The sequence below is a fragment of the Nicotiana tomentosiformis genome, chromosome 8 (assembly GCF_000390325.3).
Source record: "Nicotiana tomentosiformis chromosome 8, ASM39032v3, whole genome shotgun sequence".
Lineage (NCBI taxonomy): Eukaryota > Viridiplantae > Streptophyta > Magnoliopsida > Solanales > Solanaceae > Nicotiana > Nicotiana tomentosiformis.
In genome coordinates, this window is record NC_090819.1 from 76483885 (window position 1) to 76555973 (window position 72089).

The window sequence follows — 72089 nt, forward strand, 5'->3', positions numbered from 1 at the left end:
ATTGAAAAACGTGCATCAAAGCATGCATTTCCAGTCATTGCATTGGATTCATATAGGCATGATATCTAAGCGAACAAGTCTAATTTTAGATCTTATAAGCATACTTACTAATGTGTGCAAGTTAAGGAATTATATTAACTTTAATTCATGCTTTCTAGGTGAATAGGCAATCAACACGTTATGCAGATAATTCCCAAAGATTGTACATGTCAAGCAAATAAACAATTATATCCCTATAGACATGCTTTCTACCCATTCATGCGAAGATAGAGTATCCAAGGCCTCCAGCTTTCACTAATCCCCAACTGTTGTTTATTACAAGTTATTATAGACCCAAGAATGAAATAATACAAACTTGAATATGACAAAATACATACTGAAATAAATATAAGCCCACTAAACTAATTACAGGCCCATTACAAAAGTAATCGGCCAGGGGTATCCTTAGGCCTTCTCCGGATAAACAACAAGCCAAAATCATCAGCTCACAAGACAACTAGAGTGCACCTGAATCTAGTTCCCAGGTCCAACAACATACATGGACCAAGCCCATGCCCAATGAATAACTTACTCATCTAAATGGATGCCAGATTATACAACGGATGAAATACTCATGGAACAATTTAAACACTTAATTCCTAAAGCTATAGCCATCAATAACTCTATCCAAGACACATAAACAGGATCATGCTAAATTAAAAGAAACACAAGACACATGTGAAGCAAGTTCATGCTATGTTTTCCAGAAAAAATAGGTTCATAGTAACATGATTAAGCACTGTAACATAGCAAACCATTCCAAGAAGAATTTCAAAGCGAAGCATGATCCATATCAGCCTAAAAGAGACTCTAGATTCAAGAGTCCTAATCATGAAAGTCTAGTAGAATCACAATCAAAGAGGATAGCAGTTTTCTCATGAAAATCTCTAACATAGGAGCCTAATATGATCATAAACAGTATAACAAGTAGCCTGAGTATAAAGAACCTAACATGCTAGGTATTATTCATAACACAAAGACTCTAGAACCCAAAAAAGCTCATGGTAGGAAAACATATCAATTTAAGGTTACTAGGACATGCAAACTCCAGGTCTTATGCCAGTTGTTCATGCATAACGGAAGAAGCCACATATATTGAAATTCATCTTGAAGTATTAGGAAACATTGAGAAATATAAGGTTTGAACAAGTCAGGGAGCACACATTGAAGTTTACCAGTAGCGGGAAAACCTGTCATGTTTGTTTATAGGTTCAGGCAATATTGGCACTTAGAAATCACATGATTCATGAATCAACCATAAGGTTCACACGGATAACTCAGCATGAGGTAATAAATTCTGGTCATAGGCTAATTTACAGAATCAAAAGTAAGTAAAGAGATGATCCCAAGACAATAGCAGGTATAAGAACTCATGCATACACAAACATATTTGGCTAAGTAGACCCAAGGGAGTCAGAGATCGAGGGAATACATCAAACTTAGAGATTAGGCAGGTTCTAAGGCTGGAAAAACATTGAGTTACAACACAACCTTAAAAACCAAGACAACCATAAGCAGAGATGACATAATATCATATTGATTCACTGAAGGTCAAGTGGCATAGATACACAAGGCATGAGCACAAGAAAAGAGATGAAATTGCGAGAGTCATAGATGCTTACCAGTAGAAACTAACGAATAAGTAAAGGAGAAGAGCAAATTTCAGCAATACTTCGAAGATCAGTAGCAAATAGAGGACAGCAAGACCCCAATCCCAATGTGTCAAAGTTCACAAGGACTTATGATGAGTCCCGCGCAGTGCTCACACTAGGGTGATTGAGAATACAAATTTCGGTAGCCTTGGCTTTCAGCCGGCCAAGAATAATAGATTCAGAATAGTATCGAGTGAGTGAGATTAAGAGAGAGTCATTCTTTCTCAGGGAATATGGGGAAGGGGTTTATATAGTGCTGATAACAAGTAAACAAAAATGGAAAGAAGACCAATTATACAGAATAAGGAAAGAAAATTAATCATATAGAATAACGAAAAAGACCATATGCAAAACCACTTTCAAATCGGATTAGGGTAATGAGTAAGGAGAACCCTAATCAAGTAGGAATCGATTAAGATATGCGCCAATCAGAGAGATACTCCATATCTCTTGAAGCATCTAGTCGGAGTCTTGCAGAATCTTTAAGACCGAGTCCATTTGGATTCCATTCTTATGAAATACACTTTCCATAGATGGAACAATACCCATTATTACCATATTGGAGTGGTAAGTACTCAGAAAGATAAGGAAATCTTGGCTCGTGGGGAAATGCAAAGGAAAGGGCGAGAAAGTTATGGCTGCTAGGGATTATTTTGGGAGATGAAAGGGAGTGTTTGAGGGTGGCTGTGAGATGAGAATGAGCTACGATTTTGGGCTGATGGGATATAAGGAGAAAGGGGAAAATGTTATGAGTCGTTGATCTTTTTGATCAACGACTGAGATTTAAATAGGTTGGGTCGAGTGTAGGGGGTTGTGGACTGGGGCAGACCCGTTGGGTCATTTGGTTTGGGCTGCTAAAGGGTTAAATGGAGACGGGCTAACTGTTTTGGGCCTAATTTTGGTCCGAAATTAGCCCTATGTTGGGTTATAAATTAAATATATGAAATTTGTTAAAAATAATTTATAAAAAGTATTTAATAAATAATAAAAATATTACTTATACACTAAAATGGTTAAAAATAATTGCTTAACATTATAAGAATATAAAAATTCTATTTTTGCATAAATAATGTAATATATATAATTATGTGTAGAATATAGGCTATTATTGCAAAAAGTATGTAAATAACTCAAAAATACAAATATAATTATATGAAATAAAGCAAAATATTATAAGACATACAAGTAAGTGTGAATAATAAGTTTGGATGATTAAGTCATCGCAAAATAATTTTAAAGGATAATAATAAATATTTGAACAATTGATGATAATGCAAATACTTATGACTTTTGTAAATTTGATATTAATAAAAATATGAAGGCAGAATTGGGTATCAACAACTGCCCCTCTTTACCCGGGAATGATAAAAAAGTTATTGGATAAAGAAATTGAGGACCAATTTTGTCCGGAATGAGTGAGGATGATGTGTTTTTGAAAAAAATGGTAGTCGAACCCTGGTTCCTGAATTGCCTACATATCCCTGGTGTTACGGGAATCAGGTCGTGTGTACTTCTGGATCCAACGGCGAAGGCAACTGATGGAGTTATTATAAGAGTAGTCGTATGTTTCGAAAAATGATGCTTTGGATATGATAGTGTCGTGAGTAACGGATAATTTTAGGTGGAGCTATGAATGCGAATTTGAACATTACGGACGTGTAAGGCGAATATTTGAGCGGTTACGGGATAAAGGATAATCAATTGCTGATCATCGATTACGTTTGTGATGATCGAAGGATGTGAACGTTGTGAATAGAAACCGAAGTGAGAATTGCTCCTGTTTGTAGAATGGTTACCTCTCGAGATACCTGCAAAGATTAAAACACGATGCATGCAAATATATAGGGTTATTGCGGAAATTTAAACATGATGCAAATTTCCTTCGGACCATGAGAGTTGTCTTTGGACGATGAGGATGATGTCCTTAGACCATGACATCCTGGGCCATGAAGCATATGATAAGGGATTTGCAGGCCAAGAAATGGTGTCCTAGGGCCATGAGGATGGTGCCTCTAGACTATGACGCCTTTGAATAATGATATGCAGTTCTGAGAGATCCTCAGGCCATGGCATGATGTCTTCGGGCTATAAGGGTGATGCCTTTAGACTATGACGCCTTCGAATAATGTGGCGATGTTTCAACCCATGAAATTCAAAGATACGGATATATCTATCATTTGATAGAGGGAACGAGTGATGCTTAGTCATATGCGAGAACGAGACAAGGTAACACTTAGCCTTATATATAATGAGGGCAGTGCTTAACTCAATATAGAGGAAGGCGGCGTTTAACCTTATGCGATAGTGGAGGCAGTGCTTAGCCTCATGCAATGTGATGGAGACATTGCTTAGTCTTATGCAATAAAAAGGCATCGTTTAGCCTTATGCAATAGTGGAGGCAATGCTTAGCCTCATGCAAATATGACTGAGATAGTGCTTAGTCTCATGCAAGGAAAGGCAGTATTTAGCCTTATGCAATAATGGAGGCAGGGCCTAGCCTCATGCAATGTGATGGAGACAATGCTTAGTCTCATGCAAGGAAAGGCAGTGTTTAGCCTTATGCAATAATGGAGGCAGTGCTTAGCCTCATGCAAATGTAACATAGACAGTGCTTTGTCTCATGCAAGGAAGGCAACATTTAGACTTATGCAATAACGGAGGCAATGCTTAGCCTCATGCAATGTGATGGAGACAGTGCTTAGTCTCATGCAAGGAAAGGTAGCGTTTATCCTTATGAAATAATGTAGGCAATGCTTAGCCTCATGCAATGTGATAGATATTGTGCTTAGTCTCATGCAAGGAAAGGCAGCGTTTAGCCTTATGCAATAATGGAGGCAGTGCTTAGCTTGATGTAATGAATGAGGGTAGTGCTTAGCCCTATGTAGAGAAAGTCAGTGTTTGGCCTTATGAAATGATAAGGGAAGTTCTTAGCCCTATGCAATGCAGTGAGGGTAGTGCTTAGCCATATGCAGAGGAAGATGAATATTAAATATGAGAAAGATAATGATTCTTAGCTTGACGCATCTGTGCTTGGCGACTTTTGTCTTTGTGAAGATAGTGATCTTCTTCTATGTATGTATTTGCGGACGTGCTTGTCGTGTACATTATGCCTGCATCGAAAGAAAAATCGTGAGTTTCGTGGAAAATGTTGGTCCATGCCTTTGATTCTCCATTTTGTCTTTGCTCCTTGTCTTGATGTCTTGTTCGAGTCGCCCTTGATAACGTCTGGCTACTACAGAAGGTGAAATATTTGTGATAAATTATTTATAAAACGCAGTTGTTCAAAATATGCGACGATGCATAAAACAAATAATTTTGTCAAATTGGTGACTGTGACACGTTTTGAGACAATTGCAACCTCCTCAACTCGGAATTTTGAGAACCCTCCTCAAAATTCTATCCCAGTTTAAATACATACTTCCGACAATGCATTTCTTGGTGATCCTTGACATAATGAGATTGACAAACTCGAAATCTTTCCCCAGTTTCTGACCATAAAGGGGAATGAGGATTTTATTATGATGTGACTGAACTCACAAGGTTGCCTACATATCCCCTCTAAAATGGGAATCAGGTCAAGCGTAGTTCAAGTTACATCAAATAGAAAGTGCAAACATAACCTTAAACATAATATCTCTTGACTGCGTCTGAATTGATAGGTTTTGGACATATTTCTACATCCATCTCTGCGAGTATAAGCGCTCCTCCCTTTTGCTTCGTCCTGATGCGGGAAGATCCGTTTCAACATCAATTGCCCCAATGTGAATTGCCTCGATTAGACCTTTTTGTTGACATACTGCGTTTATCCTCTTACCATCAATGAGATCAAGTTGCTCATACCAGCTCCGTACCCATTCCGCATCGCTGAGCTCGGCCTCTTGTATGATTCTTATGGAAGGAATCTCCACTTCGGTGGGAATAACGGCTTCAGTACCATATACCAGTAGATAGGGGGTTTCTCCAGTTGATGTACGAACTATGGTGCGGTACCCGAGCAAAGCAAACAGTAGCTTCTCATGCCATTTCTTGTAGTTGTCCACCATCTTCCTCAATATCTTATTGATGTTCTTGTTGGCGGCTTCTACGACTCCATTCATCTGCAGCCTGTATGCTGTAGAATTCCGATGCTTGATCTTGAATGTTTCACACATAAGTTTCATCAGATCACTATTGAGATTTGCGGCATTATCAGTAATGATTGACTCAGGTACTCCAAATCGATAAACGATAGGATCCTAGACGAAATCCGCTACGACCTTCTTGGTCACAGCCTTATAGGAAGTGGCTTCAACCCCTTTTAGTGAAGTAATCTATAGCCACCAAAATGAACCGATGTCCATTTGAAGCAGCGGGTTCAATTGGTCCAATGACATCCATGCTCCAAGCAGAGAAATACCAGGGTGAACTCGTTGTATTGAGTTCGTTGGGCGGCACCCTTATCATGTCAGCATGTACCTGCCATTGGTGGCACTTTCGAACATATTTGATGCAGTTTGTCTCCATAGTCATCCAGAAATACCCTGCCCTTAATATCTTCTAGGCCAAAACGAACTCGTTCATGTGAGGTTCGCAGGTTTCGGCGGGCAATTCTTCAAGCAATCTAGATGCCTCCTTGGCATCGACACATCACAGCAATCCCAAATCAGGAGTCCTTCTATACAGAATTCCTCCACTCTGATAGAAGTGGTTTGCCAATCTTCGAAGCGTGCACTTCTGAGTGTGTGTGGCATTTTCTTGGTATTCCCCTTTCTCCAAATACTCCTTGATATCGTGAAACCATGGGTTTCCGTCAAACTCCTCTTCAGCATGAGCGTAATAAGTTGGCTGTTTACGAATCTCTATCGGGATAGGATTGATAAAATTCTTGTCTCGATGTTGTATGATGGAAGACAAGGTTGCCAATGCATCTGCGAACTCATTCAGAATCCTTGGAACATGTTTGAATTCTATCTTTGTGAACCTCTTGATCAACTCTTATGCATAATGCAAGTATGGCAATATTTTAGTATTCGTAGTAAACCATTCTCCCAATACTTTCTGTACCAATAGATCTGAATCACCGATTACTAGCAATTCCTGAATATTCATGTCCTTGGCCAATCTGAGTCCCAAGATGCATGCCTCATATTCCGCCATATTGTTGGTACATGTGAACCTGAGTTTTGCGGATACTGGATAATATTAGCCAGTTTCTAAAACTAAAACAACTTTGATGCCCACTCCTTTGAAGTTTGCTGCTCCATCAAAAAACATCCTCCAACCGTCATATGTTTTGGCAATATCTTCACTATAAACGACACTTCCTCATCTAGAAAATACATCTTTAATGGTTTGTATTCTCCGTCTACGGGGTTCTCTACTAAGTGATTGTCCAATGCTTGCCCCTTGCTAACTTTTGAGTCACACAAATGATATCGAACTCACTTTGCAGTATCTGCCACTTTGCTAACTTACCTATAGGCATGGATTTTTGAAAGATATATTTTAGTGGGTCCATCCTTGATATGAGATATGTGGTATATGCACAGAAATAATGTCTCAACTTCTGGGCTATCCATGTCAAAGCACAACAGGTGCGCTCTAGTAAAGAATAACGGGCCTCGTAAGGTGTGAACTTCTTATTCAGATAATATATCGCCTACTCATTCCTCCCGGTTTCATCATGTTGCCCCAGAACGAAACCAAAGGCTCCATTCAACACGGATAGATACAGTAACAGATGTCTTCTTGGCTTTGGCGGGACCATACGGGCGGTTTAGATAAGTACTCCTTAATTTTGTCGAAAGTTTTCTGACATTCTTTGGTCCAGTCCGTCGCAGCATCTTTTCTTAGCATCTTGAAGATCAGCTCAAATATCGCCGTTGATTGTGCTATAAATGGCTGATATAATTTAGGCGTCCTAGAAAGCTCATCATATCCTTCTTTGGCGGTGGCAAGTCCTGAATAGCTTTGATTTTTGACTGATCTAGCTCAATACCATGCCGGCTGACGATGAAGCCTAACAACTTCCCAATAAGGACTCCGAGGCACATTTTACAGGGTTGAACTTCAAATTGTATTTTCAAAGTCTGTCAAAAAACTTTCTCAGGTCTGCTATGTGATCTGAACTTCTCTTAGATTTGATGATAACATCATCCATATACACCTCTATCTCTTTGTGTATCATATCGTGGAAAAGAGTCATCATGGCTCTCATGTAGGTGACCCCAACATTCTTCAAACCAAATGGCATCATTTTGTAATAATATATCCCCCATGGCATGATAAAGGTTGTCTTTTTGGCGTCTTCTTCGTCCATCCAAATCTGGTGGTACCCTGCGAAGCAATCCACAAAGAATTGGATTTCATACTTGGCGCAGTGGTCGATCAGTATGTGTATGTTGGGCAACGGGAAATTATCCTTAGGACTTGCTTTGTTCAAATCTCGATAGTCAACACATACCCTAACTTTCCCATCCTTCTTCGGAACCGGCACAATGTTGGCTAACCATGTCGGGTATTCGACCACTCGAAGGACCTTGGATTTGATTTGCTTGGTAACCTCTTCCCTTATTTTCAGACTTATATCTGGCTTGAATTTCCCGAGCTTCTGTTTTATCAGCGGACACATGGAGCTGGTAGGTAGCTTGTGAGCTACTATAGATGTGCTTAACCTAGTCATGTCGTCGTAGGACCATGCGAAAATATCCTCTTATTCTTTTAGGAACCGGATGTACTCTTCCCTCACTGACGGTGATAAATGAATGCTTATGTGAGTATCCTTTAACATTTCGGAATCTCCTAAGTTAACTGCCTCAGTTTCCTCCAAGTTGGACTTTGGTTTGTTCTCAAAATTCTCTACTTCTTTGACAATTTTCTCAGGTATTATATCATCTTCTAAATCCTCCGAATTATTTTCCTTATGTTGCGTTGTCTTATTACATGTCGTAGTCCTAGGTTCATCGGGATATGTAATAATTACGCTGAAATGAATGTAGAAAGATAATAATAAATAAACGAAAAGCAATAATGCATTAATAAAACATTAAATTGTCAACAAGTACGACTTGATGGCTCGAGTAATTATTTCAAAACAAAGTACTGAAAATGTCTTAAATTCTCAAAAACAATTTTAAAAATAAATTATGCTAATTCTGCCAAGGCTACAAAGATACTCGACGAGCTCGGGATGGTGCAGCAGTCCAGTTCATTGACAACGGCTCCTTCTCCCACTGTCTGAATGGTAAGATCTTCCTCCCCCTCCTCCTCTAAAAACAGCTTCCTCATACTGGCAAAAATCTCGTCTTCCTCGAATCCTCAAATCACGTTAGTCTGGCAGAATGTCTAGTGCAATGGTGATATGGGTTGTTCCATCGGATAGTAATCAGTGCACCATGGCGGTGTCCAATCCTGGTATTCTTGCACAGTAAATTCATGCATGAGTCCAAAGGTTGTGCCATGATATTGTGCTTTTATGGGTTCTCTGATCCCCTGAAGCTTTCGGCCAAGACCCTTGCCTGGTTCATATCCCAACCACATCAATATGCTTTCTATCTTATTGCTCCACCATCGATCCTTCTCAATTGTGTTTACCCGCTCAATGCGGTTTTATGTTTCTCCACCCAATTTCCTTCTATTTTCGATAACTAGAATAGTCTGGTTGGTGTAGATAGGGTTGCTTCCGTCTCCATGAATGATCACCTCTTGATGATTCCACTCAAACTTCACAACCTGATGCAGAGTAGAAGGGACTACCCCAGCTGCGTGTATCCATGATCGTTACAACAACATGTTGTAAGTCACAAATATGTTTAGCACTTGGAATTCGACATCAAACTAGGTCGGGCCCATCTATAGATCAAGGTTGATTTCCTCAATAGTGGCTCTCTGAGATCCATCGAACACTTTCACATTCTTGCTTCCCATCTGTATCTCATGTAGGCCTTTACCTAGTCTTTTCAGAGTGGTCAGCGGGCATATGTTCAAGCTCGAACCTCTATCTATCAAGACCCTGGCAATGAACTTATCTTCAAATTTCACAGTGATGTGTTACACTTTGTTGTAACTCAACCATTCTGGTGGTAGCTCATCTTCGTGGAAATTAATTTTATGACTCTCCAGTACCTGTCTTACCATGTTATCCATCTCACCACTAGTGATACCGGCAGGCACATAAGCTTCACTTAATACTTTCATCAAGGTGTTCTTGTGCGCGTTTGAATTTTGCAATAGCGACAAGATGGATATTTGGGCGGGTGTCTTGTTCTGATGATCAATAACTGAATACTCTCTTGCTTGTACCTTCCTTCAAAGATCGGCAGTGCCCGTCTCAATGACGGGTGGCTTAGATACATTTTCTTTGCTTGTTCCTCCAAGATTCTCAAGTGTGTAAACTCTGCCAGTTCTAGTCATACCTTGCGCAACACCTGTCTCTTCCATCTTGGCTTTTCCTTTTTTTCATGCCTCCGCAACATAATCCCATGGGATGGCACCAGACTTATAAGACGGTGTGGGAGCTACCATCACAGTGAAAGGCATAGCTATCTCGACCTCAAACGGTGCCTGGGTTTGTACCACAATTGGCAAAAAGGTGACATGAGATGTTTTAGGAGCATCCCCCTCTCGAATAAGTCCAATGGACCCCTTATGGTCCTATTCCTCATCAGTTTCTATCACATTCATGCCCTCGCCCCTACGGGAGAGGGTTATTACGGATATTTGGTGTGGCTTCCTTTGCCTGTATAACATAGGTGTCGATGAGTGTCTGAATCTGGTTCTTCAACATGCAGCATTCCTCAATGGTATGACCCTTCATGCCTAAGTGATAGGCATAAGTTTTGTTGGGGTTAACCCACTGGGAAGGGTTCTAAAAAGAAACAGCAAGAATAGGGGTGACATAACCAGCAGCCTTTAGTATCTCATACAGTTAGGTTGTACATGGGTTCGGCAATTGGGGTGTATTGTTTGGGAGTTCTGTGATCAAAGTTTGGTTGTGGCTTCGGGTAGTTTTGGCGGGCGGGTGGAGGCGAATGGTAATATGCAGGTTCGGTGTTATAGGCATGGTAGGTGGTGGCAGGGTATTATTATTTTGGAGGTCATGGTTGATATGTTGTTGGAGGTGTTTGGTACGTAAGGGGAGACTTGGGGCCTTGGGCTACCATCACGGCACCCACTTCGTTCTTTTTCGAGATACCTCCTAATTGCAAGGCTTTGTTTATGGCTTGTCATGCCTCGAAATTGGTCACCATACCACTCTTGATTCCTTCTTCTATCCTTTCTACTAACTTGATGATGTCTGAGAATTTTTGATTCTCAATAACCATCAACCTTTCGTAAAACTGCGGATCCCGAGCTGTAATAAAGAACTTGTTCATTTGTTCTTCTTTAAGTGGCAGCCTTACCTTGGCAGCCTCTGATCTCCAACGAGTAGCATACTCGCGAAAGGTTTCTGTCGGCTTCTTCTTGAGGTTCTGGATATAGAAAATGTCTGGTGCATTCTCTGCATTGAACCTGAATCTGTTCATGAAATCGGATGCCATGCTCACCCAATTCGCCTACTTCTTTGGATTATGACTGATATACCAAGATAATGCGTCTCCTGTAAGACTTCACATGAATAGTTTCATGTGAATTTGTTCATTCTTACCCATTCCTACAAGCTTGTCGCAGTAGGTTCTTAGATGTACCTTTGGATCACCAGTGCCATTAAACATCTCAAACTTTGGAGGTTTGTAACCCTCCGATAGTTCTACATCTGGTTGGATACACAAATCTTTGTAGTTTATATCTTCAACACCCTTCCCACATTCAACACTCTGGAATCTCTCTGTCAGTGTCTTGAGTTCTTCTGCCATGTTTCGAATGAGCAGGTCCTTCTCGGTTGGCTCACGTGTGTATAGGGTTTGTTGTGGGGTATGGGGTAAGGTTTATACAAATATCGGGTTGCCTTGATGAGTTCCAAGAACTTAGGTATATGGGTGATCATTGATTGAAATTTGAGGGGGATCAGGGGTAAGTTGTGGTGCGTTTTAAGGAGTGTGATAAGTGGTGGTTTGCGAATATTGGGTCGGGTATTGATGGTGTTGTTGAGGGGTGTGCACTGGTGGTGGATTAATGTTTTGGTGAGGTGCGGGATTGTGATACTGGTGCGTTGCGGGAGGATTCTAAGCTATGTGTGGTGGATTTTTGTTTTGTGTATTTTGCGGCGATGTTTGGTTCTGAGTGGTTGTGCTTTTCTGGTTGATGTCTGGAACATTTAGGGTAAGGGAGAGGTTTTCCAGATTTCAGACATGCTCAAGCTCACCTTACAGCTCTAGGATTTTCTTCTCCAAACGTAAGACCAACTCATTATGTCCTGGCATACTTCTTCCATCCAAGGTTTCAACATTCTCTGCCATGGTAACATTGTCTTTTTGGCTACCACTTTGATCATCCATCCTCCCCTTGCCTTTGTTTTTCGGATCGCTAGGTGGAGGAGGAGGTGGAGGACCTCTGTATCTGGTGTGGTAAGTTTATAATGCCAGAATTCAAGAACCAACCTTTGGGAATGAGTGTAATCAAAGAAAGAAAAAAAAATAAAAGGTAACCAAGTCAATAAAACGAAGTAAAAGAGTGTTTGCAATATTTAAGCATATATCATAAGGTCATGCAATAATTCGTGTCCTAATTTTGGAGACCTCATTATGCCTGAGGTAAACCTAAGCAAAACATAGACTTGGAGAAAAAAATTCATGCCAATGTTTGCCTCATTCCATTAGTGCGAAAATAAGCCAAATCAATATTTCACTAAATCGACAATAATTATAAAGTCAATAATGCCATTAACCCTTATTACATCAAAATCTAATCTAATCTAGAAAGCAGTAAAGGACATTATCTCCTAGTCTACTTGCTCCCTGAAAGACCTTCTTCATGCTTGGCTCTCTTGACCCCGTCAATCACATTTCCCAGATTGCGCATGTCTAGTAGCAAGTAAGCCTTTGTCATCTTCCCTCTTTCATCATCGTCCATGCCTTGACAATCCCAAAGCCTCGTTCTTATTTTTCCTTCTAGTTCCATAAATCCTTATTCTAGATATTCTAACCTCTTTGTCGACTTATTGAAAATCTCCTTCCATTCTCTTATCGCCTCCATGTTCACTTTATGTTGTTCCAGATTCTTAGCTTCTGAGTCGAACACCCTTTTATGGAGCCTCTTATGCTTCACCTGTGCCTCATCCACCTTATCTCTGATCCTATCTTTCAGATTGACTCCCGGTTTGACGTCCCCAGCTATGTTGTCCTCCAACCACGAGAGATAGTAGTACATATGACCAGCGTGATACCTGTCCGGGTCAATATTCTCTCTTTCCACGATGATCTCCTGGTTCCATATGTGTTAGGCCTCAACCTTGAATGGGATAACATCTCCTTTAAAATCTGCTTTATACTGAACCATGTTAGAAAACTGAAGTATAACTTGTTTCCTCCCAGCTTGCCTCATTACTCTTATACGAGCGTAAGGGAATATGCCTCACAGCCCGATCAGTACTAAGTGAGTAGTTCCTTTGGATCTGATGATGAACTCACTACTAGGAAACCATTCAAACATCCAATGCACTTGCTCATCTGTCAGACTACTGAAGAAATGCACCGATCCTACAGTATTTTCAGGCTTTGCAAACCTGTCTAGAATGAACGTCATCTTTTTTGGATGATGACTGGCTATGTAGTCATTCAGCAGCCAAACTTGTAGCAAGAGATTACAACCCTCTAAATGACCGCACCCATGCATGCACCGATCCAGAGGACGGTATATCTCAGCTAAGATCATCGGGATGATAGTGTACTTTTGACTCTCAATACCCTCCATTAAGGTCTTGGCGACCATGGCTAAGCGAGTATGAATTTTTCTCCCTTGCATCAAAAAGATCAACAAACCCATGAAACAGGCTATGAAATCATAAACCTAGTGGTGCACGCATCCCAAAGAGGTAATGGATAAGTCCTCATGATGAAGGCGATATGATTTGCTATGCCTATAACGCTCATAGAGAAATTCAAAGGTGATGTATGATTTCTTCAGATAGACTAGTTCATCATTCTTCTTAAAATCGAGCATTTTTAGAAAACCGCGTGGAGTGCGATTCTTTGGCACCAATAGTCCTGGACTATTCCATGGTAATTTGGCGAAACCCCCTATTTCTTCTAGGAGAGGAGTCATTTCTATATTGCCAAATCAGAAAACAACTTTCTTCTCATCCCAGAACATGGTAGCAGCCTCGATCAGTTTCCTGTTTAGTTGAATGTTCAGCAAGGATGGCAGGTTACCCAATACCTTTCTCACATGATTTCTGTCAAAGGGCGCAAGGTCATTCCACTAGTCAATTAGCAGAGGCAGGATATTCTGGACCATAGCGAACCTGGGGATTTTATGCTTCATTTTCTGCAAACAAATAAAAGTTAGCCCTCTCCCCTTCCAGATTTGACTATTTATACAATAATGATCAGCATGTTGACACGTTTTCTCCAAGTAATGCACATAATATGATGGTGTCCTTTGGGATTATGGAAATCCCGTTGGACTTTGGACAAGGTTCATCTAAACGGGTTGTTACATCAATGATGTCTCAATCCGTACTAGGTTTAGCATGATGCATGTACATTTAAGATCGGATTATGGTTTCTAGAAAGGTCTAGATTGATACTCTCAAGTGGACAACCTGAGCCTGAGAGGGAAAGGCACGGGACTGTCGACTGCACCGCTGATCGACTAGTCTACTGCAAATAAGCCTTCCCGATTTAAAAGGTTATTTTTTTAGGGAAGAGCGGACACTCATCAAGAACTGCTATGTTGATAATAAGTACGAGTGAAGTGTGATGTGGAGCGTGCTTTATGCAAAAATAGTACCACATTGCCAAATATTTACATGATAAAAGTGCATAAAAACAGTAAATAATATAAACAGGAGAAAGAAAAGGGGAAAAACAAAAGAGAGAAGTCAGTTTAACTCATGAAAACATGCGAGAACATAATTAAATGAAGAAAATAGGGAGATGGGGACGGGAAAGACATGATCTAGAAGTCTTAAACAAGAAAAGAGAAACGGGGATGTGCATGTGATAGCAAAAAAAATAGTGAATAAGGAAAGGGATGTCATCAAATAATCCACATAAGTCAACTTCATCATGGTAAGAGTGTAAGTCGAAAATTCCTAGCAGAGTCGCCATGATGTCGCACCCCGTTTTCCCGTGAAAGCGGGTTTCGACATGTGACAACTCTTTAAATTCGTATTAAAAGAGAACAGTCGCCACCTATTTGCAAATAACTTAGTATTTACTAGTCCGTGTTACCAAAGACGGGTAAGGGCTCAAGTTACCTCGAATAAAAGATATTAGGCACTCTTCGAGGTCCACAACTGTGGATCCCGGTTGAAGTTACACTATGTGGATTATTGTATTGTGATTAAACGAAGTGATCATATAAGTAAAGGAAGACATGGAATTTAATGGTTCTATTGTAAACTAAATCGAGCGACAATTAATCTATATATACAAGTCTTTTGAGGTTACAAGGTACGACTTAACTATTTTGTATTTGATGACTAAATGTGAACAACAAACATATAAAAGGAAGAGGTTCCTAAGTTTCTTTAGCCTAAAGGATCACCCCGTGAAACATAAATAATACTCCGCAACTCCCTTGAGGTAGGGGTTGCTCATATTATTCAGCAGGCACAGACTATCATCTCCTGCTACTCGATTACTATGTTAAAGTTGTTTACTTAAGGGCACTCTAATTCAATTCTAGATCGTATCCTGCGCGTGCACTACCCCTCCCATGCCTATAGTCTAGGACGCTTTGGACCTATTGTTGGGGGTTGTAGACTCTACTTAGGATGCTCAAAAATGATAAAACTAGCGCACATTCAAAACATATAGGACTTCACATGAATGCAATAAAAGACTCAAATTAACCCCCACACATAAACAGAGAATGCATGCAGCAGATTAGGCAGTAGCCAATTTCAGAGTTGAGAAGCATTATAGTTGTTAAATCCTATAGGTATGATTTCTAGGTAATTTTGATTTCCAATATTGTACAGGTAGTATTGCAGCTTTAAACTAATGAATTTGCAGATTATAGGTATTGCAAACCCTATAGGCATGATCTCTAAATGATTTGCGCAGCAAGACAGTGAAAAAGTTTGTGAATGTAGAATTGTCAGCGCTGATTTTATAGACAAGCTTTCTAGGCGAGGGAGAGTATCCTATAAGCAGTATTTCTAACAATTGGCATTCAAACATGCTTTTATAATACTTTACCCCTATAGGCATGTCATCTAGGTAGGGCAGTATAATGAGAGTAACAGAAGCAACTGATTAATTAGTTAATAGCCACAGTATCTAGATGAGTCACGTGATTGAAAGAAGTTCGTGAAAGCATGCATTTCTAGTCATTGCATTGAATTCCTATAGGCATGATATCTAAGCGCAACAAGTCTAATTTCAGACCTTATAAGCATACTTACTAATGTTTGCAAGTTAAGGAATTATATTAACCCTAATTCATGCTTTCTAGGTGAATAGGCAATCAACACGTGATGCAGATAATTCCCAAAGATTGGACATGGCAAGCAAATAAATAATTATAGCCCTATAGACTTGCTTTCTACCCATTCATACAAAGATAGAGTATCTCAAGCCCCCAGCTTTCACTAATCCCCGACTGTTGTTTATTACAAGTTATTATAGAACCAAGAATGAAATAATACAGACTTGAATATGACAAAGTACAGACTTAAACAAATATAAGCCCACTAAAGTAATTACATGCCCATTACAAAGTAACCCATGGGTATCCTTAGGCCTTCTCCGTACAAACAGCAAGTCCAAATCACATGCTCATAAGACAACTAGAGTGCACCTGAATTCAGTTCCCAGGTCCAACAATATGCATGGACCAATCCCAGGCCCAATTTATAACTTACTCACCCAAATGGATTCCAGATTATACAAGTCATGAAATACTCATTAAACAATTTAAACACTTAGTTCCTAAAGCTGTAGCCATCAACAGGTCTGGCAAAAACACATAAACAGGATCATGCTAAATTTAAAGGCACACAAGACACATGTGAAGCAAGTTCATGCTATATTTTCCAAAAACAAATATGTTCACAGTAACAGGATTAAGCACTGTAAGATAGCAAACCATTCCAAGTAGAATTTCAAATCGAATTATGATCCATATAATCCTAAAAAAGACTTTAGATACAAGAGTACTAATCATGAAAGTCTAGTAGAATCACAGTCAAAGAAGATAGCAGTTTTCTCATATATGTAGCGTTCTAATTTGCCTTTACTGGATTTCCATCCATTTCTTCAAGCTTGTACGATCCCTTGAGCATTATATCGGTGATTCTATAGGGTCCTTCCAAATTCGGACCTAGTTTTCCCATGTTCGGCTCCTAGGATGCTGCAAACACACTTCGGAGCGCATAGTCGTCTACCTTGACATGATACAGGTTAAATTTCTTGCTGTAATATTTTTTGGTTCGCTATTTTTGTGCATCCATACGAACTAAAGTCATCTCCCTTCGTCTTTCGATCAGGTCTAGGATGTGTGTGACTACTCCGACATTAGAGTCTCCAGTTGCTCGTGCGAACCTTAGGCTTTGTTTCTCTATTTTAACCGCAATCAGTGCTTCGGACTCATACACTAGTGAAAAGAGAGTCTCTCTGGTGCTCGACTTTGCTATTGTGCGATGAGCTCATAATACTCCGGGCAATTCGTTCGGCCACTTGCCTTTTTCTATTTCTAACCTTTTTTCAAATACTCAAGTAGGACTTTGGTTGAAGACTCAACTTGTCCGTTAGCTCCGGGGTGATGGAGTCTGGAGGTAATTCTTTTTAGTTTTCATTCTTCAAAAAAACTTGGTCACTTTAGCTCCTACGATTTGTGGTCCATTGTCACAAGCAATTTTGTTCAGTACACCAAATCTTCATATGATATTCCTCCATACAAAGTCGATCATTTTCTTTTCTCGGATCTGTGAATAAGTACCTTCTTCCACCCATTTAAAAAACTAATCAGTTAATACAAGTAAATAATTTACTTGGCTTGGAGCTTGTGATAAAGGTCCCATTATTTTTACCCCCAACTTCATGAACAGCCAAGGAGATAATATAGAATGTAGTAGTTCGGCCAGCTGGTGGAGCCGGTGCGAGAATGACAGGGGCTTTCATATGTTTTGACAAAATTGGTAGCATCATATTCCATACGGGTCCAGTAGTATCTGCCTCTAATCAGCTTCCTAACTAGCAACCTATCTCTTAAGTGGTTTCTCCCAAACATTTTGCTAGAGGACTGTTAAAGTTTCTTAGGTATATATATCCTTCAATGAGGCAGTATCTCCTCGCCCGAACCTTGAGTTGCTGAGCAGCCTTTTTATCTTTAGGTATCATGTCGTTCTGCAAATAATCAATGAAGTCATTGCTCTAATATTTAATCACATTAACGGTATTTACGTCTTCTTGATTGGAATCTAGGGTCGATTGTAATAAATGGATGACAAAGCTTGCTTCTGTGTTTGAGATGTCTGTGGCTGACCCCACGTTGGCTAGCGCTTCTGCTTCAGCATTTTCCTCTCGGGGTATTTGTGTTGCCTTCTATTCTTGAAAATGTTCTAGGAGCCGAGTAACTCTAAAAAGGTATTGTTGCATCCGTATTTCTCGAGCCATGTAAGTCCTGAGCATCTGTTTGATGATCATGTGCAAGTCATTTTCAGCTCGGCTTATTCGGTGCCGAGTCCTCGAGCTAGTTGAGTCCTGCAATATCATCTTTATACTCTGCCTCATTGTTAGTTACTGAAGGGCACTTTATTGACTATTGAACTGCCTCACCAGTCAGTGTGATGATTAATATCCCCAGACCAGACCCCTTAACATTAGATGAGCCGTTCGTATATAGGGTCCAGAATCCTAAGATAGTTTCAGAGGCTATCAGTGACCCATTCTCTGCCTCAGGGAGTATATTAGTACTGAAATCGGCAATAAAGTCCACCAAGACCTGTGATTTTACGCGCTTAATTCAGCTGCCCATTTGGAGAGTCACCCTAAGAGTTCTAGCTTATGGAGAATACTCCTCAACGGGAAAGCATGGACCACCAAAATAGGATGATATTGAATATAATGACGCAACCATTACAAGTGCTAGTGAAAGTTTTTCTAAATATGGGTATATAGTTTTGTCATTTACTAGTGATCTACTTTCATACTAAACGGGAGACAACGTACCTTCATTTTCTCGCACCAAAAAAGCACTTACAGCGGTTTCCACTACTGCCAGGTAGAAAAAGAGTCGTTCTCCCACTTCGGGCTTTGACAAAAGAGGTGGTATAGACAAGTAAGTTTTCTAGTCTCGCACTGCTTTTTGACACTCAGCAATCCATTTGAAGTTCTTGTTCTTCTTTAGTGCTGCAAAGATTTTGTGAGACTCTCGGAGGAACGAGATATGAATCACTCGAGCGCTGCTACACTTCCGGTCAACCTCATCACTTCCTTTTGACTTTTTAGCACTTTGGGTATATTCTCAGTCACTTTGATCTACATGAGGTTAGCTTCTATATCTCTATTTGAAACCAGAAAACCGAGGAACTTACCTGAACTGACCCCGGAGGCACACTTTTCCGAGTAGAGTTTCATGTTATACTTTTGAAAGACTTCGAAGGCTTTTTGCAAGTGGTTCAGATTATCTCTGGTTTGAACTAGTTTTTCTAACATATCATCAATGTATACTTCTATGAATTTTCCACTGTAGTCCTGGAACATTCGAGTGACTAGTCTTTGGTACGTTGCTGCAGCATTTTTTAAGCCGAATGGCATGACGTTGTAGTAGTAAGTTACCTTATCTATAATGAATGAAGCTTTTTATTGGTACCTAGGGTCCATTTTCATCTGGTTGTACCCTGAATATATATCCAAAGAGCTTAATAATTCATGACTAGTTGTAGAATCTATGAGTTGATCGATGTTCGTGAAAGGAAAGCAATCCTTTGGGCAAGCTTTGTTCGGGTCTTGATAATCGACATAGACTCTCAATTTGCCGTTATTTATGGAACCACGACGACGTTGGCTAGCCATTTCAGGTATTTCACTTTGCAGATGTAACAATTTTTGAGTAGCTTGGTGACCTCTTCCTCTGTCGCTCGGGATCGTTGTCCAATGTTTCTCTTTTATTGCTTCACAGGTCGGTGGTTTGGGTCCATATTCAATTTTTGCACTACGATATCCACTAGAATTCCCTTTATATATGTATGAGACCAATCAAAACAATCTGAATTATCTTGCAAAAATTTAATTAACTTATGTTTCTACTCAGGAGTCAGTCTTGGGCCAATGTAGACCTTCCCGTCCGGCCAGTGAATAAAGAGGATCACTTTTTCTAGTTCTTCTACCATTAGGGAGGAGGCATCATCTTCTTTGGGTTCAATGATTCTATATGGAGGGGGGGCTGTTTCAGTGGTGTCAGCCACATTCCCTCCCTTTGTTGTTGAGGTTCGTATTCGGCGGTTTTCTCGTTGGAGATATTGCTATCCTCTTTAGAGATAGTGTTAGCAACGACAATTGAGTTGACTTCCCGAGACGCTCTTTATTCTCCTCGGACCTGTGGTATCCCTTATTTGGATGGAAAATTTATCACCCGGTGCAAAGTTGAGGGCACCGTATCCATCTCATGAATCCATGGCCTCTTAGGATGTTGTTGTAGGCCATATCTCCTGCGATGACTTAAAACGGGGTATCCTTAGATACCCCTTCAGCATTGGTCTCTAATGTTACTTCTTTATGGGTCATCTCACTAGAGTTGTTGAATCTCGAGAGCATTCGTACTTCGGAATGATTCAGCCTGTGAGCTCCATACAAAATCACAATCCCGGCAAGGGTACCAGTAAAGCATTGATGTATAAATGAAGTATACTCCCTAAAATCCACCCCAACTAAAAATACTGCAGTGTCCTCACTGCACAGTATCAGAATAAAATAAGAGTAGTTTGAGGGTCTCCCTGAAGTCTGCATCAAACTAGCAAACTGCGTGAAAAAGCTCATCTTTGCTGTGTAGAGCTTTCGGCTTCATCCTCACTGGTATCATCAGCATCAGCATCATCCGATAAGAAGGAATACCCCTTACTGTCGTCCTTGTCCTTGACCAGTATGTTCTTGTTCGGCGAAAGATGGCCTTGATTCATCTACATATCTTTATCATAAATTTGCCTTTCTTCTTGTTTCTGTCTCTCTCCTTCGTGATTCCTCGAGCCCGGTAACAGAAGCTGCTAACTTCTCATGAAACTCTGCCTGCTTTTTCTGGGCTTCCAAGTAAGTCTTCATTTCTTCCCTAGTACAATACTCAAGCATAGGCTGGGAGTGTGAGGGTCCACTAAGGAGCTGTGATACTAAGTCACAAATAGAGGTAATCTGGGAATTCAGCACCCCAAAAGGTCCCTCGGGTTGTATAGCTTGTGAGGAGGACCCTTCACCTAAAGAAATCTCCATTTTCCTTTTCTTGCTCTTTAGAACACTGCCTTCTGCGGTCACTCTCAATGGGTGAAAGGGTTTGTCGCTGGTGTCCAATGATCTCCATCATACTCATCAACCTGCGTACGCCGGCATAACTCTATAATCAATGACGGAAACATCAATGTCGAGCTACCTTGAAGCATGTACTCCTTCAGCTCCTAAACGATGTAATAACTGACATTCACTGGAATGCCATCAAGGATGCAAGCAATCATCAGGGCCTTAGTATATGGGACATCATAACCGTTCCCAGAAGGAGACACTCTGCTCGTAATGATATACAACCACATTTTTTGTTCAGCTGTAAAATTACCAAATTTGATGCCCTTCTTCTTTTTAGCCCTACTCACTATTTTGCCTGCAGGACAGAGTTTTGAGACTAGCCACTCACCATTGTCACATGTATCTCTTTCTCGCATTGGCTCAAGCCGGTGATTTTGAAGCCCATAGACACCATTTATCTCCTCAAGTCTAAATTTCACAATCATTCCCTTTATTGTAAGTTCATGGTTTCGAAAATGTGTACGCTTTAAGTTTGCATAAAATTCCCTCATCCATTCTGCATTGACCTTGCAAGGAGTTGGGATGAAGCATGTCCAGGCTCTTCAAACTATCCGACCATGAAAATCCGGAAGGAGCTCAGCCACTTTGTCATCGGCAATTTCTTTCTCAAGTTTGAGCTTTTTCATGAGGAGATTATAAAAATATCGTCTTTGACAATCGGAAGACATGAATCTATTGGTATCATAGTTCAAATCCTCAACATTTGTATTTGTGTTTGTGTCCATTTTTGAAGCTCAAAGTACCTAAAAAAATCAAAACCAAGTTAGTAGGGCATTAAAATTATGTTAGGCAATTTAAAAAACTACAATTAGGCAAAATAATCAAGCCAAACGAGTTCCGAAAGCTTCATTTTCAAAGCTACTGGAATTACCAAATTATGCCAGTAATCGCACCTGCGAAAAAACAATCGCAGGTGAGGTTCCACTTCTTCTTAAAAGGATTCACTTTGCGATTTTCACAGCTCAACATAAACTCGCACCTACGGAACTTTCATCGCAGGTGCGATTCCGCATCTACGGTAAATTCCCGCTTCTGCAGTTTTTTTCACATTGCAGCCACTTTCGCACTTGCAGAATATTCAACATAGGTGCGAGGCTGCATCTGTAGCTTTTCTTTGCAAAAGCAGTTTTCACTAGACTTTCAAAGGCTCAGAAACTTCTGACTCTATTCAATTCAAATTATATTTCTGGCACAATATTTATACTCAAGACTTCTAAATTTGTGCTCTACAATAGTACACGACTTGATTAAACATGATTTTAAGGTACTTAGCAATAAAATTTCTTTCGGATAATTTTTCGAACACGTGACAAGCACAGAGTGATATTTGATTCTTTGAAGCAATTGGGTACTTAAACTTCCCCAATTTCTTTTCAATAATAACAATATACACAACTACACTCAACCAATTTCCCTCACCTCTAAAATGAACGTTGATTAAAGAAGGGAAACGGGACTATGGAAATTTGGCCATGGAGAAGAGTATATGATGATGAGAGAAGAAGAAATTCGAGGAAGAAGAGAGAGCAACTAAGAGAGAGAAGGAACAAGATGATTATCTGACTTCTTTGTGTGTGAACAATAAGATTCGAGTGTGAGAGATGAGAGGGGTTTTGAGTTAGGGGAAGATGGGTTAGAGTGTTACCTGATGAAAGAAGTATTGGATCTTTAAAATTTACCCGACGAGTCACATTTGCGGATGTTTGACCGCTTATGCGACTACGTTTTGTGGTTCTAGAAACGCTTATGCGAAATTTCTGCATTTGTGGTTACTTTGACTCTTCTGTGAAGCCGCTTCTGCGAGAAAAGTTTCGCATATGCTAACTGTTCATAGAAACGGTTAGCCTCATCATTTGGTTCGGATTAAACCCCAGGAAACATCCCAAAAGCATCCCTCATCATTTCATTGTATCGAGAATTTTTAACATTATGCTCCGCAATGGGGCTACCCTCGCCAACAAAAGAATTATGAAAGTTAACATCATCTAAACTAGCATGATTCTTCCCGTGAACAGTCCACATAATAATTTTCTACAAACCCTTTCTTGTAGAGATGAACTTTAACTTCGTTTGTTTTCAATAACTTAACATACTTACATTTCACACAAGGGCACCTAATCCTTCCTCCAATAAGAAAATCATCAAGTGTTTGAGCCTTAGCAATAAATTCAGCAACCCCTTCAATAAATTCATCCCTCAACCCCGCACGATTAGGATAATTCCTATTATACATCCATCTATGATGCACAAATTCTATCTACACAAATAGAAATCGAGAAATGAGATATTTAAAATAATTTAATTTATTTAAACTAGTTACAAAGTTATACTCTTTCAAAGGTTCGTTTTAGATATATACATATCATTGTGTCAAAGCACTTTAATTGAAATATTTTATTTTTTAAATTAATATTTTTTAACACTCGAAATCTCACATTAATCCCTATTCTAAATAATATAAGTCTTTAACTATAATAATTAAATTTGAATAACTTCTTAAATGTTCATATAATCCAAATTAATTAATGATTTCTTAAATTTACAAATTAATCTTAATGTTGAAATTGAAAAAATTTAAATTTAATATCATTCTAATAATAAAACTAACAAGCAACAATGAACCTAGTACAACAAACTTTATACAAAAGTTTTAAACTATAAGTAGTTAATATAATTATCGTTCGAAGTGAAAGTGAAAGTTTGTTTTCCTTCTTTCCTATCGTTGTTTTCTCAATTACTTTATGCCAACATGTCACCTTTTTTATTTCGAAAATAATTAAGTTAATCAAACACAAATTCAACATATTCTTAACAAATTTAAAATTAGATTTAGGATTTCTTAACATATCTTGTTTAATCCAAAATTTCAACCATACCTAATTCAGCATATTCTCTCTATTTGTTTTATATTATGTATCATTAAAAAACTAAAATCTCTAAAATTTCAACCATATCTACTTCAACTAGCTAGGATGTTCATATATAGAAAATTACTACAAATTTAACAATAAAAATACGATATATATGTCAGTGAAGTACTTACCTCGACGGAAAAAATGCCAGAGAAGTCGACTGAGCCGATGCCCCCACCGCCGCGCGGAAAACCACTACTACAAAATAGATTTTAAAAAATTAATAAATTAAGGGAAAAAGGGAGGAGAAAGGAGAGGGAGAAGGGAGGATGAAATGAGAGAGAGAGCGAAAATACATTTAAAGGGCAAATTTTGGGGGACGGAGGAGAAGGATGAGAGGGAGAGTAGAGGAGGATGAGAGAAGGAGGAAGAAAAGAGAAGTTATGTTTTGGGGGACGGGGTCGGGTAGGGTTTTTAAAACAAAATTCCGACTGAATCTGTTGGAATTGTCATTTTAAATATTCTTTTTTTAAAAAAATACTACCGACCAAATCGGACGGAAATAAAGTCAAACAAGTCAAACGAAATTTTTTACCAAAAGTTGTGACCGATTTGGTCGGAAATATGGTCGAAAATGTTTTAAAAATACATACATGATATTTTTTTGACATTTCCGGCGGATTCCGTCGGAAATTTCCGACAATAAATTTCAGTAGGAAATTTACGATTTTCTGGTAGTGATCCTCGATATTGGCTTCTGTTTCGGCGTAACATAGATATCCACAATCTAAGGATCAGGTTGCGTGAGTCTCCGAACTTATTCAACCACCTCTTCGAATACTTGACCCTTCGATGACCATTTCCTCCGAATTCGTCAACGGGTCCCATCACTTGCTCACTAGGTCTCAATTGCCATGTGAGACTTTTCGGTCAGGTCGCGTGAAGAGGGTAATTTTTACCGATACAGGGAACCAGTAATGTGGCAGAAACAAAGGTTCTTTTTTTGGAATACAGTGGTGTATTCTAAATGGTTTTATAGCCCTGAGACTGAAAACTGGTTCCATGCTTTTATTATCATAGATGAAAGAGACCTTCAAATTAGAAGGCTACTGGGTAGTACCATCCAGCACTGCTACAGAAAGCAAATCAGGTAGTAGAGCATCTTGCGGCTCTAAGTCACACATCACAGACTACTAAGGGCTACACTACCTTTACTGATCATCTCCCTAGACATGTGAAAGAGCTAATAAACATGGACAAAGGGTGATTTTCTAATTTCAGAGTAAGGAACCAAAAACTCAAAGATATAAAGCTCTCTGATGTAGCATCAAAAGTATAAGCTATGTTTTACTTTTTGTCTGCTTAACAGTGATCATGAGAATGACATTCTCATAAACTACTCAAAGCCTTATGCTTGTAATTTTTGTGAATGTACCATGTATAGGCCTCGGTTAATTACGAAAATGTATAGCAATAGAATTGTCCATTGTCTTAAATATATATTTTGAAGAGGTTAGGCACTTTATACATCTTGCTCATGTATTTCATTTTTGGGTATTAATATATAAGATAGGGATCAAGCCTAACCCCTCACCGTGAAGGTGGTTTTGAGTAAAATAAAATAAAAAAAGATAACCTAATAAATAAAATGGCAACTGACATGCTATAATAGGTTAAACTATGCTCATAGTGTAAAAGAATTTTTATAATGTCAATGTATGCAAATTAAATCCTTTCTTTCATTCATTCATTTCTTATGTCGTTTTCTTAATTTATTTCATTCGTTGCCTTTAGCATATAATCTAATGTCATGCTTACATACTGACTTATTAGAACACCAATTCAATCTTAAAGGTTAAAGTGTGTTTGGGGAAATAAAGAGCAGTAACTTCTGTCCGATAAACCTTTGCCTTTCCCACAATTTTCTAAAAATGCAAGTCAAACATAGATTCAGAATTTATGGGGTACGATCGGAACTTCATCATAACCCATTTGTTTTTACGGTTTCAAATCTATTATTTGGGTGTTTAACACATATACAGGATCTGAATGGGCTTGAATGAACCCATAAGTTTTCTATGAACAGCTCCCATTATTGACAATATTCTCATTTTTCTTCTGGTTGAAAAAAACACATTTTCTGACTCTAAGAAATTAGAACAAGTAGAATCTTTTGGAGCAACACTCCAATTAATCCTCAAAGAACAAAAGATATTTTCTTGCATGAGGAACCTTCAGCCACTCATGTGAGAAGGACAATGAACATATTGTACCATACACATATAGGATATAGCCCCTCTAGAATTATATGTTCTAATTAGCTGGAAAAGAATTGCACCACATCACTGTTCTTGAATCTGATCATTAACAGACCAAGAAATCCAGAACCCAACTTGTGCTTGTGTTCCTAACCTTTTCACTAACCTCCAAAATCTCGGCTGTTTTTGTGCATACAGCCAAAAGTATTGCCATTATGGCACATGGGTGCTACATTTATTTTTCTTTCTTCATATTCTTTATCATATGCTTGTTAACATCAAAGTAATTAATTAGAGAAAGCGAAAGGTTTAACTTTTAGTCTATGAGACTTAGTTCTGATTTTATTTCCCTACTAATCAATGTTGTCTAAGGTAGATTAAGCTAAATGTAGACCTTTTGCACGAAGCCTTTAAAATAAAAAATAAATCTTCATCCCCATACGATACTTAATTATCCTACAAGCAACTTTGAGTCCTTTATCGTAACTTCCTTAATAATGTAAAATATCTGGATAAAATCACTTAATGAACTGGCAACTCTACTAGTATGATAAACAATTTAAAATTGGCTATAATAATGGGATCAATCTTAGAACAAAAAATTATTAGTCGACAAAAATACCTTTGAGCCCTACATGTTTTTAGCTTTTTAAATCCCGTCCTTGAGCCCTACATGTTATAGTTTTCAATTTTGTGATGGTGCTTAAGGGAATGATAGGCAATTGGAAACTAGTAAGGTTGCAAATTTGACTTACTATCATCCCTAGATGGACTAAACTAGTTTTTTTCTTCTTCTGGATAAATGGAATTTAAAGGACTAAAATGTCATTAAGGATGGCAAATGTTGAGCTTATTCCACTTGCTTTTTCCGGGTAATTTCATAGATGGTAGCTAGTCCAACAATAGTTTATTTATTATACAAAATATATAAAACTAAATTTTATAATGAAATAATTACTCAACTATGCGCATTTATATCACATAAAATAAGAGAGACATGAAAAAACTAAATCGTGTCCCAAAATATAAGCAGGCTGCCACTCCAACAATTCAGGTTACATAATATCCATGTAGTATCACTTAAAAGTTTAAAAAAAAAAAATCTGTGACCCACTTTAAAAAATGAAACACTAATAATGTGCCAAGTGGTGAAAACAATCGGTTGGGTTTGATCAAAAGATGGGTTTTTGTTATTTGATGTGCAGAGGTGAGTTGTATATATGACTATATTTTATACACGATAACTATCTACTTTCTTTTATGGGGGCCATATTTAGCATTTTTAGATGTTTTAGTTACGTTGTAATATATACGCGTAGTTGAGTTATTATTTTTACGACAAAAATTAGCTTTACAACTTTATGCAACCCTCCGTGAAATTACCGGCCGCTAATTATAATGGACTAAGATATATAGGGACTAAAAGAGAAGAAAACATTATTCAAATCTATAAATACCCTTTACTTCTTGCATAAATCTGCATCACTCACTACTTGAGCAAGCAAAAACCACTTCAACACAGCAATGGCTTCCAAGCATAGTGTTGCTCTTTTCCTTTGCCTTAACCTCGTCTTGTTTTCGATGGTTTCTGGGTGTCGTACTTGCCCTAAACCTAAGCCAAAACCATGTCCTCCTCCTCCTTCTTCAGAAACAGCTACATGCCCCATTGATACCCTTAAGCTTGGAGTGTGTGCTGATGTTCTTGGATTGGTGAATGCTGTTATTGGCTCACCCCCAGTCACTCCTTGCTGCAGCCTTCTCTCTGGACTTGCTAATGTTGAAGCTGCTCTTTGCCTTTGCACTGCTATTAAGGCTAACATTTTGGGCATTAATCTTAATGTACCTATTTCACTTAGTTTGCTTCTTAATGTTTGCTCTAAAGAGGCTCCTTCTGGCTTCCAGTGCCCTTAATTATTATTCAAGATTGTTAAAGTCTGTCTTACGTTATTTTCTTGGAGGGTTTTTATTCTCTGTTGTTTCTTTTTCATCCTGTTATTTTGGGGTTGTGGAGATACTTTGAGATGGAGTTTGAAGATATATTATACCTATGTATTGGCTAAATGGTAAGCCTTTCACTTTCCAATTTGAAGTTCCTTAATTATGTTGATATGGCATTTTCAAGTTTATGTTACCAAGTGTGCTTTGAGTTGAGAGTTTGCTTTAGATTCTAGTTTTATTTCCCCACCTTTTCTATTATATATTTTTGACTTTGTAGAAGTTATTGTCTTAATTGAAATGATTTATATGGTAAAGTTGCCGTCATGTGACCATTGACTCTTGCAGAAGATAAGACTGCTTACAATAGATATTTGTGATCCGGCCCTTTCCGAACCCCGCGCATAATGAGAGCTTAGTGCATGTAACAGTCTTTTTTGTAGAAGTTAATTGTGTTAATTGCTTCTTAAGAATTGTGGCGGGATGGATAAATTTACTCCTCCATATTTCAGGTTCAAGCTCCGAAAAGCTCTAAATAAGGAACGATTCCCTTAGTGTGTTCTGCATAACACGATCCGGAACATTATCGAATAAAGAAATCTGTAGCAAAATTTAACATTATCATACTGCAGTAGGGAACATTTGGGTTGTGATTATCCCTTATGAGTTAATTTGACCTTGAAAAGTTAATGATAGCCACACGTGATATAATTATATATATGATGTCTTTCAAAATCTATTTAGTATAAGTCTTGTATTTCTGGGAATTAAAAAAGCACCACGATAATATAATCATAATGCAACAAGTTTATGGGCAAATTAATTAATCCGTCACAAACATAGAGCAGGAAATTAACTAATACCTTTTAAATTCAATTCTTATTTTTTGCTTCAGGAATTAAGTAACCAATAACCTGAAAAATGCTATGGAAAATGGGATTCCATTAATTTCATTGAAACTTTGAGGGATTTTGGATTATGACTCATTTTAGTATGTCGTAAATGATTTTCACCACAGTGTCTTTGCATATTTAAGTGTTTAATTGTTTCCAATTAATAGCAACTTCTTTGCTTTAAGCAAAATAATAAAACCAGAAATAAACGTGCTGTAATATTTACATACAACACTCATAAGCATTGATATGACCTAAAAGACACCCGTGACACAATTAGGTGCGAAACATCTAAAGGGAAATGACATCATCCACATGATGGGTCTTTACGATTTCTCGATGACCTATTACTCTCTACTTTTTACATCCTTCTGACAAGTGAAAAGTATTCCATATGTATGCTAATTTTTGGTCACGCGCAACCCCGGCAAAGCAAGAAATTTTTTCAAAAATGTTCAAACTTAAAAAAAAATAAATAAAAAATTTCAACTTATATATACCTCTAAAATTTAATATTTTATTTATATACACAATGTAATTTTTCGACAAAGAGTGGTCAATTGACTATCCTTAGGACAACATAGCTTCGTCTCTACTAATGAGCATGATCTTTTTAAAAATTGCATAAAATATTAGCAAAGAATATATTTTGAACTATATAAAAAAAAAGTTAAGGGAAAAAATTTAGGTTGCAGAAAAATGATACTTCCTTATTTCCAAAAAGATATTTTTCGAATTTTGAGAGTTTCAAATTAAACTTCTTAATTTTAACCGTAAATTCGAATAGAATCTTTAAGTTTTTCTAAATAAAATTTATATTTTTAAAAACTACATAAAAAGTACTAAAATTATAATAATTAATATTTTAGAAAATATAAAAGACATGAAAAAGTCAAAAATTGAAAAGCATCATCCTTGTTGGGATGTACGGAATATATTTTTATTTTCTATAGCTGACTCTATTAAATAAGAATCGAAGTCTTCAAATTTAAAGTACACACACGTAAATAAAATTAAGAAACTAAGCATATCAGTTCCGTTGACATTAGTGAGGAAAATAACGAGTTAAACAGGAGAAATAGATATAAATATTAACTCGAGGGAGATGAATGTGAACTACTCCGAATCTGCAAAGTAAACAATCAAATTTAGTTTGTCACATGAGCACAATATTTGTCTGAGTTTTGTGAAGATTATAAGCTTCAAACTTCAAAGAATATGACGTGAAAGAAAGAAGAGAAGGAAGTTGTGTATGTTAGGATTGGCACCAACTAATTCCTCACCCTCCTCCAAATGAAAATAGGAAAAGAAAGAAAAGAAAGAAGGCCAAATAAGTGTACGACCCCTTAAACATGTCTTCAGTTTCTACTTTGACACTTTAACTTAGCGCTTTTCCTATTGAACACTTTAACTGTATTTTAGATTATACCATTTAAACGCAACGCATGACCGGGCTGTAAAAACTTAAGCGCGTGTTTTAAAACACTTCCCACGTGAAATAACATACCAATAAAATGCTAACACGTATTTATTTATCCAAGCCAGATAAAACCACCATTTTTTACCTTACCCACATTTTACCTCGACTCACTTAATCGATCTTCCATCCAAAACCCCTTTTCCTAGCCTAATAAACACTAATGAACTATATTGAGACCGATTTCCCGTGGATTCTTCATCGATTTTGAGTTAGATTCAATTGTCTGTCAACAACTTGGTCAATTATATTATTAATACGAGTAACTATTTGCTTCTTTCGACTGTGGTGGTGATTGGAGTTGGTCGTAACTGGAGTTGGTCGTGACTGGAGTTGGCTGTGACTGAAGTTTCGTAGTTTATGCTCTTTCAATCGAAGTTTTCCTTCGTGGTAAGCTTTTATTTACATGATATTTAGTTGTTTTTGGCTGTTGTAATTTAGTTTGTTGGAGTTTATGAAAATTAGGGTTTTTTTTATAATTTCGGTTCGGGGAATCTACTAACCTCCTTTGTTTCGCTATTTGGTTTTTAAATACAGTGGTAAGTCTAGTCATGTTGGTAAATCTAGTCATGTTTGCAGACGAATATATTCTTGTCGATTTTTACCATGGTGAAAAAATTATCAAGGATCCTGACCCGAGATATGTAGGAGAGAGGAGTGAGGATGGTCACATGATAGACAAGAACCACTTTTCTCTTTTTGAGCTTATGTCCTACACAAAGGATATGGGGTATGCTGAGGTTGAGGGTTTCTATTTAATTAATCTAAAATCTAATGTCTTTGTCTTGATTGAAAATGATGAACAACTGTATAATATAGTTTGTCACCTTATTCATCTTGATCATTTGGATTTGTTTATTAAACATGTAGTAAATGAGCCTTTATTGGTTGATGAGACTGTCCTATATAGCCTTTTATATGGGCCAGAAGTTGTTGAACCAAGTGAAACTATATTAAATAAAGAGGCTAGGGCAACATCTACTGTTCCAGAGAATATAAATATCCAAGAAAGTGCTGCAGACAACACATTTGTGGCTGAGGGAAATCTAGCTGATGTTGGGGTTGCAGGTGAGAATTTACAAGGGGTTGAAGAAAAAGCAAAGATAGATGTTGGTTTGGCATCAGATCTATCAAGTAGTGAGTCTGAATTAGATAACATACTTGATGGTGATGATAGTGATGTGAATAAAGAGCTCACTTCATTAAGGCATGAAATAAGAAACAAGAAAAAACAGAAGAAACAGAGAAAGTAACCTACTCCAACAGAAGAGATTATTCTGGGTGAAGCTGGAATAGATAAAGGCTTTGAGGATATTGGCCATCTTAGCAGGACAGGTTTGCTGGGAAATTAGGAGGGGATGAAGACTACTACACCAGTTCTGATATTGGAAGTGATGATTACAAAGATGACTTAGATGTTTTAGCTGAAAGGGGTGTTGACTTACCTCCTAGAAGGAGAAGTAAAAAGGTAAGATTTGACTCTGACTGTTACCTTGCTATTTTTAATCTTGGTATAGTATTTGAAAATGTTGTGGAGTTTAGAAAAGTAGTGGCCTCATATTCTGTGGAGAACAAAGTGCAACTAACAATTATGCATAATGAAAAGGATAGGGTTAGAGTTAAGTGTAAAGGTATGAAGTGTAAATGGGAATTGTATGCAAGCAATTATGGGGATTCATGTGACTTTACCGTGAAGAAGTACCATCCAGCTCATAAGTGCAACACCAAAAACAAGAACAAATTATGTACTTCTAAGTACATTGCCAATAAGTATAAAGATATGATTATTTTCCATCCAAATATTAAGTTGTGAGAGATTCAGAATTTGGTCAGGAATAAGTTAGGTTTGTATGTTGGAAGGACTGTTTGTTTTAAGGCTACGTGTAGGGTTATAAGTCAATTCATAGGTGACTGGAAAATAAAATTTAACAGACTTGCTGATTATACTGATATTATTAAGCAAACAAATCCTGGGAGTTCTCGCTGGATAGAACAGATAGTGAGACTTTTTCTGGCAAGAATCTGTTTGTTTATTTCTATCTATTTAGATTCTTTGAAAAGGGGATGGTTAGAAGGGTGCAGAAGGATCATAGGATTTTGATACTTGTTTTCTAAAGGGAATCTGCAAGGGTGAGTTACTTGTTGCAGTTAGTAGAAATGGGAACAATCAAATGTTTCCTATTGTATGGGCTGTAGTTTATCAAGCTAAAACACTCTTGAAGTTGGTTCATCACATATTTGATTGTAAATTTATAGTTAGGAGATGGCGTTGGCTTAACTGTTAAGTCAGATATGCAAAAGGTGAAGTTACAGTCAACTTTTAATTATTATTTTTTCTTTCTTTATATATACTGTCTACTAACATTTATTACTCTTTTTTGCAGGGTCTAGTACCAACTATAAGGGAATTACTACCAATAGTAGAACATAGAATGTATGCTAGACATATTTGGTCTAACTGGTCCAAAAACTAGAGAGGTGAAGAAAGGAGGAAATAATTTTGGAGATGTGCCAAAGCATCTTATGAAGTGAAATTCAAGGAAGAACTGGAAGCAATGAATAATCTTGTTTATCATATATGTGAAGACTTGTTGAAGTATAATAAAACGTATTGGTGTAGGGCATACTTTAGAGAACATTTAAAGTGAGATGTCATTGAGAATAACATGTGTGAAATATTCTATTCTTGGATTGTCGGTCCTAAACACAAGTCTGTTATAACTATGTTGGAAGAAATTAGACACAAAATCATGAATAGGACTATTGAAATGAGGAAGTTTGTTGAGACTTGGGTTAATGACATTGTACCAATGGCTAGGATGATAATGGAAGAGAATAAAGCCCTCTCTAAGAGGTGTACGGTTATGTGGAATGCAAAACATGGGTTTGAGGTTGATGAAGATGTTTACAGATTCATTGTTGATTTTAGGACCATGACATATACTTGTAGATCATGGATGTTGAGGGACATTCTATGTCAACATACACTATGTGCATTATATGATAGAGAAATTGACCCAGATGATTATGTTTCCCACTGGTATAGGAAGGAAACTTTCCTTAAAACTTACCAGCATTTCATTCAACCAATTCCCAATATGAAGATGTGGCAAGAATCAACAAATCCATGTATAGAGCCTCCTGAATCTAAACCTATGCCAGGTAGACCAAAGAGATATAGGAGAAAAGTCACGGATGAGCCAAGGAAAAAGCATGGTAAACTATCAAAGAAAGGGGTAAAGATGACTTGTTCAAATTGCCAACAAACATGCCACAACAAATCTGGATGTAGGAACATGGTAAGTTTTGATATTTGTACTTCTGTCTTTTTACTATTTCTTTTACATTCTTTTCTTACTATTATTTCACCATGTTCCAAGAAGTGCTAGTCAACAAAGTCAAAATATGGCACCACCTCCACCAAGATCATCTCGGGAAATACCATCTCAACAAAGAAATCCATCATCAATTTGTGAGGATAAAAGTATTGTCAAAAGACAAAGCAACAATCAATCAACCGGGCTTGGTAGGGGAAGAGGAAGAGGCCATGGACTAGGAAGGGGAAAAGAAATAGGAATTGCACTTGGCATTGGTAGGAGTGTATTCACATCTGCTACAAGAAGCTCTACTAGCACACAACCTTCAACATCTCAATATACATGAGGCCCTGGACTAGGCAGGGGAAAAGGAAAAGAAACTTCACTAGGAAGAGGCTTGGCTAATGCAGCAACCATTGGACATAAAAGGCCAAGGCATAGTGATTTTGCGATTTTCACAGATACTATGACTGGAACTACTATCCAGAATGTAGGGGTGTATAATTTTATTGTAATGCAGTTTGTGGGCTGGAACATATCTATTTATTTATTACTAATTCATTGTATTTTACAGTCCAGTATATCATCTGAGAGAGTCATATCAGTTGGGACATTCAAGGATACATCTACAACTAACATAGACATTGGTTTAAGCCCCTGGATTGAAGTTTAAAGGAAGTAATGTAGTGACAAAGTCACAACTTCAGCAGATGAGTGCAACAAGTAAAAAAGGCCCTTCAAGTCAAATAAGTTCAGTTGCATCTACATTGTGAAGCAGACCAATTTTTGTTAATTTTATCTAAGATGTCACTGCCAGTTTTTTGTTTGGGCAATTATGCTCTGTTTGATACATTATGCTCTGTTGGAGCTTAGTTGTTTGGACAGTTATGCTCTGTTTGGTCTGGCAGCTTTTTGTTTGGGCAGTTATGCTATATTTTATACATTAAGTCTCTATTATCATCTTGAATATTATGTATTTTGTAGACCAAAATAATGCTCTATTTTTTAGCTTCGATATAATGCTAGTTCATCACATTATGCAATCGAATGTTTGGGCAGTTATGCTATATTTTATACATTAAGTCTCTATTATCATCTTGAATATTATGTATTTTGTAGACCAAAACAATGCTCTGTTTTTTAGCTTCGATATAATGCTAGTTCATCACATTATGCAATCGAATGTTTGCGCACTTATGTTTTCAATTCATGAATATGTTTGGGCAGTTATTTTTTTAGTTCATGAATATGACTTTGTATTTCATTCATAACACAATATGGAAGTGTAGCTGAGCTTAAATTTGTATTAAAAATTGGCCATTGCCATTTCATTCATAACAAGATAGTGTACATTAATAAAAGGCCAAATTCCTAGTACCCACTTCCAACATACTACATTGTTTTTGAACTAATAGCAGTAACTACAACACCATTATCACCAACATATCATAAAAATTCTACATTGTTCTTCAAACCACCAGCATCAACAAATCCTGACAGGTTGGTAGTAGTACCGTTATAGAGAAGACTCTACCAATATTTCTATAGATCTCTGGGAGTTTAACATTCGAGGATGAATGTTTCTATGGGGGGAAGATTGTTACACCCCGTGCGTCCCAAGGTGACGTATAATGAATATGAGACTTATTAATCATGATTTAAATAAGTTTAAAGTCATAATATTACTATATATGATATTTGGATATAAAATATAAAGTTTGGAAAAAATCGGTTTTAAGTTGTGAAAATATCGGCTAAGGATTTGTCTTGTAATGAAGCTTTTTGAGAAATACATTTAGTGTGTTATATGAGATCTTTTTGGGACATATTATATATAAAATTGAAGGTCCTGGAATATAGTTTTCAATTCTCTTAACCATTTGACCATATGACATCCGGATAAAATGATATAAGCGTCGGAAGAAGGGCCAATGCTATGGTGCTAAGCTAGCACCTCTTTGACTTTTCAAAAGTGGCTATGTATATATATCGCTTATGTCGTCTCTTTCTACATTTTCCCACTGACCACGACCAAAATAAGACCATAAACCTACCCTTAATATCTCTACATAGGTTTCAAAGAAGATTAACATCCCGGGTACGAAATCAAGAAGCGATAATATTAGAATAATCCTTACGACGTAAGTATCACTATATCGCCTCTCTTTTTATTTATATTTTGAGTTTTGGAAGGTACGTCATAGTTAAGAAAATACCTACTTTCAGTATTTAAGCTTTTATGTATCAAGAAAGGTTGATAAATTCGTTTTCTAACAGTTAGAACTCACGGGATGGTGATCGAAAGCCGTGAGTTCGATTTATTCCACTTTTAGTGGACTGTTTTCTAGTCCACTCATGTTGGCCTCTTTTGCTTCTGATTTATGGAGTTTTGAATGATAAATGTCATGGATAAACGCCATACGTGGTAGGGTAGTAGGCCGGTCGCTCATCGTTGCAGTTTCAAGCTACTTGATAATGTGTTGATTGGGTGTGTTATGGTATATTTGGGAGTTTTATTGTATTAAAGGTCCTGAATTATAGTTAGGTTATTTTTGAGTTGTTGATTGTATTGTGCTGTTGTCTCGCCTATAGTAGTGTAACGACCTGGGCGGTCGTTTTGACTATTGCAATCCCATTCCCCCATTTACTGCTCAAATTGTGAATTACTGTTGTTATTTGGCTTGCCGGGGTAATTGGTTTGGGTTTGGTGAGGTTTTGAAATGATTTGGAGTGCTTAGTTCCAAGGTTTAGAATTTAAGTTGAAAAGGTTGACCGGATGTTAACTTATGTGTAACGGCCCCGAAGAAATTTTGCTAAGGAAATTAAGGTTTGGGTTGAACAATGCACCGATGTGTAAAGGAAAGTTTTGTCGGAAAAGGGTCATTTCTGCGACCACTATGCGGTCGCAGAATCACTCTGCGGACCGCATAATAGTCGCAAAGTGGAACAGGAGGAGGGCAAGAGTTGAGAAAAATCTGCGGTGCACTATGCGACCGCATACCTCTTTTGCGGTGCGATCGCAGAACAAGTATGCAGACCGGAAAATGACCGCAGAATAGGTTAGTAACGCCCAGCTTTGGAGGCCAAATTATGCGGCCGGTATGCGGTCCGCATACCTGTATGCGATCGCATATGCGACCGCATAACTGCGTCGGAGCTTCCATTCTTTCTAATTTTTTTACCAGACCCAACTTCGATTTATAGCCGTTGAAGCTCATTTTTTAGCCAAAATCTGATATTTTAGAGAGAGGTGAGAGCATTTTAGAGAGAGAAAGTGAAGACTTAGTCATTTATCCATCAATTCTTGTTCAAGGTTTGAAGATTTCACAAGGGTCTTGCTAGGGCTTCAAAGAGGTAAGAATATCTTTCCTCAATCCTTCAATTTCGGGTTTGAAATAAAAATGGGTGATTAATAGTATGATTCTTAGGTGTAAGAGTATTATGTATACATACCAATAAGGTTGTGGAAGGATTGTTAAGTTCAAATGGGTACGGATTGGGTTGGAAATAGTAGAAATCTTCATAGAGTTTAATTGAAGATTTGAGGGTCCAGTTGTTGTCGGATTTTGGTGAAATTTGTATGGTTGGACTCGTGGTTGTATGAGCGTTCATATTCTGTAACTTTTGTCGGGTTCTGATATGCCCCACAAACGATTTTTGAGTTAATTTCAGATTTTATTGGAAAAATTAGAATCTCCTTATGGAATTAATTACAATAATTGGTATTGACTGAATCAAATTAATTGTGGCTAGATACGAGGATTTCGGAGATCAATTCTCGTGGAATGTAATAATTATAAATCTAGTCCTGAGGGTATGAAACTCCGAATTTTGGTATCATGTGATTATTTTGGAGGTGGCGCACAGGCTAGGTGACGGGCATGTGGGCGTGCACCGAGGGAATTGTGACTTGGTCCGTCCCGAAAAACTGTAAAGTTGAATAATTTATTGTTAGCTATATGATCTCTGTGTGTTGAAGAAATTTGACTATAAATCATGTTAGAAATCATGCTTAGGCTATGTTATAGTACTGTTGAGACCCGTAGAGATCGCGCACTTGTTGAATTATTTGCTAATTGTTGTCTTGTACTCAGTCATGATTTTTCTTGCGTATTATACCTCAGTCTTTCTGGATACTTGTTGATATACTATGTTATCTTTGTTTGGACTGATCTTTGTGATTTCTGAGAGCCCGAGAGACTTGAGAGGTTGAGGACTGAGTAAGGACGAGGGCCTGTCGGTGAGGTAAGGATATTATGGCATGTGAGTTATCTGTGCGGGATATTATAGCACGTGAGTTGTCCGTGCAGCACATGAGTTGTCCGTGCACTACGTGAGTTGTCCTTGCAAATTATGGCAGTTGGGCTGTAGGAGCCCTTCCGGAGTCTGTACACACCCCCAGTTAGTGCGGGTACCCATTGAGTGTGAGTGCTAAAGGGCTGAGAGCCGAGTGGTTGTGCTGTTGTGATGAGCTGAGTGACTGTTGCCTGAGAGGCTGTACTTGCTTTGCATTTGTTGTTGCACTTGGTCGCTATCTGTCATTGTTGTGAAATCTCTAAAAGAATTTATATCTGGATGACTTGAAATTGAACTGTATAAAATTGATTTGACTTAAACTGCCAGATTTAAAAGCATGTCTATTCTTTGCTGGAACTACTGAAAGTGAACTATGACTGTATAGCTCGTCATTATCTTTAGTTCCTTAGTTATTATTGTTACTTGCTGAGTTGGTTGTACTCATACTACACCCTGCACTTCATGTGCAGATCCAGGTGTTCCTGAATATAGCGGGTGTTGATCATTTCGCGCAGTTGATTTTCAGGAGATTTTGAGGTAGCTGCCATGTTCCGCAGACCTTGCCTCTCCTTCTCTATCTCCTTGTTTACTGTATTTGGTCTCAGACAATTATAGACCGCATTTTCTAGACTTGTACTCATATTAGATGCTTATGTACTCGGTGACACCAGGTTTCTGGGGAGTGTTGTATCGGAAATTGCTAGATTTTTGGTATTGTATTAAACGTTACATTTTTAAAATTTTTTTTAAAGGAAATCGTGGGTTATTGATGTTGTCGGCTAGCCTAGTACTGAGATAGGCTCCATCACGAGAGGTTAGGATTTTGGGTCGTGACAAGTTGGTATCAGAGCCTAGGTTACATAGGTTTCACGAGTCATGAGCAGGTTTTGTAGAGTCTTGCGGATCAGTACGGAGACGTCTGTATTTATATTCGAGAGGCTGCAGAAACCGTAGGAAAACTTCACTTTCTTGTATTCCGTCGTGCGAATTTGTTGATTCCAAAAACTAATTTTTTGTTAATCTATTCTCTCACATATGGTCAACCATCAGTGCCACCAGTTAGGGCCACGAGAGTCCAGGGTCGTGGTAGAGGCCGGGGTCGAGGTAGAGGTCGAGGTGTAGCTCATACCACAGTTGGACCCGCACCTGTAGTACCACCGGTTGCTCCAGCTCAGGAGCAGATTCCAGATATAGCTGAGCCGACAGGATTAGCTCAGACACCAACTGTGCCCATTGAGATTCCAGGCCTTCAGGAGACTTTGGCCTAGATATTGGCAGCTTGCACTGGTCTGGCTCAGGTGGTTTTGGCTCAGGACGCACCTGCCGCTTCTCAGGTCAGGGGAGGTACTCTTACCCCCAATGCCTGTACTCCAGACCAGATAGTACGTGGACTTCAGATACCGGGGCACTACCAGCCCAGCCGGTTGCAGCTGCTCAGATCCCGGTAGTTCCTGTTATGGCAGATGATAAGCAGAGGAGACTTGAGAGATTTGAGAGGCTTCGACCTCCATCTTTTAGCTGTGCTGAGTCAGAGGATGCTCAGGGTTTTCTGGATAAGTGTTAGTGGATGCTTCGGACAACGGGTATTCTGGAGACCAGTGGGGTCTCATTCACTACTTTTTAGTTTTCTGGGGCTGCTTTCAAATGGTGGGAGTCTTACGAGAGGTGTAGGCCGGTCGGTGCAGCACCCCTTATGTGGCAGCAGTTCTCCGGTCTATTCCTGGAGAAGTTCGTACCTCAGTCCCGTAGAGAGGAGCTGCGCAAGCAGTTTGAGAAGCTTCATCAGTGTGATATGTATATGATGCAGTATGAGATGAGATTTTTAGAATTGGCCCGTCATGCTATCTGGTTGATTCCTTCAAACAAGGAAAGGATCAGGAGGTTTATAGATGGCCTCACTTTTTAGCTGCGATTACTCATGACTAGAGAGAGAGAGTGTCTGGTGCTACTTTTGACGAGGTTGTTGACATTGCTCATTAGATTGAGATGGTTCGCAGCCAGGAGCGGGTTGAAAGGGAGGCTAAGAGGCCTCGTGGTTTTGGTGATTTCAGCGGTATTCCTTCAGGGGGTCAGTTTTATCGTGGTAGGCGCCATTATTACAGACATGCTCAGGCGGGTCGTCCAGTTCATCGTGGTGCATCAGCTAGCCACAGTTCGTACAGTGCTCACTCAGGCCAGTCTTCATTCAGTGCACTGCCAGCACAAAGTTCTCATCATGCCTCGTCTGCACAGGCTTCTACAGGTAATTCTTCGAGTTATCAGGAGCAATAGATTCATCAGAGGATGGGTTATTTCGAGTGCGGAGAATTGGGTCATTTCAAGAGAGATTGTCGTAGGCTGTTGAGTGGGGTTCCACTGCAGAGTTCTTGACCAATGGCACCAGCACCAGCAGTTACACCACCTGCCCAACCAGCTCGGGGTGGGGATCAGGCAGCTAGGGGTCGCCCAAGAAGGGGAGGCCGATCAGGTAGCGGTCAGACCCGATTCTATGCTTTTCCTGCCAGGACAGATACTGTTGTTTCAGATGCAGTTATCACAAGTATTGTTTCAGTGTGCCACAGGGAGGCTTTTACATTATTTGACCCTGGTTCTACTTATTCATATGTATCATCGTATTTTGCTCATTATCTGGATATGCCCCGTGAGTCCTTAGTTTCACATGTTAGTGTATCTACACTGGTGGGTGATATTATTACTGTGGACTGTGTGTATCGGTAGTGTGGTAACTATTGGGGAACTGGAGACTAGGGTTTATCTTTTATTACTCGGTATGGTTGATTTCGATGTAATCCTGGGTATGGATTGGTTGTTTCCATGTCATGCAATTCTGGACTGTCAGGTAAAAACTGTGACGTTGACTATGCCGGGATTGACAAAGGTTGAGTGGAGAGGTTCTCTAGAGTTTGTTCCTAGCAGGGTAATTTCATATTTGAAGGCCCAACGTATGGTTGGAAAGGGATGTTTGTCATACTTGGCCTTTGTGAGAGATGTTGATGCAAAGACTCCTACTATTGATTCAGTACTGATAGTGAGAGATTTTCCTGATGTATGTCCTACAGACCTGCCGGGTATACCGCTCGACAGGGATATTGATTTTGGTATTGACTTGGTGCAGGGCACTCAACCTATTTCTATTCCTCTGTGTCCTATGGCACTAGCTGAATTGAAAGAGCAACTTCAGGAACTCCTTAAAAAGGGCTTTATTAGGCCTAGTGTGTCACCTAGGGGTGCACCGGTTCTGTTTTTCAAAAAGAAAGATGGCACTATGCGGATGTGCATCGATTATAGGCAGTTGAACAAAGTTACAATCAAAAATAAATATCCCTTGCCCCGTATTGATGACTTATTTGACCAGCTTCAGGGAGCGAGGGTGTTCTCCAAAATCGATTTGAGGTCTGGGTATCACCAGTTGAAGATTAGGGATTCAGATATTCTGAAAACGGTATTCAGAACTCGTTTTGGCCACTATGAATTTCTTGTGATGTCTTTTGGGCTAACCAATGCCCTAGCAGCATTTATGCATTTGATGAATAGTGTTTTCCAACCGTATCTTGACTCATTTGTCGTGGTATTTATTGATGATATCCTGGTATACTCATGTAGCCATGAGGAGCATGCACAACACTTGAACATTGTATTGCAAAGGTTGAGAGAGGAGAATCTTTATGCTAAATTCTCTAAGTGTGAATTCTGGCTTAGTTAGGTGGCATTCTTGGGACATATAGTGTCCAGTGAAGGAATTAAGGTGGATCCGAAGAAAATAGAGGCAGTTCAAAATTGGCCCAGACCATCTTCAGTTACTGAAATTCAGAGTTTTCTCGGCTTGGCCGGTTATTATCGTCATTTTGTGGAGGGTTTTTCGTCTATTGCATCGTCTATGACTAAATTAACCCAGAAAGGCGCTCCGTTCAGGTGGTCGGATGAATGTGAAGAGATCTTTATAAGCTCAAGACAGCTTTGACTACAGCTCCAATATTGGTGTTGCCTAGAGGTTCAGGGTCGTATACTATATATTGTGATGCGTCGCGTATTGGTCTCGGTGCAGTACTTATGCAAGATGGTAGGGTGATTGCCTATGCGTCCAGACAATTAAAGGTACATGAGAAGAATTATCCAGTCCACGATCTGGAGTTAGCAACTATTGTTCATGCCTTGAAAATTTGGCGGCATTACTTGTACGGTGTCGAGTGCGAGGTGTATACCGATCATCGGAGTCTACAACATTTGTTTAAACAGAAGGATCTTAATTTGCGAAAGCGAAGGTGGTTGGAGTTGCTTACGGATTATGATATCACAATTCTCTATCACCCCGGAAAGGCCAATGTGGTGGCCGATGCCTTAAGTCGTAAGGCATAGAGTTTGGGTAGCTTAGCATACTTACCGGTAGCAGAGAGGCCTTTAGCATTGGATGTTCAGGCTTTGGCCAACCAGTTTGTTAGATTGGATGTTTCCGAGCCGAATCGAGTTTTTTCTTATGTGGTTTCTCGGTCTTCTTTATATGATCGCATCAGAGAGCGCCAGTATGATGATCCCCATCTGCTTGTCCTTAAGGACACGGTTCAGCACGGTGATACCAAGGAAGTCACTATTGCAAATGACGGTGTATTACAGATACAGGGTAGGCTATGTGTGCCTAATGTAGATGGTTTGCGCGAGTTGATTCTCCAAGAAGCTCACAGTTCGTGGTACTCTATTCATCCAGGCGCCGCGAAGATGTATCAGGATTTGAGACAACACTATTGGTGGAGGCGGATGAAGAAAGATATAGTTGGGTTTGTAGCTAGGTGTTTAAATTGTCAAAAAGTAAATCACGAGCATCAGAGACCGGGAGGATTACTTCAGGGACTTGAAATTCCGGAGTGGAAATGGGAGCGTATTACCATGGACTTTGTAGTTGGGCTTCCACAGACATTGAGAAAGTTTGATGCAGTTTGGGTGATTGTATATCGGTTGACCAAATCCGCACATTTTATTCCAATTGGTACTAATTATTCTTCGGAGCGGTTGGCTGGGATTTATATTCGCGAGATTGTTCGCCTACACGGTGTGCCGGTGTCCATTATTTCAGATTGGGGTACACAGTTTACCTCGTAGTTTTGGAGGGCAGTGCAGCAAGAATTGGGCACACAGGTTCAGTTGAGTACAGCATTTCACCCTCAGACGAACCGACAGTCCGAGCTCACTATTCAAATATTGGAGGATATGCTACACGCTTGTGTCATTGATTTAGGAGGTTCTTGGGATCAATTTCTGCCACTCGCGGAGTTTGCTTACAATAATAGCTACCAGTCAAGCATTCAGATGGCTCCGTATGAAGCTTTATATGGGAGACGGTGTCGGTCTCCGGTGGGTTGGTTTGAGCCAGGTGAGGTTAGACTATTGGGTACAGACTTGGTTCAGGATGCTTTAGAGAAGGTTATAGTAATTCAGGAACGGCTTCGCACGGCACAGTCTAGACAGAAGAGTTATGCCGACAGAAAGGTTCGTGATATGGTTCACGTGGTTGGGGAGAAGGTTCTGCTCAAGATTTCACCCATGAAGGGTGTGTTGAGGATCGGGAAGAAGGGCAAGTTGAGCCCTCGGTATATTGGGCCTTTTAAGATACTTAAGAAAATTGGAGATGTGGCTTATGAACTTGCCTTGCCACCCAGTCTATCAGGTGTTCATCCAGTGTTCCATTTATCCATGCTCTGAAAGTATGTCGGGGATCCGTCTCATATTTTGGATTTCAATACAGTGTAGTTGGATGGTAATTTGACTTATGATGTGGAGCCGGTGGCCATTTTAGACCGGCAGGTTCGAAAGTTGAGATAAAAGAACATAGCTTTGGTGAAGGCACAGTAGAGAGGCCATCCAGTCGGAGAAGCTACTTGGGAGATTGAGCAGGAGATGCGGAGTAAATATCCACATCTATTTGAGACTCCAGGTATGATTCTAAGCCCGTTCGAGGACGAACATTTGTTTGAGAGGGGGAGAATGTAACGACCCGGGTGGTCGTTTTGACTATTGCGATCCCGTTCCCCTATTTACTGTTCAAATTGTGAATTATAGCTGTTATTTGGCTTGCCGGGGTCATTAGTTTGGGTTCGGTGAGGTTTTGAAATGATTTGGAGCGCTTAGTTCCAAGGTTTAGAATTTAAGTTGAAAAGGTTGACCGGATGTCAACTTATGTGTAACGACCCCGGAGAAATTTTGCTAAGAAAATTAAGGTTTGGGTTGAACAATGCACCGATATGTAAAGAAAACTTTTGTCGGAAAAGGGTCATTTCTGCGACCACTATGCATTCGCAGAATCACTCTGCGGACCGCATAATGGTCGCAAAGTGGAACAGGAGGAGGGCAAGATTTGAGGAAAATTTGCGGTGCACTATGTGACGGCAGACCTGTTTTGCGGTGCATTATGCGACCGCAGAACAAGTATGCGGACCGCATAATGACCGCAGAACAGGTCAGTAACGCCCAGCTTTGGAGGCCAAATTATGCGGCCGGTATGCGGACCACATACCTATTATGCGATCGCATATGCGACCGCATAACTGCATCGGAGCTTCCATTCTTTCTAATTTTTGACCCGACCCAACTTCGATTTATAGCCCTTGAAGCTCATTTTTGAGCAAAAATCTAATATTATAGAGAGAGGTGAGAGCATTTTAGAGAGAGAAAGTGAAGACTTAGTCATTTAACCATCAATTCTTGTTCAAGGTTTGAAGATTTCACAAGGATCTTGCTAGGGCTTCAAAGAGGTAAGAATTTCTTTCCTCAATCCTTCAATTTCGGGTTTGGAGTAAAAATGGGTGATTTATAGTATGATTCTTGGGTGTAAGAGTATTATGTATACATACCAATAAGGTTGTGGAAGGATTATTAAGTTCAAATGGGTACGGATTGGGTTGGAAATGGTAGAAATCTTCATAGACTTTAATTGAAGATTTGAGGGTCGAGTTGGTGTCGGATTTTGGTGAAATTCGTATGGTTGGACTCGTGGTTGGATGAGCGTTCATATTTTATAACATTTGTCGGGTTCTGATACATGGGTCCCACGAGCAATATTTGAGTTAATGACGGATTTTATTGGAAAAATTAGTATCTCCTTACGGAATTAATTACAATAATTGGTATTGACTGAATCAAATTAATTGTGGCTAGATACGAGACTTTCGAAGATAAATTCTCATGGAAAGGGCATAGTGAAATAAATAATTACACGGGTTGAGATAAGTAACAATTATAAATTTGGTCCTGAGGGTATGAAACCCCGAATTTTGGTATCATGTGATTATTTTGTAGGTGGCTCACATGCTAGGTGACGGGCATGTGGGCGTGCACTGAGGGGATTGTGACTTGGTCCATCCCGAGAAACTGTAAAACTGAATAATTTATTGTTAGCTATATGATATCTATGTGTTGAAGAAATTTGACTATAAATCATGTTAGAAATCATGCTTAGGCTATGTTATAGTACCGTTGAGACACGTAGAGGTCGCGTACTTGTTAAATTATTTGCTAATTGTTGTCTTGTACTCAGTCATGATTTTTCTTGCGTATTATACCTTAGTCTTTCTGGATACTTGTTGATATACTATGTTATCTTTGTTTGTGCTGATCTTTGTGATTTCTGAGAGCCCGAGAGACTTGAGAGGTTGAGGACTGAGTAAGGCCGAGGGCGGCCTGTCAGTGAGGTAAGGATATAATGGCGCGTGAGTTGTCGGTGCAGGATATTATAACACGTGAGTTGTCCGTGCAGCACGTGAGTTGCCCGTGCAGATTATGGCGCTTGGATTGTAGGAGCCCCTCCGGAGTCTGTACACACCCCCAGTGAGCGCGGGTACCCATTGAGTGTGAGTGCTAAAGGGTTGAGAGCCGAGTGGTTGAGCTGTTGTGATGAGCTGGGTGACTGTTGCCTGGGAGGCTGTACTTACATTTCATTTGTTGTTGCACTTGGTTGCTATGTGTCATTGTTGTGAAATCTCTGAAAGATTTTATATCCGGATTACTTGAAATTGAACTGTATAAAATTGATTTGACTTAAACTGCCATATTTAAAAGCATGTCTATTCTTTGCTGGAACTACTGAAAGTAAACTATGACTGTATAACTTGTCATTATCTTCAGTTCCTTAGTTATTATTGTTACTTGCTGAGTTGGTTGTATTCATACTACACCCTGCACTTCGTGTGCAGATCCAGGTGTTCCTAAACATAGCGGGTGTTAATCATTTCGCGCAGTTGAATTTCAGGAGATTTTGAGGTAGCTTCCATGTTCCGCAGACCTTGTCTCTCCTTCTCTATTTCCTTGTTTACTATATTTGGTCTCAGACAATTATAGACCGTATTTTCCAGACTTGTACTCATATTAGATGCTCATATACTTGGTGACACCGGGTTTTGGGAGTGTTGTATCGAAAATTGCTAGATTTTTGGTATTGTATTTAATGTTATATTTTTTTTTAAAATTTAAAGAAAATCGTGGGTTATTGATGTTGTCGGCTTGCCTAGTACTGAGATAGGCACCATCACGACAGGTTAGGATTTTGGGTCGTGACAAGTAGGCTTGAGGGAGCAGTAAAATCAAGGGAAATGCTGCCCGCTGTTTTTGTTACATATTAAGTTACTCTCTTTATATAAATGATAGAGTCATTCGTAACTTGACAATAGCTTCATTGTCGTTATTGTAGATTAAAGTGCAGTGAGCTGAGTTTAGCATTGTTATTGAACAAATTTCTATAATGTATATTAAGGTTATACCTTCTTTCCTTTTGGGATGATCCATATGATACAACGAAACGAGAAAGCACGCTACTTTCACAAATGATTCTATTCCTAGAAGTACTAGCGTTGCCTATCTTCTTGTTTCCCCATATGTCCTACTATCATATCATCTATTTATGGGTCTCATGACATTCCGAGAGATCTTATTGACATACTTCATTATGCATTGCATTCATTTATACATATATATTAGATGGCTCTATATATGCGTATAGTATATGTATATGGGGTATGTGGAAAGGTTATGGCGTTATACACGCACCACCACCTGATCAGCTGGCATACGTTGATAATTTCGCCCATCAAGGTCGAGATGATATGATTGGTTTCCCTCAAAGGCTTGATAATGTTATGTACGCATATACCTATGCATGATATGAAATTTATACGCATATGAATGACATTATAAATATTTCATGATTCACCGAAGCTATTCAGACTTACATGTTGAGTCCTTTACTCCATGTTTCTTTCATGTCTTTTATATACTGATTTTTATGCCTTTCATACTCAGTACATTATTCATGCTGATGCCCTATTGCCTAGGGGCGTACGTTTCATGCCCGCAGGTACAGGTAGACAAGCTGACGGTCCCCCTTCTTAGGATCCTTGCTCAGCGAGAGTTGGTGTACTCCATTTGATCCGGAGTTGCTATTGGGTTTTGGTACGATACTTTTGTATACATATATGGGTATGACGGGGCTTAGTCCCATCCTTTATACAGTTGTACACTCTATTATAGGTCTGTAGACAGTTATGTATTGTTGGATAGTATGTGGCCTTATCGGCTCGCCCTACCGTGCTCCGTATATATATGTATATATGTCTTTTGGGCATGTTTTCCCCCCAAATGTTATTCACATGAATCGGTAATTTATTACCAGACGTTATACATGACCTACACTTATTTCATGTTTATATCTTAAACGTATGCTTGGGGGTGTTCAGCAGGTAGAACTCGAGCACTCGTCATGGCCCATCATTTTGGGTCGTGACATTGAGATCATTGAGAGGATTGGATAGGTGGCCTACAAGCTGGCCTTGCCACCTAGTTTATTTGTGATTCATCCGGTGTTCCATATCTCTATGCTCCTGAAGTATTATGGTGATCCGTCTCAAATTCTAGACTTCAGCACAGTCCAATTGGATGAGGATTTGACTTACATTGAGGAGCCTGTGACTATCTTGGACCAGCAGGACCGGAAGTTGAGATCAAAAGATATCGCTTCAGTGAAGATTCAATGGAGGGTTCACCCGGTCGATTAGGAGACCTGGGAAACCGAGCACGACATGCAGAGTCGTTATCCTCATCTATTCACCACTTTAGGGGTATGTCCTTATGCACGTTCGAGGACGAACGTTTGTTTTAAGATGGGGAGAATATAACGACTCGATCTGTCATTTTGTGTAATTACGCCTTGTTACCCCTTTTATTGCTTCACATATGTGTGTTTATGCTTTTATGACTTGCGAGGTTGGTTAGTTTCATTCTGGGAAGCTTTCGGATTGATTTGGACCCTTGATTCTTGACTTAGAAGTTTAAATTTGAAAATGTTTACCAAACTTTGACTTTTGTTAAAACAACCTCGGAACTATGTTTTTATGGCTCTGATAGGTTCATATCGTGATTTTGGAGTTGGGCGTATGTCCGAAAGTGATTTTGAAAGTCCGTAGGTTGATTTGTGTTGATTAGCCAAAATTTGACAATTTGAAGTTGAAAAGTTTGACCGTAGGTTGACTTTTAGCTATCGAGCTCGGAATTTGATTTTGGGACTTAGAATAGGTCCGTTATGGTATTTAGAACTTGTCTACAAAATTTTGTGTCATTTGTAGCTGATCCAATAGAATTCGCACGCTTAGTTATAATTCTAGAAGTTCTTGAAAATTTCTTTGGTTTTTATGCATTTTAGAGTTCAATTCGTAGTTTTAGATGTTATTTTTGTGTTTTAGTTGCGCGGAGACTTCGTATGATGTTTTTATACTTGTATGGATGTTTGGTTTGGAGCCCCGAGGGATTATATGAGTTTGGGACATGATCCAGAGAGTTTTGTACTGAAAATTTCAGAAACCTAATGTCTGGTTCTCTTGTGTCACAAATGCAAACACCAGGCTCGCATTTGCGAAGGTAACATGTGATGAGCAGTTGTCGCAAATGTGACCTCAACTTCGCATTTGCGAAGATATTAGGAATTTTACAAAGTTCGTAATTGCGAACAATTGTCCGCTTTTGCGATGTTTCCCCGGTTCGCAATTGCGATGTATGTTGAGTCTGCCAGGGTTCACAAATGTGAGCCCTGGTTCACAGTTGCGAGGGTTCGCAAATGCAAACCCTGTGTCGCAAATGCGACATCTGTAGCTGGTTAAAGAGTTAGGATTCTAATCTATTTCTAATCATTTCTAATCATATTCCATCAACATATCTTAGATTTTAACATCAAAATCATGTGAATCAAAGTGAAAATTGGTGAAACTTTGTCAAGTTTTATGAAAATTAAGAAATTTAGTGTTGGGAGCCGATTTGGACTCGGATTTGAAACTAATCACATATATGAACTCGTAGGATCATGGGTAGACAGATTCTACCATTGGACCTGGGTTTTGATCGGGCAATCCCCGGGTTGACTTTTGTTGACTTTTTGAAAAAATTGTAAAGATCATAACTTTATCTATTGCAATTGAATTCTCTAGCATTGTTTGATGATATTGAATCGATTTTGGTTAGATTTGAGCTGTGTGGAGGCGGATTTTAAGGGAAAAGCTATTTTCGAGTATTGAATTAGCCTAATTGAGGTAAGTGTCTTGCCTAACTTCATGTGGGGTAACTACCCCTTAGGATTGGTATTGTTGATTCAATTGTGCTAAGTGAAATCCGTAGAGTGGATACACAGATTCTACATGGTATTTGACCGGTTTAAGCAGCTTTGACTATTTCCATGCTTTAATATAAATGTCGTATGATGTTCTAAAATATCGTAGTCAATTTATTCTTAATTGTATTAGGCTATCCTTACATGCCTTAAATGACTTGTCTACTACTTGTTCTACATCCTACTTGCTAAATTGCTCTCATGCTTTAGTTGAACTTCTTGCCTCTTTTATTGTTACAAGCAATCTCTTCATTGTTAATTATTACTATTTGAAGTCATTATTCACGTAGTCCCTTTCATTATTGATCTTCTTTACTTGAAGTAATTGTTCATCTTATCCATTTACTTATTGATTTCCTTATCGTGAGTTAGATTTATCTAGTATCGTGGTTATACATTATTTCTCCAATTGTTGAGTTATTTGGTGTTGTAGTTTTGAAAGTCATTAATACGTTGAAGCGATGTTGGTTATTGTTGAAACATATATCTTATTGAGCATTTTTCATTCATTGTTGTTATGGATATTCTTGTATACATTGTAGTGGAGCCATGGGCCATTGTTGTGGTAACATTGATATCGTTGTTGTTGGCAATTGTGATATATGAGCACTTGTGGTGCGAATTGTTATTTTGATATGATATTGACGCGCATGCGGCAGTATGAGGGTTGGGGTTAATGTGCATGCGGTGGTATAAGGTGGGACTTATGTGCGTGTTGCTTGTAGGGGAACTACGTGAACTCACGTGGCATCATAAGGTGGGCTAAAGTGCGTATAGCTATTTCGGGAAAACTATTTTCAAAACCTATTTCAAATGTAAGGCTCACGCGGCGGTATAAAGAAATATTGTGATTGAAATTGAGAAATGTGAATATGAGGCGATACCTCGGTTGTGATTCTTGATTATACGAGGCAGTTCTTTGGTTTGATTTCATTATACACGAGGCGGTATGACACGACCCAAAATCCCTACCTATCTTGAAGGCGCCTATCTCGATACTAGGCAAGCCAATAATCTCGATAAACCACAATTTCTATTAAGTTTGAAAATACAATAATTTAGTACAAAAACAAATCCCATAAATACTAACACGAACACTCCCCAAAACCTGGTGTCACTGAGTACATGAGCATCTAATATGGATACAAAAGGAACATAAGGTCTATAATAGTCTAAGACCAAAATACAGTAAACAAGGAGATAGGGAAAGAGAAACAAGGTCTGCGAAACACGGCAGCTACCTCTAAATCTCCTGAAAATCAACTGCGCGAAATGATCAGCACCCGCTATGTCCGGGAATACCTGGATCTGCACACGAAGTGCAGGGTGTAGTATGAGTACAACTAACTCAGCAAGTAACAATAATAACTAAGGAACTGAAGATAATGACAAGCTACACAGTTACAGTTCACTTTTAATAATTCCAGCAAAGAATGGATATGCTTTCAAATCCAGCAGTTTAAGTCAAATCAATTTTTATGCAGTTCAATTTCATGTAATTCGGATATAAAATCTTTCAGAGATTTCACAACAATGACATATAGCAATCAAGTGCAATAACAAATGCAAAGCAAGTACAGCCTCTCAGGCAACAGTCCCTCAACTCATCACTCAGCTCTCAGCCCTTAGCACTCACACTCAATAGGTACCCGTGCTCACTGGGGGTGTATAGACTCCGGAGGGGTTCCTACAACCCAAGCGCCATAATCTGCACGGACAACTCACGTGCTTCAAGGACAACTCACATGCTATAATATCCTACACGGACAACTCACGTGCCATAATATCCTTACCTCACCGACAGGCCCTCGGCCTTACTCAGTCCTCAACCTTTCTAGTCTCTCGGGCTCTTAGAAATCACAAAGATCAGCCCAAACAAAGATAACATAATGCATCGACAAATATCAAGAAATACTGAGGTATGATACGCAAGTAAAATCATGACTGAGCACAAGATAGAAATTAGCAATCAATTCAATAAGTATCTGCCCTTTGTGGGTCCCAACAGTACTATCACATAGCCTAAGCATGATTTCTAACATGATTTATAGTCAAATATCTTCAACACATAGAGAGCATATAGCTAATAACAAATTATTCAACTTTACAATTTTACAGGACAGAACAAGTCAATTCCCTCGGTGCACGCCCACACGCCCATCACCTAGCATGTGCGTCACCTCCAAAATAATCACACGACACAAAATTCTGGGGTTTCATACCCTCAGGACCAGATTTACAACAGTTACTTACCTCAGAGCGTGAAATTCTTTACTCTGCTATGCCTTTGCCTCGCAAATCGGCCTCTGAAAGCCTCGAATCTAGTCACAAATAATTCATTTCAGTCAATAAAATTTATTGGAATTAACTTCATAAGAAAATGCTAATTTTTCTTAAAATCCAAATTTTAGCACAAAAATCGCCGTTGGGGCCCATGTTTCAGAACTCGACACAAGTTACAAAATCTAAAAGCCCATTCAACCAAGAGTCTAACCATACCAATTTTATCAAAATCCGACCCCAACTCGACCCTCAAATATTCAATTTAAACTAAGAGGGTTTTCAAACTTTTCCAACTTAATTCGCCAATTAAATGATAATAACAACCATGGATTCGGGTAATTTAACCAATATTGAGTTAAGAACACTTACCCCATTGTTTTCCTTGAAAAACTCCCGAAAATTGCCTCGTCCCGATCTCAAATCCGTCAAAAACTGAAAATGGGACGAAATCCCATTTTTAGAACTTAAACTCTATGTCCAGACCTCTCTTCTTCGCGAACGCGACAGGTCCCTCGCGTTCGCGAAGCACAACTCGACTGCCCACAAATTTAACCTTCGTGAACGTGACCGTGGCTTCCCGAAGGCGAAGCTTTGCAATTCTTACCCTTCGTGAATGCGACCACGTCTTTGCGAACATGAAGATTTACCAGCTTAGACCTTCGCGAACGCGAACGTGACCGCCACCTCGCGAATGCGTAGAACAAGGACCCGAGGGTCCCCTATAACCTCACTCTTCTTCGCGAACGCGAAAAAAAAAACCTTACACTCAGAAAACACTCTTCGCGAACGCGAGGGCCCACTCGCGAACATGAAAGAGAAAATCAGAAAATGCAGCAGCAGATATCAGCAATCTCACCAAGGCTAAAAATGATCCATCAACCATCCAAAACTTACCCGAGCCCCTTGGGACCTCAACCAAATATACCAACAAGTCCTAAAACACCATACGGACTTAGTCGAACCCTCAAATCACCTCAAACAATGCTAAAACCATGAATTACACCCATATTCAAGCCTAACGAACTTTGAAATTTCTAATTTCTACAAACGACTCCGGAACCTACCATATCACGTCTGATTTACCTCAAATTTTGCGCACAAGTCATAAATGACATAATGGAGGTACTCAGATTTTCATAATCGGATTTCGACCCCGATATCAAAAAGTCAACCCCCCGATCAAATTTCCCATAAATTCAGCTTTCGGTATTTCAAGCCTAATTCCACTACGGACCTCCAAATAATATTTCGGACATGCTCCTAAGCCCAAAATCACCATACGGAGCTATTGGAATCATCAAATTTCAAATCCGAGGCATAGGTCCATATCCGGTCCACTTTTCTAACTTAAATTTTTAATTATGAGACTAAGTGTCTCATTTCACTCCGAATTCCTTCCGGACCCGAACCCACTAACCCGGTAAGTCATAAAACAACTAGAAAGTATAAATTGAGCAGTAAATGGGGGAACGGCGTTATAATAATCAAAATGACCGGCCGAGTCGTTACATTTTCCCCCTGTTAAACAAATGTTCGTCCTCGAATGAGTTTAGAACAATACTTGGGGTCTCAAATAAGTGTGGATATTTGCTCCGCATCTCCGGCTCAATCTCCCAAGTAGCTTCTCCGGCTGGCTGGCCTCTCCACTGCACCTTCTCTGATGCTATGCTCTTTGACGTCAGCTTTCTAACCTTCCGGTCTAAAATAGTCACTGGTTCCACGTCATAAGTCAAATTACCGTCCAATTGTACTGCACTGAAATCATAAATATGAGACGGATCCCCGACATACTTTCGGAGCATGGATACATGAAACACTGGATGAACACCTGATAGACTAGGTGGCAAAGCAAGTTTATAAGCCACCTCTCCAATTTTCTTAAGTATCTTAAAAGGCCCACTATACCGAGGGCTCAACTTGCCCTTCTTCCCGAACCTCAACACACCCTTCATGGGTGAAATCTGAGCAGAACCTTCTCCCCCACCATGTGAACAACATCACGAACCTTCCTTTCGGCATAACTCTTTTGTCTAGAATGTGCCGTGCGAAGTCATTCCTGAATCACTTTGACCTTCTCTAAAGCATCCTGAACCAAGTCAGTACCCAATAGCCTAACCTCACGCGACTCAAAGCAACCCACCGGAGACCGGCACCGTCTCCCATACAAAGCTTTATATGGAGCCATCTGAATGCTTGACTGGTAGCTATTATTATAAGCAAACTCCGCGAGTGGCAGAAATTGGCCCAAGAACCCCCAAAATTAATTACACAAGCGCGTAGCATATCCTCCAATATCTGAATAGTGCGCTCGGACTGTCCATCCGTCTGAGGGTGAAATGATGTACTCAACTGACCCTGTGTGCCCAGCTTTCGCTGCACTGCCCTCCAATACTGTGAGGTGAACTGCGTACCCCGATCTGAAATAATGGACACCGGCACACCGTGTAGGCAAACAATCTCGCGAATATAAATCCCAGCCAATCTCTGCAAAGAATAATTAGTACCGACTGGAATAAAATGCGCAGATTTGGTCAACCGATCTACTATCACCCAAACAACATCAAACTTTCTCAAAGTCCGTGGGAGTCCAACTACGAAGTCCATGGTAATACGCTCCCTCTTCCACTCCAGAATTTCAAGTCTCTATAGCAATCCGCCCGGTCTCTGATGCTCGTACTTTACCTGTTGACAATTTAAACACCGAGATACAAACCCAACTATATCTTTTTTCATCTGCCTCTACCAATCGTGTTGTCTCAAATCCTGATACATCTTCGCGGCGCTTGGATGAATAGAGTACCGCGAACTGTGAGCTTCCTGGAGAATCAGCTCACGCAAACCATCTACATTAGGCGCACATAGCCTGCCTTGCATCCATAATACACCGTCATCTCCAATAGTGACTTCCTTGGCATCACTTTGCTGAACTGTGTCCTTAAGGACAAGCAGATGTGGATCATCATACTGGCGCTATCTGATGCGATCATATAAAGAAGACTGAGAAACCATACAAGCCAAAACTCTATTTGGTTCAGAAACATCCAATCTAACAAATTGATTAGCCAAGGCTTGAACATCCAAGGCTAAAGGCTTCTCTGCTACTGGTAAGTATGCTAAGCTGCCCAAACTCTCTGCCTTACGACTTAAGGTATCGACCACCACATTGGCCTTTCTGGGATGATAGAGAATGGTGATATCATAATCCTTAAGCAACTCCAACCACCTTCGTTGTCGCAAGTTAAGATCCTTCTGTTTAAATAAGTGTTGTAGACTTTGATGATCGGTATATACCTCAAACTGGACACCGTAAAAGTAATGCTGCCAAATTTTTAAGGCATGAACAATAGCTGCAAACTCAAGATTGTGGAATGGATAATTCTTCTCATTTACCTTTAACTGTCTGGACGCATAGGTAATCACCCTGTCATCTTGCATCAGCACTGCACCGAGACCAATACGCGACGCATCATAATATACAGTATAAGACTCTAAACCTGTAGGCAGCACCAATACTGGAGCTGTAGTCAAAGCTGTCTTGAGCTTCTAAAAGCTCTCTTCACATTTATCCGACCACCTGAACGGAGCACCTTTCTGGGTCAATTTAGTCATAGGTGATGCAATAGACGAGAAACCCTCCACGAAACGACGATAATAACCGGCCAAGCCAAGAAAACTCCGAATCTCAGTAACTAAGGATGGTCTGGGCCAATTCTGAACTGCCTCTATTTTCTTCGGATCCACCTTAATTCCTTCACTAGACACTATATGTCCCAAGAATGCCACCGAACTAATCCATAACTCACACTTAGAGAATTTGGCATAAAATTTCTCATCTATCAGCCTCTGTAATACAATACCTATGTGTTGTGCATGCTCCTCCTGGCTACGTGAGTACACTAGAATATCATCAATAAATACTATGACAAATAAATCAAGATATGGCTGAAATACACTATTCAGCAAATGCATAAATGTTGCTGGGGCATTGGTTAGCCAAAAAGACATCACAAGAAATTCATAGTGGCCATAACGAGTTCTGAATGCCGTCTTCAGAATATCTGAATCCCAAATTTTCAACTGGTGATACCCATATCTCAATTCAACTTTTGAGAACACCCTCACTCCTTGAAGTTGGTCAAATAAGTCATCAATACGCGGCAAAGGATATTTATTCTTGATCATCACTTTGTTCAACTGCCTATAGTCAATGCACATCCACATAGTACCATCTTTCTTTTTCACAAACAGAACTGGTGCACCCCAAGTTGACATACTAGTCCTAATAAACCCCTTTTCAAGGAGTTCATAAAGTTGCTCTTTCAATTCTTTTAACTCAGCTGATTCTATACGATACAGAGGAATAGAAATAGGCATTCAATTCCCTGCACCAAGTCAATACCTAAATCAATATCCCTGTCGGGTGGCATACCGGGCAGGTCTACAGGAAATACATTCGGAAAGTCTCGCACGACCGGTACTGAATCAATAATAGGAGTATCAATATCAAGATCTCTCATAAAGGACAAATATGACAAACATCCATTTTCAACCATACGTTGGGCCTTCAAATAATAAATTACCCTGCTAGGAAAAAATTTAGAGAGCCTCTCTATTCAACCTTTGGAAACCCCGGCATTGTCAATGTCACAATTTTTGCGTGACAGTCCAGAATAGCATGACATGGAGACAACCAATCCATACCCAGGATTACATCGAAATCAACCATACCAAGTAATAAGTGATCAGCTTTAGTCTCCAATTTCCCAATAGTCACCACACACAACTGATACATACAGTCCACAGTAACAATATCGCCCATCGGTGTAGATACACAAACAAGTGAAACTAAGGACTCACAGGGCATATCCAGGTAATAAGCAAAATACGATGATTCATATGAATAAGTGGAACCAGGGTCAAATAATATAGAAGACTCTCTGTGGCATACTGAAATAATACCAGTGATCACTGCGTCTGAGGCAACAACATCTGGCCTGGCAGAAAAAGCATAGAATCGAGCCTGTCCGCCACCATATAAACCTCCCCCTCTTGGGTGACCCCTAGCTGCCTGACCCCCACCCTGAGCTGGCTGGGCGGGTGATGTAACTGTTGGTGCTGGTGCCATTGGTCGAGAACTCTGATGTGGAGCCCCACTCAACAGCTTAGGACAATATCTCTTAAAATGACCCAACTCTCTACACTCGAAACAACCCCTCCTCTGACGGAACTGGTGCTCCTGATAACCTAATGAATTACCTATAGAAGCCTGAGCAGACGAGGCATGATGAGAACTCTGCACTGGTAGTGCATTGAATGAAGACTGGCCTGAGTGAGCACTGTAAGAACCGTGGCTAGCTGATGCACCACGATGAGCTAGACGACCCGCCTGAGCGAGTCTGTAAGAATGGCCCCTACCGCGGTAAAACTGACCCCCTGAAGGAACACCGCTGAAATCACCGGAACCACGAGGCCTCTTAGCCTCCCTCTCAACCCGCTCCTGGCTACGAACCATCTCAATCTGATGATCAATGTCGACAACCTCATCGAAAGTAGCACCTGACACTCTCTCTAGTCATGAGTAATTGCAGCTGAAACGTGATGCCATCTATGAATCTCCTGATCCTTTCCCTGTATGTGGGAATCAACTAGATAGCATGACGGGCCAATTCTAAAAATCTCATCTCATATTGTGTCACGGACATATCACCCTAACGAAGCTGCTCAAACTTCCTGCACATCTCCTCTCTGCGGGACTGAGGCACGAACTTCTCCAGTAATAGACCGGAGAACTGCTGCCAGGTAAGGGGTGCTGCACCGACCGACCTACACCTCTCGTAAGACTTCTACCATCTGAAGGCAGCCCCAGAAAACTGAAAAATTGTGAATGAGACCCCACTGGTCTCTAGAATACCCAATGTCTGAAGCATCCGCTGACACTTATCTAGAAAACCCTGGGCATCCTCTTACTCAGTACCGCTAAATGGTGGAGGTCAAAGCCTCTCAAATCTCTCAAGTCTCTTCTACTCATCATCTTCCATAACATGAACTACCGGGGTCTGAGCAACTGCAACCGGCTAGGCTGGTAGTGCCACCCGGTATCTAAAGTCCCTGTACTACCTGGTCTGGAGTACGGGCAACGGGGGTATGAGTACCTCCCCCGGCCTGAGAAGCGCCAGGTACAGCCTGAGCCGAAACCACCTGAGCAAGACCAATGCAAGCTGCCAATATCTGGGCCAAAGTCTCTTGAAGGCCTGGAATCTCAATGGGCACAGCTGGTGCCTGAGCTGATCCTGTCAGCTCAGCTATATCCGGAATCTACTCCTGAGGTGGAGCAACTGGTGGTAATACAGGTGCTGGTCCAACTGTGGTACGAGCTACACCTCTACCTCTACCTCGGCCTCGGCCTCTACCACGACCCCGGCCTCTCGCGACCCTAACTAGTGGCACTGGTAGCCGACCGTCCGATCTGATAGTACATGTCCTCACCATCTATGAGAGAATAGAATAGCAGACATTTAGTTTCCAGAATCAACAAATTCGCACGATAGGATACAAGAAAGTGAAATTTTCCTAAGGGTTCCGCAGCCTCTCGAAGATAAGTACAAACGTCTCCGTACCGATCCGCAAGACTCTACTAAACCTACTTATGACTCGTGAGACCTATGTAACCTAGGCTCTAATACCAACTTGTCATTGCCCAAAATCCCAACCTGTCGTGATGGCGCCTATCTCGATACTAGGCAAGCAAATAATCTCTATAAACCACAATTTCTATTCAGTTTGATAATACAATAATTTAGTACAATACAAAATCCCATAAATACTGACACGAACACTCCCCAAAACCTGGTGTCACTGAGTACATGAGCATCTAATATGGATACAAATCTAGAACATAAGGTCTATAATAGTCTAAGACCAAAATACAATAAACAAGAAGATAGGGAAAGAGAGACAAGGTCTGCGAAACGCGGCAGCTATCTTTGAATCTCCTGAAAATTAACTGCGTGAAATGATCAACACCCGTTATGTCTGAGAATACCTGGATATACACACGAAGTGTAGGGTATAGTATGAGTAAAACCAACTTAGCAGGTAACAATAATAACTAAGAAACTGAAGATAATGACGAGCTACACAGTTACAGTTCACTTTCAGTAATTCTAGCAAAGAATAGACATGCTTTCAAATCCGGTAGTTTAAGTCAAATCAATTTTTATACAGTTCAATTTCATGTAATCCGGATATAAAATCTTTTAGAGATTTCACAACAATGACAGATAACAATCAAGTGCAATAACAAATTCAAAGCAAGTACATTCTCTCAGGCTACAGTCACTCAACTCATCACTCGGCTCTCAGCCCTCAGCACTCACACTCAATGGATACCCGCACTCACTGGGGGTGTACAGACTTACGGACAACTCACATGCCATAATATCCTTACCTCACCGATTGTCCCTCAGCCTTACTCAGTCCTCAACCTTTCTAGTCTCTCGGGTTTTCAGAAATCACAAAGATCAGCCCAAACAAATATAACATAATGCATCAACAAATATCAAGAAATACTGAGGTATTATACGCAAGTAAAATCATGACTGAGCACAAGATAGAAATTAGCAATCAATTCAATAAGTATGTGCCCTCTGTGGGTACCAACAGTACTATCACATAGCCTAAGCATGATTTCTAACATGATTTATAGTCAAATTTCTTCAACACATAGAGAGCATATAGCTAACAACAAATTATACCTAGAATGTGCGTCACCTCCAAAATAATCACATGACACAAAATTTCGGGCTTTCATACCCTCAGGACCAGATTTAAGATTGTTACTTACCTCAGAGCGTGAAATTCTTTACTCTGCTATGCCTTTGCCTCGCAAATCGGCCTCCGAATGCCTCGAATCTAGTCACAAATAATTTGTTTAAGTCAATAAAACTTATTGGAATTAACTTCATAAGAAAATACTAATTTTCCATAAAAATTTGAATTTTAGCTCAAAAATCGCCTGTGGGGCCCACATCTCGAAACTTGACAAAAGTTACAAAATCCGAAAGCACATTCAACCACAAGTCTAACCATATCAATTTTGTCAAAATCCGATCCCAACTCGACTCTCAAAATTTCAATTTAAACTAAGAGGGTTTTCAAACTTTTCCATCTTAATTCGCCAATTAAATGATAATAACAACCATAGATTCGAGTAATTTAACCAATATTGAGTTAAGAACACTTACCCCGTTGTTTTCCTTGAAAAGCTCCCAAAAAATGCCTCTTCCCGAGCTCAAATCCGTCAAAAACTGAGTCCCATTTTCAAAACCTAAACTCTCTATCCAGACCTCTCTTCTTCGCGAACACGACAGGTCCCTCGCGTTCGCGAAGCACAACTCGACTGCCCACAAATTTAACCCTTTGCGAACGTAACCACCACCTTGTGAACGCGTAGAATAAGGACCCGGGGGTCCCCAATAGCCTCACTCCTTTTCGCGAACAAGACACCTCTCACGCGTTCGCGATGCACACACAGACCATACCTTCACGTTCGCGTCCTCCCCTTTGTGGACGCGAAGAACAAAACCTCACACTCAGAAAACACTCTTCGCGAACGCAAAAGAGAAAATCAGAAAAATGCAGCAGCAGATATCAGCAATCTCACCAAGGCCAAAAATGATCTGTTAACCATCCAAAACACATCCGAGCCCCTCGGGACCTCAACCAAATATACCAGCAAGTCCTAAAGCATCATACAGACTTAGTCGAACCCTCAAATCACCTCAAACAACGCTAAAACCATGAATTGCACCCCAATTCAAGCCTAATAAACTTTGAAATTTTTAATTTCTACAAACGACTTCGGAACCTACCAAATCCCGTCTGATTTACCTCAAATTTTGCGCACAAATCTTAAATGACATAACGGAGGTACTCAAATTTTCAGAATCGGATTTTGACCCCGATATCAAAAAGTCAACCCTCTAGTCAAACTTCCCAAAAATTTAACTTTCGGCATTTCAAGCCTAATTCCACTACAGACCTCCAAATAATATTTCGGACACGCTCCTAAGCCCAAAATCACCATACATAGCTATTGGAATCATCAAAATTCTAATCCGAGGTCGTTTACACATAGGTCCATATCCGATCCACTTTTCTAACTTAAATTTTCAATTATGAGACTAAGTATCTCATTTCACTCTGAATTCCTTCCGGACACGAACCCACTAACCCGGTAAGTCATAAAATAATTATAAAGCATAAATTGAGTAGTAAATGGGGGAACAGGGTTATAATACTCAAAACAACCGGTCGGGTCATTACACGGTACCTCGTTGTGATTCTTGCTGTTCATTTCATGTTGCAAAGTGTTTTGGTGGGAGTATTTCTTGTTGCCTCATTCTTTATTATTCTAGCAGTTATTGTCCGTTCATGATCATTGTAGCCTTTAGTTGCTTGTTTTATGTTATTTTCATTGTTGTTTTCCGGTACTAGTTCATCCTATTATCTTGGTTTCGTTTCAGTTGTTTCTTCATTTTCCATTACATATCCGTACTATATTTTCATACTGTCTATTTTATATCCTTGTGGGTGTCTTGACCTGGCCTCGTCACTACTCTATTGAGTTTTGGCTTGATACTTATTGGGTACCATTATAGTGTACTCATACTACGCTTCTCCACATTTTTTGTGCAGATCTAGGCACGTCTGCTCGTGCCAGTCGTTAGAGATTGTCTGTAGTTGTTGCTTGGGAGACTTCAAGGTATACCTCCTCTACGTCTGCAGGCCTCAGAGTCACCTTCCCTATTTTACTTCCTGTTGTATTTATTTCAGACAGTGATGTATTAGATATTTTTGAATTATTCTATAAAGCTTATGACTGAGTTTCACCGGCTTTGGGGTGTGTATTATGAGATTCTGTTTTCCGGAAGTTTTTATCAACTATTCGGTTAATTTTAGTAACTTGTTAATTATATATGTTTAGTTATGATTTATTGTTAGTCTTACCTAGTCATACAGATTAGGTTCCATCATGACATCCTACGGAGGAGAATTGGGGTCGTGATGGTTTTAAAGTGGGTCTAACGAGTGGATTGTTTTTTAACTGTTGGAATATCCACCTAAGCAAAAAATAATAACATTCACGCGCTTACCATGTGTGGAACTAACGCTCCTTGGCCGGTCATGTGTTTTGTTTAAATTGTATAGTCCAAAATACAGTTAAAGTGTTTAATAGGAAAAGCGCTAAGTTAAAGTTTCAAAATTGAAACTGGAGCCAAATTTAAGGGCGTCTATATATTTTCCCAGGAAAGAAACAATTCAGCTTATTGCAAGAAAATAAGTCAATAGAATAATCTAAGAATATAAAAAGAAAATATTTCAATACATATTCTCATGTCATCTATCTTTTTGAAGTCTCCGAAGCTGAGCTCTCGCTAATGCATGGACTGGTAGGAGGTACCTGGATCTGCACAAAACGATGTGCAGAAGCGTAGCAGGAGTACACCACAACGGTACCCAGTAAGTGTCAAGCCCAATCTCGGTAGAGTATTGACGAGGTTAGATCAAGGCCCTACTGGAATAAATAAGAAACCGAACGAGTAATCAATAGTGTAATAATAATACCAAGATTGGCTGCACTCAACTAGTAATAATACCAAGATTGGTCCTAGGAAATATACCTAGATTGGCTACACTCAACTAAGGCAAATAATGCATCACGGAAGAAAACAAGAAATGTTATGTCAAGGAAACAAAGCAACCAAAACACAAATGAAGTAATAGAAAAGCATCAACAAGAATCACTATCGAGGTACCACCTCGTAGTCTCAAATTACAAAAATAATTCACAATCTTTCCTTATATCACTGCGGGAGCCTTGCAATTAGTTTTGAAAATCATTTTTCCCGAAATAGCTTCTCGCATTTTAGCCCACCTTATCACACCGCATGGCTTCAAGTAGTTCCCCTACTAGCAACACGCGTATCAAGCCCACCTTATCTCACCGCATCCTTTTTAAGCCCAAAACCTTATACCACCGCATGCGTATCCATATCACAACGTATCAAAAATCGCATCTCAAGTGCCCAATATCACAGCTTGCCTAAAAACCAACAACAATAGTGTTTTCACAGCAAATAGCGTATGGCTCAACCACAATAGGCACAAGAGTCTCACAATAAAAATCGGAAGCGAATAAATCAACAAGAATAGTATTTCACAACTTTACAACTTTGCCTCAATGTAATCACAGTCTTTATAACTCAATACCAATTTTAACAACAAGTTATTCCATCAATAACAACTTTAAGTAAAGAACTCGACGGTTAAATAATGAATAAGGAATAGAGGAAACAATACTTCAACTAAACATAAAATGGAAATTAACAACTAGGGGATAAAACAAGTAGAAATATGAAGATAGACTAATGATGATGAATAGAGCATGTTAAGATAACTCAATTAAGGTATGAAAGGAATCTACATAGCTAAAACTAGTCAATTTTCACTTTTAGCCTGTGTACATACTCGTCACCTTGCGTACACGACTTCCACACATCACAATTATCACAAAACAATACCAATCCTAAGGGGTAATTCCCCCACACAAAGTTAGGCAAGGCACTTACCACAAAATACACTACTCATTTCAGTAGTAAGCCCTTTCCTCGATTATCCAACTCCGAACGGATCGAATCTAACCAAAACAACTTCATACCATAAATATAAACTATAGGAAACTATTTCGAACAATAAAATTATGATCTTTGTAAAGAAATAAAAAGTGAACTCAAAAATTCAACCTAGGTCAGCATCTCGGAACCCGACCAAAATTACAAAATCCGAAGACCCATTCGATAACGAGTCCAACCATACAAGAATTACTCAAATCCGATTTCAAATTGCCTTTCAGATCCCCAAAAATTAGCCTAAGAAGTTCTCACAATTTTCCCCAAATTTTCCAACTCAAACCACTTATAAATGATGAAAATAATGATATATTCATGTATATTAACCAAATCCGAGTTAGAATCATTTATCCCAATCAATTCCTGAAAAGCCCTCCAATAATCACCTCAATCCGAGCTCCCAAAGTCTAATTATGAAATTTTACTCTAACCTTAGTTTTTGGAAACTTATATTCAGCCCAGGTGTTCCTCTTCGCGATCGCGGAAATACCCGCGCGATCGCGAAGAACAAAAATTAAGTTGCCCTCAAAGTACACTTTGCGAATGCGAACCAAGGTTCGCGAACGCGATACAAAGACACCCTGACCTATGCGATTGCGAACCACCTCACGCGATCGCGAAGAACAAATAGCATGAACTCCGGTCTCCTCTTTTCTTCTTCGTGAACGCGGCCTAGCTCACGCGTTCGCGATTCACTGACTCCCAAAGCTTTGCAATTGCAGACACTTATTCGCGAACGCATAGCACAAATTTCCCCAGTTCCCTGCAAGACTCTTCACGATCACGATTCCCCACTCGCGATCGCATATAAGGAAACCATCACAAAAGAATCAGCAATCCCTCCAAGTTCAAAATGCGACGAACATGATCCGAATCACACCCGAGGCTCCCGGGACCTCACCTAAACATACCAAAAAGTCCTAAAGCATCATAAGAACATGCTCGAAGAGTCAAATCACATCAAACAAAACTAAAACCACGAATCGCACATTGATTCAAGCCTAATGAACTTATGAAATTCTAACTTCCAAAACTAATGCCGATTCATACCAAAACAACTCCGATACATAACACATAATAAGAAACTGAACGAGTAATTAATAGTGTAATAATAATACCAAGGTTGGCTACACTCAACTAATAATTATACCAAGATTGGCCCAAGGAAATATACCAAGATTGGCTACACTAAACTAAGGAAAATAATGCATCACGGAAGAAAATAAGGAATGTTATGCCAAGCAACAAAGCAACCAAAACACAAGTGAAGTAATAGAATAGCATCAACAAGAGTCACTACCGATATACCGCCTCGTAGTCTCAAATCACAAAAACTATTCACAATCTTTTCTTATATCACTGCGGGAGCCTTGCATTTAGTTTTGAAAATCAATTTTCTCGAAATAACTTCTCGCGTTTTAGCCCACCTTATTACACCGCATGGCTTCAAGTAGTTCCCTTACTAGCAACACGCGTATCAAGCCCACCTTATCTCACCGCATGTGTTTCAACCCCAAAACCATATACCACCGCATGTGTATCGATATCACAACGTATCACAAATCGCACCTCAGGTGCCCAATAGCACAGCTTGCCAAGAAACCAACAACAATAGTTTATCACATCAAATAGCCCATGGCTCAACCACAATATGCACAAGAGTCTCACATAACAACCGGAAGTGAATAACTCAACAAGAATAGTATTTTACAACTTTACAACTTTGCCTCAATGTAGATCAGGGCCTTTATAACTCAATACCAATTTCAACAACAAGTTATTCCACATATAACAACTTCAAGTAAAGAACTCAACGGTTAAATAATGAATAAGGAATAGAGGAAACACTACATCAATTAAACATAAAAAGGCAATTAACAACTAAGAGATAAAAAAAGCAGAGCATATGAAGCTAGACTAATGATGATGAATATAACATGTTAAGATAACTCAATAAGGCATAAAAGGAATCTGCATAGCTAAAACCTGTCAATTTTTATATTTAGCCCGTGTACACACTCGTCACCTTGCGTAGATGACTTCCACACATCACAATTATCTCAAAACAATACCAATACTACTGGAATAATACCAAGATTGACTACACTCAACTACTAATAATACCAAGATTGGCCCTAGGAAATATACCAAGATTGGCTACACTAAACTAAGGAAAATAATGCATCACAAAAGAAAACAAGGAATGTTATGCCAAGGAAACAAAGCAACCAAAACACAAGTGAAGTAATAGAATAGCATCAACAAGAGTCACTACCGAGGTACCCCTTAGGATTGGTATTGTTTTGTGATAATTGTGATGTGTGGAAGTCATGTACGCAAGGTGACGAGTGTGTACATGGGCTAAATATAAATATTGACAGGTTTTAGCTATGCAGATACCCCATTTTTCCAACCCAAAACACTAAATAAATGATGAAAACAATAATATATTCATGTATATTAACCAAATCCTAGTTAGAATCACTTACCTTAATCAATTCCTTGAAAATCCCTCCAAGAATCTATCACGACCCTAACTAACCCCTATCGCGATGGCGCCTATCGTGGAACTAGGCAAGCCGACTCATTTCCAAAACAACCGATATTTTCATTTCAAAGAAAATTTCAATGTTATTTAACATAAAAACCTTCGTAAAGGAGTTCCAATCAAAATAAAAGTGTGGAAGGAAAAGCCCGACATCGGGGTGTCACTAGTCATGAGCATCTACTACAATCTGTCTAACAATATCAAGGCTAACTCAGTCTGGAAAATAGCTAAATACAACTAGAGGAAGATAAGAGGGAGAAGAGCAGGGGCTGCAATCGCCAAACAACTACCTTGCTATCTCCAAAAAAATCTGCAACCAGAACAATCAATAACTGCTACCGTGTCCATCTACACCTGAATCTGCACACAAGGTACATGGAGTAGCGTGAGTACGCCAACTCAGTAAGTAACAACAATAAATAAAGATAGAGCAGTAGTGACGAGCAATAAAGCATATAATGTTCATATCAGGAAATCTTAGTAAAATACCACATGCTTTTAAAATCAGGATTTGAATCAAAACATCTCGTTTAAACCCAGTTCCAGTAAAAATCATTTAAAGATATATTTTTTTCAACAGTTTCCAAACAGAGGAAAAATGCAAAGGTGAGCAAAAATGATGAAATCATAAACAGCCCCTCGGGCAAACCTTACAGTCACTCGTGCCACTCGGGCATACCTCACAATCACTCTTGCCACTCGGGTATACCTCACAATCGCTCATGCCTCCCAGTCACTCAGCACTCGGCACTCGCACTCAGTAGGTATCTGCGGACACTGGGGGTATGTACAGACTTCGGAGGGGCTCCTTCAACCCAAGCACTATATCAAGCCAAATCATGGCATAAATCACTCAGGCCCTCGGCCTATATCAAACATGTTGCGGCGTGCAGCCTGATCCCATAAATATGCAACATGCTGCGGCGTGCAGCCCGATCCCATAAATATGCAACATGCTACGGCGTGTAGCTCGATCCCATAAATATCCTCACAAAGCAAGCACTCGGCCTCATTTAGTCATAAACCTCTCAAGCCACTCGGGCATTTTAGTAAAATAGGGCATTTGGCCCAAAACTTTTATATGCATCAAAATAGAGTCATAAAACTGAGTTATGCGGTAAACAAGTATAAACATGAGTGAGTGTAGATATCAATCGAAAAAAGTGAGGGGATAGTAAGAAAAGGCCCCTAAGGGTCCAAACAGCACTGGCACAAGGCCCAAACATGGCATTCAGCCCAATTTATAGAAACTCTTTTTAAAACCTATAAGTATCTTATAGTTTCAACAAAGTATATAACCTTACAGTTGCCACAGGACGGACCAAGTCACAATCCCTAACGGTGCACGCCCACACGCCCGTCACCTAGCATGTGCGTCACTAAAAATAGTAGAATGATACAAAATCTGGGGTTTCGTACCCTCAGGACTAGATTTACAATCGTTACTTACCTCAAACCGGTCAAATCTCTACCCCGCAATTCTCTTGTCTCTGGGCTCAGCCTCCAAATGCTCCAAATCTATTCACAATCAGTACAATACCATCAATATACGCTAATGGAATGAATTCCACAAGAAAAGTTACAAAATTAGACCAAAATCCAAAATTGGCTCAAACCCGGCCCCCGAGCCCATATCTTGAAATCCGACAAAATTAACAAAACTAGAAAGCTCATTCATTCACGAATCAAACCATACCAAATTCATCAAAATCCGACATCGTTTGGTCCTTCAAATCCTTAAATTACTCTCCAAAATTCCAAGCCCTAACCCCTAATTTTCACTAATTACATGATTAAACAACGGGAAATCACCATATATAGGAGTATTAGGGCTCAAGCAACTTACCTCACTGATAGCCCTTGAATCACCTTTCAAATATCACTCCAAAACGTCCACAAACCGACTTGAAAATGGTGGAAATGAACCAAATTCGCGAAGTGTTCTATTTATGGTTTCTGCCCAGGTTTTCGCACTTGCGGGCTCTTTTTCTGCGCCTGTGGGACCGCACCTGCGGTGAAGGTGCGCATCCGCGAACTCCACTTAATTCCCAGCTTTCGCACTTGCGCTCTAAGCCTCGCACGTGCGGGCTCGCAGGTGTGGCCAAATCCTTCGCGCCTGCGCTCCAGCCTTGGCTTCACATTTTTCTGAATCTACGCAGAAAATTCTCGTGCCTGCAAAAGCTCACCTGCGCGTTTCCTCCGCTTCTGCGAAGCCTGCCCAACGTCCCCCTTTCCGCATCTGCACCCCTGGTCTCGCACCTGCGGGGTCCCAGATGCGACAAACTTCTCGCACCTGCGCATACTGCCTAGCCCAGAACTGTCGTCACCTGCGAACTCCCCACGCGCACCAGCGGCCTCGCACCTGTGACTCTTACTTCCGCAGGTACGAAAATAGCAGTAGGAGCAACTTCATCTGCATTTTCCAACTTTGACAAATCCATTAACCACCGGGAATCACCCCGAGGCACCTCGAGACCTTAACCAAAAATACCAACAAGTCATGTATCAACATACCAACTTAGTCGAACCTTCGAATCACTCAAAACAACATCAAATCATCAAATTACCCTCGGATTCAAGCCTAAGAACTTCTAAATTTCCAAATTCGGCCACCGATGCCGAAACAAAACAAACCACATTCGAATGACCTAAAATTTTGCACACACGTCACAAATAACACTACGAACCTACTCCAACTTCCGGAATTCTATTCCGACCCCGATATCAAATTTTCCACTACCGACCGAAATCGCTAAATTTCCAATTTCGCCAATTCAAGCCAAATTCTGCCACGGTCTACCAAATCACATTCCGGACACACTCCTAAGTCCAAAATCACCTAACGGAGCTAACAGAACCATCAGAATTCAAATCCGAGATCATTTACACATAGGTCAACATCCGGTTGACTTTTCCAACTTAAGTTTCTACTTAAGAGACTAAGTGTCTCAATTCACTCTGAAACCACTGCGGTCCCGAACCAACTAACTCGATATAATATAATATAGTATAGTTGAATAACACAAAAATAAATAGAAATGGGGGAGACAGGGCTATAACTCTCGTAACGACCAGCCGGGTCGTTACATCCTCCCCCTTTTATACATCCGTTCGTACTCGAATGGGTCTAGAAATATACCTGGAGTCTCGAATAGGCGTGGATATCTGCTCCGCATCTCCCACTCAGTCTCCCAGGTGGCCTCCTCCACAGGTAGACCTCTCCATTGCACCTTCACTGAAGTTATATCCTTTGACCTCAACCTTCGAACCTGCCGATCCAAAATAGCCACCGGCTCCACATCATAAGTCATATCACCCTCCAACTGAACCGTCCTGAAATCCAAAACGTGGGACAGATCTCCAATATACTTCCGGATCATGGAAACATGAAACACTGGATGCACACTCGACAAGCTGGGTGGCAAGACAAGCTTATAAGCCACTTCCCCTATCCACTGAAGCACCTCATAAGGCCCAATGAACCGGGGGCTCAACTTGCCCCTCTTCCCAAACCTCATAAAACCCTTCATGGGTGATACCTTCAGCAAAACCTTCTCCCCAACCATAAAAGACACATCACAGACCTTCCTATTTGCGTAGCTCTTCTGCCTAGACTGCGCTGTGCGAAGCCTCTCCTGAATCAATTTCTTTCACCTTATCTAATGCGTCCTGGACCAAGTCTATACCTAAGAGCCTAGACTCACCCGGCTCAAACCACCCGCTCCTGGTACATCTTCGCGGCACCCAGATGGATGGAATACCGCGAGATGTGGGCCTCCTCAAGAATCAACTCCCGAAGCCCATCTACATTAGGCACACATATCCGGCCCTGCATTCTCAGCATGCCGTCATCACCAATAGTCACATCCCTAGCATCACATCTCCGAACCCTATCCTGAAGAACGAGCAAGTGGGGGTCATCATACTGACGCTCCCTGATACGGCCATAAAGAGAAGACCTAGAGACCACACAAGATAATACCCGACTAGGCTCCGAAATATCCAATCTGAAAAGCTGGCCCGCCAAGGCCTGAACATCCAATGCCAAATGTCTCTCTGCTACTAGAAGATATGCTAAACTCCCCAAACTCTCTGCCCGGCGACTCAAAGCATCAGCCACCACATTGGCCTTCCCCAGATGGTACACAATAGTGATATCATAGTCCTTAAGAAGCTCCAACCATCTCCGTTGACGCAAATTAAGATCCTTCTGCTTTAACAGATACTGCAGACTCTGGTGATCAGTATAGATCTCATAATGAACCCCATACAGATAATGGGGCCAAATCTTCACGGCATGAACAATGGCTGCCAACTCAAGATCATGGACAGGATAGTTCTTCTCATGGGTCTTCAACTGGCGCGAGGCATAGGCAATCACCCTACCCTCCTGCATCAAAACACAACCAATGCCTATTCTCTAGGCATCACAATACACGGTGTAAGAACCTGAAGCTGATGGCAGAACTAACACTGGAGTTGTGGTCAAAGCAGTCTTGAGCTTCTGAAAGCTCTCCACACACTCATTTGACCACCTGAATGGAGCACCTTTTTGGGTCAATTTGGTCAAGGGCGATGCAATAGATGAAAATCTCTCCACAAAGCGACGGTAATAACTCGCCAAACCAAGAAATCTCCTAATCTCCGTGGCTGAGGATGGTCTGGGCCAACTCTCTACCGCCTCTATCTTCTTCGGATTAACCTGAATACCCTCACTGGACACCACATACCCCAAGAATGCTACTGAACTGAGCCAAAGCTCACATTTGGAGAACTTTTCATAAAGTTTCTCCTCCCTCAATCTCTATAATACAATCATCAAATGCTGAGCGTGCTCCTCTTGGCTACGAGAGTACACCAGGATGTCATCAATGAATACAACGACGAATTAGTCCAAATAGGGCTGGAATACACTATTTATCAAATGTATGAACGCTGCTGGGGCATTGGTCAGCCGAAAAGACATCACCAAGAACTCATAATGGCCATATCGCGTCCTAAAGGTTGTCTTAAGAATATTTGAATCCCGAATCTTCAGTAGGTGATAACCGGACCTCAAATCAATCTTGAAGAACATCTTCGCTCCCTGAAGCTGGTCGAATAAATCATCAATACGAGGCAAAGGATACTTGTTCTTGACTGTGACCTTGTTCAACTGCCTGTAATCAATACATATTCTTATGGAACCATCTTTCTTCTTCATAAATAGAACCGGTGCACTCTAAGGTGACACACCAGGTCGAATAAACCCCTTATCAAGGAGTTCCTGAAGCTGTTCTTTCAATTCCTTCAACTCCTCCGGTGCCATACGATACGGTGGAATAGAAATGGGCTTAGTGCCTGACATCAACTCAATACCAAAGTCAATATCCCTGTCAGGCGGCATGCCTGGCAGGTCTGTAGGAAACACATCCGAAAAATCACGTACCACCAGAACAGAATCAATGACAGGAGTCTCTGCACTAACATCCCTCACAAAAGCCAAATAATATAGGCAACCCTTCTCAACCATGTGATGAGCCTTCAAATATGAAATCACCATACTTGGTACATAATCTACAGAACCGCTCCACTCAACCCTCGGAATTCCCGGCATAGCCAACGTCACCGTCTTAGCGT

At 39.9% G+C, this 72089-nt stretch overlaps 4 protein-coding genes and 1 long non-coding RNA gene across 5 annotated transcripts; 1 reads left to right on the top strand and 4 right to left on the bottom strand.

Moving 5' to 3' along the window:
* Nucleotides 1–5365: 5365 nt before the first annotated feature.
* Nucleotides 5366–5842, bottom strand: LOC138897698 (uncharacterized). Its single transcript, XM_070183702.1, has one exon. It carries the CDS (start codon nt 5840–5842, stop codon nt 5366–5368), a length of 477 nt encoding a protein of 158 aa, XP_070039803.1.
* A 475-nt stretch (nt 5843–6317) lies between these two features.
* Nucleotides 6318–6827, bottom strand: LOC138897699 (uncharacterized). The gene is made up of 2 exons (XM_070183703.1): nt 6735–6827; nt 6318–6653 (listed from the first exon to the last, which is right to left on the bottom strand). The coding sequence occupies exons 1-2, from the start codon at nt 6825–6827 to the stop codon at nt 6318–6320; spliced, it is 429 nt and encodes a 142-aa protein (XP_070039804.1).
* A 9554-nt stretch (nt 6828–16381) lies between these two features.
* Nucleotides 16382–25705, bottom strand: LOC104116826 (uncharacterized). Its single transcript, XR_690926.4, has 3 exons — nt 24864–25705; nt 24330–24396; nt 16382–22029 (listed from the first exon to the last, which is right to left on the bottom strand). It is a non-coding gene; the product is annotated as an uncharacterized lncRNA (long non-coding RNA).
* A 2150-nt stretch (nt 25706–27855) lies between these two features.
* LOC104116819 (14 kDa proline-rich protein DC2.15-like) lies at nt 27856–28527 on the top strand. Its single transcript, XM_009627761.4, has one exon. It carries the CDS (start codon nt 27921–27923, stop codon nt 28305–28307), a length of 387 nt encoding a protein of 128 aa, XP_009626056.1. The 5' UTR covers nt 27856–27920; the 3' UTR covers nt 28308–28527.
* Nucleotides 28528–53737: 25210 nt separating this feature from the next.
* Nucleotides 53738–54184, bottom strand: LOC138897700 (uncharacterized). Its single transcript, XM_070183704.1, has one exon. It carries the CDS (start codon nt 54182–54184, stop codon nt 53738–53740), a length of 447 nt encoding a protein of 148 aa, XP_070039805.1.
* Nucleotides 54185–72089: the final 17905 nt, after the last annotated feature.

Bases quoted from the DNA above. Each gene is read 5' to 3' on its own strand.
- LOC138897698 (XM_070183702.1), bottom strand. From the start codon at position 5,842: ATGTGTGAAACATTCAAGATCAAGCATCGGAATTCTACAGCATACAGG.
- LOC138897699 (XM_070183703.1), bottom strand. From the start codon at position 6,827: ATGGCGGAATATGAGGCATGCATCTTGGGACTCAGATTGGCCAAGGAC. The intron at 6,654-6,734 runs GTACAGAAAGTA...GAGTTGATCAAG, and splicing joins TCGGTGATTCAGATCTATTG to AGGTTCACAAAGATAGAATT.
- LOC138897700 (XM_070183704.1), bottom strand. From the start codon at position 54,184: ATGAAGGGTGTGTTGAGGTTCGGGAAGAAGGGCAAGTTGAGCCCTCGG.
- LOC104116819 (XM_009627761.4), top strand. From the start codon at position 27,921: ATGGCTTCCAAGCATAGTGTTGCTCTTTTCCTTTGCCTTAACCTCGTC.